The 72,089-nt window shown below is 36.7% G+C and overlaps 2 protein-coding genes, 1 non-coding gene and 1 pseudogene across 3 annotated transcripts; 3 read left to right on the top strand and 1 right to left on the bottom strand.

The window, feature by feature from the left end:
* Positions 1-24,850: 24,850 nt before the first annotated feature.
* Positions 24,851-26,329, bottom strand: LOC107615722 (uncharacterized). The gene is made up of 5 exons (XM_088499131.1): positions 26,183-26,329; positions 25,858-26,032; positions 25,450-25,692; positions 24,996-25,350; positions 24,851-24,863 (listed from the first exon to the last, which is right to left on the bottom strand). Exons 1-5 carry the CDS (start codon positions 26,327-26,329, stop codon positions 24,851-24,853), a joined length of 933 nt encoding a protein of 310 aa, XP_088355257.1.
* Positions 26,330-26,792: 463 nt separating this feature from the next.
* Positions 26,793-30,996, top strand: LOC107619562 (uncharacterized). Its single transcript, XM_016321853.3, has 8 exons — positions 26,793-27,268; positions 28,045-28,099; positions 28,278-28,386; positions 28,479-28,512; positions 28,937-29,063; positions 29,631-29,915; positions 30,001-30,108; positions 30,754-30,996. Exons 1-8 carry the CDS (start codon positions 26,793-26,795, stop codon positions 30,994-30,996), a joined length of 1,437 nt encoding a protein of 478 aa, XP_016177339.2.
* A 7,589-nt stretch (positions 30,997-38,585) lies between these two features.
* LOC148546078 (uncharacterized) lies at positions 38,586-39,742 on the top strand (annotated as a pseudogene).
* Positions 39,743-47,801: 8,059 nt separating this feature from the next.
* Positions 47,802-47,909, top strand: LOC148546077 (small nucleolar RNA R71). The gene has a single exon (XR_015901621.1). It is a non-coding gene; the product is annotated as a small nucleolar RNA R71 (small nucleolar RNA).
* Positions 47,910-72,089: the final 24,180 nt, after the last annotated feature.

Genomic DNA, 72,089 nt, shown 5'->3' with positions numbered 1-72,089 from the left:
GTCATAAGGGCTTTCTTGACATTTTGAGGCTCCATTTGTGAAAGAAGGGCAATGTTTGATCCTTCATTTGCCTTTCTAGTGGAAGACCGTGTTTGCACTCCATGATAGACGTCCCCAATGACAAATTCCTCAGGATAATTCTTCAAGAATCTCCATTCACGAGGTCTGGTAGACTTGGAGGCAGATTCAGTCACCAAGGGATTTTGGGTGCTGCTGGCTTTAGGATCTCCTTCAGATTCATGAGACAAAATGGAATTGTCTCTTGAATTTTCAGCATCTGCAGTATCTGGTTCAGCTTGTCCAGAATTTCCATTTTCATGATTTTGAGCAGTTTTATTTTCCTTTTGAGCTTGATTCCCTACATCACAATCTTCCAAAATGCTTTGCACCAAGTTAGTATCACTAAATGTAGTATGTATGGACTCCTCAATAATTCTAGCATCTTGATGATAAACCCTATATGCTTTACTAGTTGTAGAATATCCTACAAACAAATACTCATACGCCTTTGGATCAAATTTACCCAAATTATCCTTGTTATTTAAAACAAAACATTTGCATCCAAAGATGTGCAAGTAATCTAAGTTTGGTGGGTAGCCTTTCCAAAGTTCATAAGGAGTTTTCTTCAAAAATTTTCTTATGATTGTTCTAATCAAAATGTGGCAAGCTGTGTTAACCGCTTTAGCCCAAAGAAATTTTGGAACATTACTCTCACAAAGCATAGCTCTTGTCATCTCTTGTATGCTTCTATTTCTTCTTTCCACCACACCATTTTGTTGTGGTATTCTTGGACAAGAGAAGTTGTGAGATATTCCAAATTCCTCACAAAATGATTCAAATAAATTGTTTTCAAACTCAGTTCCATGATCACTTCTTATAGAAGAGATTTTTAAATCCTTTTCATTTTGAATTTTCTTGCAAAAAGGTTCAAAGGCCGAAAAGGCTTCATTTTTGTGTGCAAGAAATAAAACCCAACCAAATCTAGTATAGTCATCCACAATCACTAAACCATAATGTTTACCACCTAGGCTTTGAGTTCTTGTTGGACCAAATAAATCAATGTGTAGCAACTCAAGTGGTCTTTTAGTAGAGATGTCTTCCTTTGGTTTAAAAGAACTTTTTGTTTGTTTTCCCATTTGGCAAGCATCACAAGTGATGTCTTTGTCAAACTTTATCAAAGGAAGACCTCTTACTAATTCTTTCTTTACAAGTTTGTTTATTTGAAACATACTTGCATGGCCCAATCTCTTGTGCCATAACCACTTTTCAGATTCTTTAGAATGTAAACAAGCTACATTTTGATCTTTTAGTTCATCAAGAGTAAGTCCATATATATTAAAACGCTTGGCAACAAAAAGCACTTCATTTGTCTTCTCATTAACAACACAGCATTCAAGTCTATTGAAAGTCACTAAATATCCTAAATCACACAGCTGACTTATACTCAAAAGATTGTGCTTCAAACCACATACCAAAAGTACATCATCAATGAAGGTTGATTGTTCATTACCTACTTTTCCAATAGCAATAATTTTACCTTTACCATCATCTCCAAAAGTCACAAAACCTCCATCATACTTGTTTAGTTTGATGAAGTAAGTCGACCTTCCAGTCATGTGCCTTGAGCATCCACTATCCATATACCACATGTCCTTTTTGTTCTTGGATGCTAGGCAAAGCTGCATGAAGAGTTTCAAGTAGCCTTAGGTATCCAAATTAATTTGGATCCTTTGAAGTTAATCCATCTTTGTTGCCCAAGTGCATTGAAATCACAAACAACATTATAAATTTGGTTTCCACAACTCTCTTTTCAATGAAACATTGTGCATGTGAATGACCAAATTTTTTGCAATTAAAACAGTGATTTTTTGATGCATGTTGCTGATGTTTAGATGAGCTACCATGCTGGAAATGATTAAATGATTGGAATTTTCTGGTTTTTGGAAGAGGTGCATTTCTTTTGACAAACTGATTTTTGTTATAATTATTCCTCTTTGCAAAAGTATTTTCACCAGAATTTTTTAAAACCTTTGGATTTTTCGAAAATGAGATTTTGTTGTAAAACGGTGGTTTCTTGAAAGCTACCTCATTTTTCGAGTTGAATCCCAAACCTGGCCTATTTGAACTACGTTCGGTTCTTGGTGAAGGTTCAGTTTCACTTGTGTATACTTCATCAAATTTTTCTTCAAATGTTGAAACATATCCAACACCAGATTTGATTGGTGTGGATTTACTATTTGATGAGGAAGCCACAAATCTTATAGAGGAATCATTAAAAACTGCATCTTCCTTGGCTATATATCCTAAACCAGATTTTTCAAATAATGGTCTTTGACTTGCAAGTAATTTGTCCAAGTTACTAGAACTTTGAGCAAATTTTGCTAAGTCACCATTCATCCTTTTAATCGTATCATTTAATCTTTCATTTTCAGCAATTAACTCATGAGAAGGATCCACAATGTGCTTTCCTTTCAATTTTTTATGTTCAGATTTTAAAAATCTGTTTTCTTCAATAATGTCCAAAGCACATTCAGTTTTCTTCACTTTTTCTTTTAAAAACTCATTTTCAGCTCTCAACATATCTCTTTCAGATCTGCATTCATTGTACTTGTCAAGTAGTTTTGAGGTATTTAAAGTGAAATCATCAATAATAGCATGTAAATCATCAATGGTCAAATCATAATAATTTACCTCATCAAGATTGTTGTTTCCAGCTATGAAGCAGTCTTTATCTTCACCTTCAGATTCTTCTTCTTCATTTGAGTCATTCTCAAGATCCTCCCAAGCTGCCATGAGCACTCTTTTCCTTTCTTTCTTGCATTTATCCTCCTTTTTGAGCTTTGGACAGTTTAGCTTGAAATGTCTAGCCTCCTTGCAATGATGACACGTCACCTTGCTCAAGTCGATCTTGTGTTCCTTTGAGCTTGAACCCTTGTATTTGCCCTTGTTCTTCATCATCATTCTAAATCTTCTAACAAAAAACAAAAGCTCATCATCTAAAATACCATCACTGGACTCATTCTCTTTTGGTTATAGTTTTGACTTGAGGGCTATTCCCTTTTTCTTTGAGTCCGGGTTTGTGAGTGTGGTTTCATAGGCAAGGAGTTTTTCTCTCAGCTCATCATAGGTTATGGGGCTTAGGTTATTGCTCTCGGTTAGGACAGTGGCAGTGGTTTCCCATTCTTTTGTGAGGTTTCTAAGGATTTTTCTCACTAGGGTTTGTTTTGAGTAGTTTGTACCCATAGCATCAAGGTTGTTGATTGATGAGCGGATATTTTATACGCTTTTTGGGGATAATTTCATATAGTTTTTAGTATGTTTTAGTTAGTTTTTAGTTTATTTTCATTAGTTTCTAGGAAAAATTCATATTTCTGGACTTTACTATGAGTTTGTGTGTTTTTTTGTAATTTCAGGTATTTTCTGGCTGAAATTGAGGGAGCTGAGCAAAAATCTGATTCAGGCTGAAAAAGGACTGCTGATGCTGTTGGATTCTGACCTCTCTGCACTCAGAAAGGAATTTCTGGAGCTACAGGAGTCCAAATGGCACACTTCCAATTGCGTTAGAAATTAGACATCCAGGGCTTTCCAGAAATATATAATAGTTCATACTTTGCTCAAGGATAGATGATGTAAACTGGTGTTCAACGCCAGTTCCATGTTGCAGTCTGGCGTCCAGCGCCAGAAACAAGTTACAAGTTGGAGTTCAACGCCAGAAACAGGTTACAACCTGGCGTTGAACGCCCAAAACAGCCCATGCACGTAAAAAGCTTAAGTCTCAGCCCCAGCACACACCAAGTGGGCCCCAGAAGTGGATTTCTGCACCATCTATCATAGTTTACTCATTTTCTGTAAACCTAGGTTACTAGTTTAGTATTTAAACAACTTTTAGAGATTTATTTTGTATCTCATGACAATTTAGATCTGAACTTTGTACCTTTTGATGGCATGAGTCTCTAAACTCCATTGTTGGGGGTGAGGAGCTCTGCTGTGTCTCGATGAATTAATGCAAGTATTTCTGTTTTCCATTCAAACATGCGTGTTCCTATTTAAGATATCCATTCGCACTTCAATATGAATGTGATGAACGTGACAATCATCATCATTCCTCCACGAACGCGTGCCTGACAACCACTTACGTTCCACCGTAGAATGAATGAATATCTCTTAGATCTCTTAATCGGAATCTTTGTGGCATAAGCTAGATTGATGGCAGCATTCAAGAAAATCCGGAAAGTCTAAACCTTGTCTGTGGTATTCTGAGTAGGATTCAGGGATTGAATGACTGTGACGAGCTTCAAACTCGCGAGTGCTGGGCGTAGTGACAGACGCAAAAGGATAGTAAATCTTTTTCCGGTACGATTGAGAACCTGCAGATGATTAGCCGTGCGGTGACAGCGCACCTGGACCCTTTTCACTGGAAGGATGGATGGTAGCCATTAACAATGGTGATCCACCAACACACAGCTTGCCATAGGAGGACGTGTGTGCGTGAATTAGAAATAGAGGAAAGCAGAATTTCAGAAGACAAAGCATCTCCAAAACTCCAACATATTCTCCATCATTGCATACAAGTATAATTTGTGTTCTGCCCTTTTATTCCTTGCAATCAAATCTAATAAGTGAATTATTTTATTGTCTTCCTGACTAAGAGTTACAAGATAACCATAGATTGCTTCAAGCCAATAATCTCCGTGGGATCGACCCTTACTCACGTAAGGTATTACTTGGACGACCCAGTGCACTTGCTGGTTAGTTGTGCGAATTTGTGAAGAATTGTGATTTCCAATTTCATGCACCAAGTTTTTGGCGCCGTTGCCGGGGATTGTTTGAGTTTGGACAACTGACGGTTTATTTTGTTGCTTAGATTAGGAAAAATTTTTCTTTTTGGTTTAGAGTCTTTTATTATTTATACATTGTTAAAACACTTTAAATTTATAGCTCAATTAGCTAGAGCGTGGTGCTTATGTTCTTGGTAATTGGCTATCCTATTTTTAAAATATTTTTCAAAAATAATTTTTCTTTGAATAAATCTTGTGCCAAACTTTAATTTTGGTGTTTTCTTGTTGATTTTTCTTTGTTTTTTGAAAATTTTAGTTTGGTTTTCTAAAAATTTTAAGTTTGGTGTTCTTTCTTCATGTTCTTGTGTTCTTGTGAGTCTTCAAAGTGTTCTTGAGTTCTCCTTATGTCTTGATCTTAAAATTTTTAAGTTTGGTGTTCTTTGGTGTTTTCCCTCCAAAAATTTTCGAAAACAAGGAGCATTAGATCTAAAAATTTTAAATCTTGTGCTATCTTATTGTTTTTCTCTTTCCTCTTTAAATTCAAAAATATCTTTTCTCTCTATTTTAAAGCTTTTTTTTTCGAAAATCAATTTTAAAATCCAGATTTTTTTTCGAAATTTAAAACCCTTTTTAAATCATATCTTTTTCAAAACTTCCTAACCACTTTCTCTTTCCTCATTTTTTTTCGAAAATCTTCACCCATTTTTATTTATTTTAATTTATTTTGTTTTCGAAATAAATAAATAATTAAATAAATAAAAATATTTTTCTTCTATTTTACATCATCTCCCTTTCTCCATCATGGACCTAAGCGGAAATGAACAGTCCAGGAGGACTCTGGGATCATATGCTAACCCCTCTACTGCTTCATATGGGAGCAGTATCTGCATACCCTCCATTGGAGTCAGTAGCTTTGAGTTGAATCCTCAGCTCATTATCATGGTGCAGCAAAGTTGCCAGTATTCCGGTATTCCACAGGAAGAACCTACAGAGTTTCTGGCACAGTTTTTACAGATTGCTGACACAGTACATGATAAGGAAGTAGATCAGGATGTCTACAGATTATTACTGTTTCCATTTGCTGTAAAAGACCAAGCTAAGAGGTGGTTAAATAACCAACCTAAGGCCAGCATAAGGACATGGAAACAGCTGACAAAAAAATTTCTGAATCAATACTTTCCTCCAAAACGGATGACACAGCTAAGGTTGGACATCCAAGGCTTTAAACAAGGAGATAATGAATCTCTTTATGATGCCTGGGAGAGATACAGAGAGATGCTACGAAAATGCCCCTCTGAAATGTTTTCAGAGTGGGTTCAGTTAGACATCTTCTATTATGGGCTTGCAGAAAGAGCTCAGATGTCTCTAGATTACTCAGCTGGTGGATCTATCCACATGAGAAAGACAATTGAAGAAGCTCAAGAGCTCATTGATACAGTTGCCAGAAATCAGCATCTGTATCTAAGCAGTGACCCTTCCATGAAAGAAGAGGTTAAAACAGTAACTGCTGAACTCAGTCCTGTAAAACAAGCTGCTGAATTCAATCAGCAATTGGACTTTCTAACAAAGCAGTTAGCCGAATTCAAGGATAGACTACAAGAGACAAGGATGGCTAATATAAATATGGAAGAACAATTGAAGCAAACAAAGCAGCAGCTGTCAAAACAAATAACAGAAGAATGCCAAGCAGTTCAATTAAGAAGTGGGAAGACGTTAAATATCCCACCTCAAGGCAGCAAGAAGCCAAGAAATGAGCAAACCACCCAAAATCCACCTGAGGACAGTAAGAGCCCAGGGAAAAATAATTCTGGCGCTAAAACGCCAGAAATTGGGTGGAAGGCTGGCGCTGAACGCCCAGACCATGCTCAGGACTGGCGTTCAACGCCAGAAACAAGCAAGGATCTGGCGTTGAACGCCCAAAAGAAGCACAGTTCTGGCGTTCAGACGCCAGGAACAGATGAGGAGCTGGCGTCTAACGTCACTCTAGCTTCTAACTCTGGCACTCAATTGCCAGTGAGGGATCAGACACACACAAATGTTGATGATAACCCATCTAAAAAGGCTTCTTCAACCACTTCTGTAGGAAATAAACTTACAGCAACTAAGGTTGAAGAATATAAAGCCAAGATACCTTATCCTCAAAAACTCCGCCAAGAGGAGCAGGATAAGCAATTTGCTCGCTTTGCAGATTATCTCAGGACTCTTGAAATAAAGATTCTATTTGCAGAGGCACTTGAGCAAATACCTTCTTATGCCAAGTTCATGAAAGAGATCTTGAGTCATAAGAAGGATTGGAGAGAAACTGAAAGAGTTCTCCTCACTGAAGAATGCAGTGCAGTCATTCTGAAAAGCTTTCCTGAAAAGCGTAAAGACCCTGGGAGTTTTCTGATACCATGCACATTAGAAGGTAATTGCACCAAGACAGCTTTATGTGATCTTGGGGCAAGCATCAACCTAATACCTGCATCCACTATCAGAAAGCTTGGTTTAACTGAAGAAGTTAAACCAACCCGGATATGTCTCCAACTTGTTGATGGCTCCATTAAATACCCATCAGGCGTGATTGAAGACATGATTGTCAGAGTTGGGCCATTCGCCTTTCCCACTGACTTTGTAGTGCTGGAAATGGAGGAGCACAAGAGTGCTACTCTCATTCTAGGAAGACCCTTCCTAGCAACTGGACGAACTCTCATTGATGTCCAACAGGGGGAAATAACCCTGGGAGTCAATGAGGATGAGTTTAAGTTGAATGCTGTCAAAGCCATGCAGCATCCAGACACATCAAAAGACTGCATGAAAGTTGATCTTATTGACTCTTTGGTAGAAGAGATCAACATGGCTGAGAGTCTCGAATCAGAGTTGGAAGACATCTTTAAAGATGTTCAGCCTGATTTGGAGGATTCAGAGGAAATGAAAGAGCCTCTAAAATTTCCTCTGGAAGAGGAAAAACCTCCTAAACCCGAGCTCAAACCATTACCACCATCCCTAAAATATGCATTTCTGGGAGAAGGTGACACTTTTCCAGTGATCATAAGCTCTGCTTTAAATCCACAGGAAGAGGAAGCACTGATTCAAGTGCTAAAGACACACAAGACAGCTCTTGGGTGGTCCATAGGTGACCTTAAGGGCATAAGCCCAGCTAGATGTATGCACAAAATCTTATTGGAGGATAATGCTAAACCAGTGGTTCAACCACAGAGGCGGCTAAATCCAGCCATGAAGGAAGTGGCGCAGAAAGAGGTCACCAAATTACTGGAGGCTGGGATTATTTATCCTATTTCTGATAGCCCCTGAGTGAGCCCTGTTCAAGTTGTCCCCAAAAAGGGAGGCATGACAGTGGTTCATAATGAAAAGAATGAACTGGTTCCTACAAGAACAGTTACAGGGTGGCGCATGTGTATTGACTACAGAAGGCTCAATACAGCCACCAGAAAGGATCATTTTCCTTTACCATTCATAGACCAGATGCTAGAAAGATTGGCAGGTCATGATTATTACTGCTTTTTGGATGGCTACTCAGGCTATAACCAGATTGCAGTAGATCCCCAGGATCAAGAGAAAACAGCATTCACATGTCCATCTGGAGTATTTGCTTATAGAAGGATGCCGTTTGGGCTGTGTAATGTGCCTGCAACCTTCCAGAGATGCATGCTCTCTATTTTCTCTGATATGGTGGAAAAATTTCTGGAAGTCTTCATGGATGACTTCTCAGTATATGGAAACTCATTCAGCTCCTGTCTTGATCACCTGAAACTAGTTCTGAAAAGATGCCAAGAGACCAACCTGGTTTTAAACTGGGAATAATGTCACTTTATGGTGACTGAAGGGATTGTCCTTGGGAATAAAATTTCAAACAAGGGAATAGAAGTGGATCAAGCAAAAATAGAGGTAATTGAAAAATTACCACCACCTGCCAATGTTAAGGCAATCAGAAGCTTTCTGGGGCATGCAGGATTCTATAGGAGGTTTATAAAGGATTTTTCAAAAATCGCAAAACCTCTGAGCAATCTGCTAGCTGCTGACACGCCATTTGTGTTTGACACAGAGTGTCTGCAGGCGTTTGAAACGCTGAAAGCCAAGCTGGTCACAGCACCAGTTATTTCTGCACCAGATTGGACATTACCATTTGAGCTAATGTGTGATGCCAGTGATCACGCCATTGGTGCAGTATTGGGATAGAGGCATGACAAACATCTGCATGTCATTTATTATGCTAGCCGCGTTTTAAATGATGCCCAGAAAAATTACACAACCACAGAAAAAGAATTGCTTGCAGTGGTTTATGCCATTGACAAGTTTAGATCATACTTAGTAGGATCAAAGGTGATTGTGTATACTGACCATGCTGCTCTTAAATATCTACTCACAAAGCAGGATTCAAAACCCAGGCTCATAAGATGGGTGTTGCTTCTGCAAGAGTTTGATATAGAAATAAGAGACAGAAAAAGGACAAAGAACCAAGTGGCTGATCATCTGTCCCGGATAGAGCCAGTAGAAGGGACGTCCCTTCCCTCTCTTGAGATCTCTGAGACTTTCCCGGATGAGCATTTGTTTGCCATTCAGAAAATACCATGGTTTGCAGACATTGCAAACTATAAGGCTGCAAAGTTCATACCTAAGGAGTACAACAGGCAACAAAAGAAAAAATTAATCACTGATGCAAAGTACTACTTGTGGGATGAACCCTATCTCTTCAAGAGATGTGCAGACGGAATAATCCGTAGGTGTGTTCCTAGAGAGGAAGCACAGAGGATCCTATGGCATTGCCATGGATCACAATATGGAGGCCATTTCGGAGGTGAGCGAACAGCTACCAAGGTCCTCCAATGTGGCTTCTATTGGCCCACACTCTATAGAGATTCCCGAGAGTTTGTACATAACTGTGACAGTTGCCAAAGAGCTGGTAATCTGCCTCATGGTTATGCCATGCCTCAACAAGGAATCTTGGAGATTGAGTTGTTTGACGTATTGGGAATTGACTTCATGGGACCTTTCCCACCATCATACTCAAACACTTATATTCTGGTGGCAGTTGACTACGTATCAAAATGGGTAGAGGCCGTTGCCACACCCACCAATGATACTAAAACAGTGCTGAAGTTCCTCCAGAAATACATCTTCAGCAGGTTTGGGGTCTCTAGAGTACTAATCAGTGATGGGGGCACTCACTTCTGCAACAAACAGCTTTACTCTGCCATGGTCCGGTATGGGATTCGCCACAAGGTGGCAACTCCATATCATCCACAAACTAATGGGCAAGCTGAAGTCTCTAACAGAGAGCTAAAAAGAATCCTAGAACGGACTTTAAATACCCGTAGAAAGGATTGGGCAAGAAGCTTGGATGATGCTCTGTGGGCATACAGAACAGCATTCAAGACTCCTATAGGGACCTCTCCATACCAACTTGTATATGGTAAGGCATGTCACCTGCCCGTGGAACTAGAACATAAAGCCTACTGGGCAACCAGATTCCTGAACTTTGATGCCAAATTAGCTGGAGAAAAAAGATTGCTTTAGCTAAATGAGCTAGAGGAATTCAGATTCACTGCTTTCGAAAATGCCAAGCTTTATAAAGAGAAATAAAAAAAGTGGCATGACAGAAAGCTGTCACTAGAATCTTTGAACCAGGATAGAAGGTTCTGTTGTTTAACTCTAGACTCAGGCTATTCCCCGGGAAACTGAAATCCCGGTGGAGGGGACCATATGTGATTACAAGTGTATCACCATATGGTTATGTGGAACTTCAAGATATTGATTCTGATAAGAAGTTCATTGTTAATGGACAGAGAATCAAGCACTATCTTGAAGGCAATATTGAGCAAGAGTGCTCAAGGCTGAAGCTAAATTAAAAGGTCAGCAAGGTCCAGCTAAAGACAATAAAGAAGTGCTTGCTGGGAGGCAACCCAACCATAGGGCATCACTTCCTCTAAGCATTTTGCCCTATTCTTGATTTTATTTGTTCATATAAAGTTCATTGATACTAAGGTAAAGAGTCAATTACATAAGTTCACAGGGTTACAGAAGGAATCTGCACACAAAATAGAGAAAAAGAGCTCACTGGCAAGAAAACTCCAGTAAGAGTCTGTTTTGGGCATTCAACGCCCAAAAGAAGCATCCACTGGGCGTTGAACGCCAGTAAGGATAGCCATCTGGGCGTTAAACGCCAGAAAGAAGCATCTTCTGGGCGTTGAACGCCAGAAAGAAGCTCCTTCTGGGCGTTTAACGCCAGATTTACAACGTCCTGGGCGTTCAGAAAAACGCCCAGTGACAAAGGAGTTCCTGGCGTTCAACGCCAGAAAGAAGCAACAGCTGGGCGTTGAACGCCCAGGAGAGGCAGCATTTGGGCGTTGAACGCCTAAAACATGCAGCGTTTGGGCGTTCAAACGCCAGGATGGTGGGGAGGAGGTGAATTCATTTTTACTTCATATTTTTCATTCTAATTTTAATTTTCATGTTTCAATTCATGATTTCTTGCATAAACATGTTAAGAACCCTGATTTCTAAAATCCCTAATTTCTAAAAACCCTACCAAAAAAATATCAAATGTATCTTAATCCATAAACACGAATTCTTCTTTTCAATCCAATTCAACTCTTTTTCAAATTTTCAAAACAAATCTATATCTTTTCATTCTAAAATTTTTTTAACTAATCAATATCTTTTTCAAATCTCCACATTATCTTTTTCAAAATTCAAATTTATCTTTTTCAAATATCCTTCATATCTTTTTAATCTTAAATCACATCTTTTCATATCATACTTTTTAAATCATATCTTCTATCTTATCTTTCTTAATATTTTCGAAAATCCCACCCCCCTCCCTTTTAAAAACACATTCGGCCTCCCTCCTCAAATCCACCATTCGACACTAGCTCTCCTTCTATCCCTCTCCTTTCTTTTATTTTGCTTGAGGACAAGCAAACCTCTAAGTTTGGTGTGTTTATCCGTGATCACTAAACCATACCCACTAAGATCATGGCTCCTAAAGGAAAACAACCCACTCCAAGAGGCAAGAAAGAGAGTGTTCCAAAACCACTTTGGAATCAAGGGAAGTTCTTAACTAAAGAACATTCAGACCATTATTACAAAATAATGGGTCTAAGATCAGTGATCCCGGAAGTTAGATTCGATCTGAAAGAAGACGAATATCCGGAGATCCAGGAGCAAATTCGAATCAGGAACTGGGAGATCCTAGCCAATCCTGAAACGAAAGTGGGAAGGAATATGGTCCAGGAGTTCTATGCTAATATGTGGCAAACAGACAGGCAAAGACTATCTGGATCTGCTCTCTATGACTATCGGACCTTGGTCAGAGGAAAGATTGTTCATACCCACCCTGACAAGATCAGGGAGATCTTAAAGCTACCTCAGCTGAAAGATGATCCAGACTCCTTCAATAAGAGAATGATGAGAATAGACAAGGGCCTGGATAAGATTCTAGAGGATATATGTATCTCTGGAGCCAGGTGGACCACCAGCACGAAGGGTGTCCCAAATCAACTCAAAAGAGAAGATCTCAAACCAGTCGCCAGAGGATGGCTGGACTTCATTGGGCATTCTCTGCTGCCCACTAGCAACCGTTCTGAAGTCACTATTAGAAGAGCAGTGCTGATCCATTGCATCATGATGAGAAAAGAAGTGGAAGTTCATCAACTGATTTCAACTGAATTTTACAAAATTGCAAACAAAAATTCCAAAGATGCCAGGTTGGCTTATCCAAGCTTGATTTCTATGCTCTGCAAGGACGCTGGAGTAAGGATGGGAATAACTGAGTATATCTCAGTTGAGCGGCCAATCACCAAAGCATCAATGGAAAAACAACAAGCACAGGATGACCCCATCAAGAAGAGAACACGGGAAATTCTCCTAGAAATCCCTCAATCTGAATACTGGGAGTATCTTGAAACATCTAGTACCAAGATGCAAGAAGCTATGGAACAAATAAAGAAAGAACAAAAGGAACAAAGTAGCATTCTTTGCTATTTGCTTAAAGAGCAGGAGTAGAAAGGGCGTGATTTAAGGGAATTGAAGCGCCAGAAATTATCTCTTGAAGGACCAAGCACCCCGCAGATTAGAGGAACATCCACTTCCCAGAACAAAGGTTGTTAAATTCTAATTTTTGCTTTAACTCTGTGATAGTTGTCATTATAGGAGTTTACCTTAGAAAGTAGATATAAGTAGTAGTAATTAGCATACCTATTTTGATCTTATTTTCAATTAAGTTATAATTTATTTTTCTCATCATCAGAAAACATGAATAAAATAGTAGATCTTTAGAATAAGAGGCAATAAATTTCGAGTTTTTAACAAGAAAAATTCTAATTATTTACATGTGGTGGCAATGCTTTCTGTCTCCTGAATGAATGCTTGAACAGTGCATATGTCTTTTGAATTTGATGTTTAAGACTGTTAAATATGTTGGCTCTTGAAAGAATGATGAACATGAGACATGTTATTGATAATCTGAAAAATCAGAAAAATGATCCTTGAAGCAAGAAAAAGCAGTGAATACAAAAGCTTGCAAAAAAAAAATTTTAGAGAAAGAAAAAGAAAAAGCAAGCAGAAAAAGCCAAAGCTCTTAAAACCAAAAGGCAAGAGCAAAAAGCCAATAGCCCTTAAAACCAAAAGGCAAGGGTAATAAAAAGGACCCCAAGGCTTTGAGCATCAGTGGATAGGAGGGCCTAAAGGAATAAAATCCTGGCCTAAGCGGCTAAACCAAGCTGTCCCTAACCATGTGCTTGTGGCGTGAAGGTGTCAAGTGAAAACTTGAGACTGAGCGGTTAAAGTCAAGGTCCAAAGCAAAAAGAAGAGTGTTCTTAAAAACCCTGGACACCTCTAATTGGGGACTTTAGCAAAGCTGAGTCACAATCTGAAAAGGTTCACTAATTATGTGTTTGTGGCATTTATGTATCCGGTGGTAATACTGGAAAACAAAGTGCTTAGGGCCACGGCCAAGACTCATAAAGTAGCTGTGTTCAAGAATCATCATACTGAAATAGGAGAATCAATAATACTATCTGAATTCTAAGTTCCTATAGATGCCAATCACTCTGAGCTTCAATGGATAAAGTGAAGTGTCAAAACTGTTCGGAAGCAAAAAGCTACTAGTCCCGCTCATCTAATTAGAATCTGAGCTTCACTCAAAAACTCTGAGATATTATTGCTTCTTGACTTATTAATTGTCTATTTTATTTATCTAGTTGTTTGGGGACAAGCAACAGTTTAAGTTTGGTGTTGTGATGAGCGGATATTTTATAAGCTTTTTGGGGATAATTTCATATAGTTTTTAGTATATTTTAGTTAGTTTTTAGTTTATTTTCATTAGTTTCTAGGAAAAATTCATATTTCTAGACTTTACTATGAGTTTGTGTGTTTTTCTGAAAATTTCAGGTATTTTCTGGCTGAAATTGAGGGAGTTGAGCAAAAATCTAATTCAGGCTGAAAAAGGACTGCTGATGCTGTTGGATTCTGACCTCTCTGCACTCAGAATAGAATTTCTGGAGCTACAGGAGTTCAAATGGCGCGCTTCCAATTGCGTTGGAAAGTAGACATCCAGAGCTTTTCAGAAATATATAATAGTCCATACTTTTCTCAAGGATAAATGACGTAAACGAGCGTTCAACGCCAGTTCCATGCTGCAGTCTGGCGTCCAGCGCCAGAAACAAGTTACAAGTTGGAGTTCAACGCCAGAAACAGGTTACAACCTGGCGTTGAACGCCCAAAATAGCCCATGCATGTGAGAAGCTTAAGTCTCAGCCCCAGCACACACCAAGTGGGCCCCAGAAGTGGATTTCTGCACCATCTATCATAGTTTACTCATTTTCTGTAAACCTAGGTTACTAGTTTAGTATTTAAACAACTTTTAGAGATTTATTTTGCATCTCATGACAATTTAGATCTGAACTTTGTACTTTTTTTGACGGCATGAGTCTCTAAACTCCATTGTTGGGGGTGAGGAGCTCTGCTGAGTCTCGATGAATTAATGCAAGTATTTCTGTTTTCCATTCAAACATGCGTGTTCCTATCTAAGATATCCATTCGCACTTCAATATGAATGTGATGAACGTGACAATCATCATCATTTCTCCACGAACGCGTGCCTGACAACCACTTACGTTCCACCGTAGAATGAATGAATATCTCTTAGATCTCTTAATCGGAATCTTTGTGGCATAAGCTAGATTGATGGTAGCATTCAAGAGAATCCGGAAAGTCTAAACCTTATCTGTGGTATTCCGAGTAGGATTCAGGGATTGAATTACTGTGACGAGCTTCAAACTCGCGAGTGCTGGGCGTAGTGGCAGACGCAAAAGGATAGTAAATCCTATTCCGGTACGATTGAGAACCTACAGATGATTAGCCGTGCGGTGACAGCGCACCTGGACCCTTTTCACTGGAAGGATGGATGGTAGCCATTGACAACGGTGATCCACCAACACACAGCTTGCCATAGGAGGACGTGCGTGCGTGAATTAGAAACAGAGGAAAGCAGAATTTCAGAAGACAAATGATCTCCAAAACTCCAACATATTCTCCATCATTGCATACAAGTATAATTTGTGTTCTGCCTTTTTATTCCTTGCAATCAAATCTGATAAGTGAATTATTTTATTGTCTTCCTGACTAAGAGTTACAAGATAACCATAGATTGCTTCAAGCCAACAATCTCCGTGGGATCGACCTTTACTCACGTAAGGTATTACTTGGACGACCCAGTGTACTTTCTGGTTAGTTGTGCGAATTTGTGAAGAATTGTGATTTCCAATTTCGTGCACCATTGATTATGATTGAGAATCTCTCAAACGTTTTCATCAATGCTTTCTCCATCCTTCATGTTGAACATCTCATACTCTTTTCGCAGCATATCGATTCTCGTTTCTTTGACTTGTTTAGTGCCTTCGTGTGTAACCTGGAGTTTTTCCCAGATTTCTTTGGCTGTCTTGCATCTAGACACCTTTCGGTACTCTTCAAAGCTGATAGCACAGTGAAGAAGGTTGATTGCTTTAGCATTCAGCTCTATCTTCTTCTTATAAACTTTATTCCATTCAGCTTCTTCTTTTGGAGTCACCACTCTATCAGCACTTGTTTTTGTTGGGATCTTGGGACCGCTCACAACAATCTTCCATATGTTGTAGTCAATGGATTGGATGAAGGTCCTTATCCTTTCTTTCCAATAGGAATAGTTCTTCTCGTTGAAGAAAGGTGGCTGGTTGTTTGACTGACCTTCAGTGAGGGTGTAGGCAACTGTGGTTGTGCTCAGGTTGTTCGCCATTGGATCTTTGCTCCAAGTGGTTAAGCTTGATTCTTGAGACCTTAGCTCTTGATACCAATTGAAGGTTGTGGTAGGCTTAGAGAAGGGGGGTTGAATCTATGCCTTTCTTTTATGTTACTGAAATGACCCTTTAAAACAAACTTTCAATTCTGATTCCGTTTGAACTTAGCAGCGGAAATTATGAGACAATTTATTTTTGTCTCATGAATATCAGAAAATAGAACACATCAGAGAGAAGAAAAGCTAACACCAGCATATATCCTGGTTCGGTTGCCTTGTGCTATGCAACCTACATCCAGTCTTCTCCACAACAATGGAGAAATTTTCATTATAGTTAAAAGTATTACATACACCAATTTCACACTCAAGTTCTAACCTAACTTGACATTGGCTATGCTAATACCTAACTCTTCACTCTTAGTGCTAACCCAACTAAGAAAGGGATACCCAACAGGTACAAGATACAAGACACTTAATCAACCTAAAGAAATCTAAAATAAACTCTATGCTTTTCTCTCAAGTGTTTCACTTAGCCTTTTTCCACTCATGGCTTTTGCTTGAGCTCTCTCAATATGCCTTTTCTCACAAGAAATTACAAAAGGATAAACATAGAAAAGTACATTACAATCTGTAAAACATGAAGGAGATTGACTACATCAATAGCCTCTTTGCTATGTGAAAAACCAGATTAGCAAGCCTTTGATTCAGTTCTTCATACTGGCGGAATGCACCTTTGACTAGGAAACAATGTCCAATTAGATGAACTTCTTAGGTCAACATCTTGAGCCTTGAGCTTCACCAACCCATCCGTTCACCTTTTTCCCAGAAATCTTTAAAGTAGAAACTTTGCTTCTGACTTCTCTATCTTGACCGAAAGCCATAAAGAAGCAACCATAAGAGTCTTCCAATGGTCAACCAAATCTGAGCCATTGAGAAGCTACTTAGTCCCCAAGAATCAGTTGTGACCGTAGATACACAGCAGCGAAGAACAGAAATCCTCTTTTCTATATAGCTCAAAATAGAGTGTCAGAGAGTTGAGGATGAAGAGAAGAAAGTATGATGCATGTATGAGGAAAAGGATTACCTTTAACATTCTGATCTTTTCTTGATATGGCTTGAAATGGTTGATTAGACCTTACCCCTCTTTACTTAACCTTCTCTTTCCTTCTTCTTTCATGACTAGCTTAGGGACTAAGCTCTCTTTCTTACTTTTTCTGAGTTGAGTGATTTGACTGAGACAGAGAAGAAAAGAATGTTGCTTTGGAAGCAATGAGGGAGAGTGAAGACTTCAATCTTGTATGAGAAGCTTGGTGGGATAAACTTGGATTGATGGACATGGGCTTGGATCGGGTTTGATTTGCTTGGTCCGTTGGTTCTTTTCTTTGTTTCTTTTGGGCTCCACTTAATTAACTAGCCCATTAGCCATGATGTTTTTATTTTCATTCCAATTTGGGCTGCTTGATTGAATTTTGCCCTGCAACAATTGATAAATAATTAGCAACATATAATTATTAACACTCAACACTAATTATTTATTTTGCCCAAAAATAATGTTTGTCATCACTAATTAATTTAGTTAATTTCTTAACTCAAAAATTAGGATTGACCATCGGCTTCCTTGTCTTGCTTGACATTGATGGTACTACTCTCTTCAATTCCAGCAGCAATATGATTAGCCACAGCTCCGTTACTAGTCTCTCGTGACCATTTCTGTCTCTATAGGTGAGGTGAAAATCTGTGTTTGTGGTAACAAGTATATACAAGATGTCCTGCATTGTGACAAAAAAAATAGGTCTTAGGTGCTGAATCCGCAAGAAAATTGCTAATTGATTTCGCATTCTATTGCTACAAACTCGAGAGTTGGCTTAGAATGCGAGCTAAATTTTAAAGCTCACCAACTGAAAGCTCCTGATTTTCATGTGACCCACAATTCTTCTGACATTAGGTCAGAAGGAGTGTCTGCCATTAATGCTCTATTTGTATCTAAGAACGTCAGTTCTTTTACGATAAACGATCCTCCAACTCACCGCATCATGATGAAATTGTGGCCTAAATATAATTTTAATGAAGAAAAGATTGAGATTGAAGAAGAAAACTAAGAGAAAGGAAATTTGTCATATGAATAAATACAAAATATATAATTAAAACAGAATAACTGAGTACAAGAGAGTATCTATTGTTGCTATCCATTATTTATAGATATTAGAAAATTAACCTTACTAAAACCTAACTCAATATGATAAAAATAAATTAACTATAGTTAGGAGACAATTAGTATTGCTAGCTGTGACCTCTAAACAAAATAATTTTTTCTATCATTCTAATTAAAGTTATAAAAAATGAATACTATCCAAAAATTATTCGACCATAATCAATTATAACTTGTTTTTGTGAATCATTAGATGCCAATTTGTCAATTAAAAAAATTTTTAAAAATAAAAAATAAATATTTTTTTTAAAAATCAATTCAAACTATCTTTAATTTATTACGCACTATAATTAATACTAAGTCTTAACAAGATACTGAAAATTAGCTAGTCGTGCATTCCTTTGTTACTAAATTTCTACATGATGGACCATATTAGATGAAAATATTAAAAATTATGTACCTGTTAGTACAAAATAAAGTTCGACTATATTGAATAATTTTAACGTCAAACAATTGCAGTGAATGACAGATCTTGATGGTTGACGAAGAAAATGGAATGCTTCGACAAGATGTCTAGCAAGATAAAAAAATAACAATGGTGGCAGCCAAAAAAATAGGAGATAAAAATATTTAGTAAAATCTAGATAGTGAAACGTAATAGTCAAACAAGTAAATAAAAAGGGGCATAATTAACATGTGTCTACAACAAATCTGACATTAGTAGATTAAACTGACTTGAACGTGGAGAATTTTACTTGATTCTCAAGTTGTGGTAAGAAGTATATCGTGGAATATCCTTGATGCACAAGTAATAGCAACAAGGTGGGTAAAGCTTAGATAACCAAAAAAGTCCTGCAATGCTACACAAAATCATACAAACTTTATAAAATTTTCAGTCACACTGATCAAATGGAAGATCATAAAGTATAAGAAACATTTCAAATGCATCGGGAGTACTGGTGCATGGTGCACCAGTTGTTTTAACCGTTGATTTGAATTATAAAAAATATATAATATATATTAATTAAAATCAACAGTTAAAATAACTGGTGCACCGATATTCTCCGTGCACTTGAAATGTTTCCTAAAGTCACTACTAGAAAACTAGTTATTACAGACGGATATTTCCGACGGATTTTATCCCACGAAAATACAGACGAAATTTCAGAGGGATTTTTTGTCGGAAAATAAAAAAAATGAATTAGCATAAATTACAGACGGAAAAGAAAATCCGTCGATAATTCTGTCGGAAAAATTAATTTTTTTCGTGGGAAATGGTTACAGACGAATTTTTCGTCTGTAATTAAATGGACAAAAACGGTGCGTTTTGTTAAATTATTTCAGACGGAAAAATCCGTCTGTAATTTAAAAATTTCTGTCGGTAATACTGACTTAAACCTAAACGTTGCTTCTATACCCTCGAGCTCCAAAGTTACACTCCAAACGAGTTTCACAAGTAGCTTCAGACTCCATTCACACTCCAAATCTTGCTCCTCAGTGCCACATTCTTCCATCACCGTTGTTCCATAACCACAGTCATCCACCGCATTCTTCCATCATCAACACCTTTGGGACTACCATCACTCTCGTCGTTGTCAATCATCACTCTCAGTAAACCTAACTCTACTTTTATGAGTATAAATTTTAATCTTCCTTCAGTGACTTTTTCTTCTCTTCAAACCCAACATCGATGGTGACTATATTTTCTTCCAGTTAGTTTAATTGCTGCTTGATTTCATTTCCGATTTGGGATTAAGCTAGGGTTTGCTTTTGATTTTGTGATTTATTTGGTTGCTGTGATGAATTTTTTATTTAATCAAAGCATTTCGAATGATGCATGTAAGCTGTTTGATGAAAAGCCTCCGAAACATTCTTCTATCTTGTTATGTGCTTTCTCATAAGAAAACATACTTGCTCTCCTAACTACATAGTGGTTTTCTGTGAAGGTCCCTTGAACAAACAGAACCTGGAGTTTTTCTGAGCTGGGTTGGAGCTGAATCCAAGGTACGGAAGCTTCTCAGTACATCCAGTTGGGAAAACTATTGTGGATGCTGCTCAGAAAGTTGATTGTACTAATGCTAAGGTTCTTCTTTCTCTATTCAACTTCCCCATCCTGACATCAAGTGTTTTCATTGCTTTATTCTGTGACAAACTTTACTTATTTATTTATTTAAATTATTGATTAGTTTATCATATTAATAAAATGTATTTTACTTAAATAATGGAAATAAATAAACAAAATTATTTGAAAATTAAAATAAAAAGATAATAACATTGTTATATTTGCCGACCCTGCTCTTTACTATATTACCTGGTTTATCTATGCGTCTGAGTGTGTATGTGTCAAAAAGGGAATGATATCATAGTTTATAATACTGGTGGATTTTTGGTTTTCCATGAGCTAATATGTCTCTAATAACAGTTGGCTAATTGCTATTGAGTTGCTATTTTCTTGTAGAGGAGAAACGACTGGGTACTTAACTTTGTTTTATGCCCCCTTTTACTGTCAGTATATGCCATCTATATGAGATTGACTTATTAATAGGCAATGTTTATTGGCTGTAAGACTCACTGACTAATGTACTTTTGTAAAATAGAACCTTTTGGTGGTAATTTGTGAATGGCTGAAATATGTAATTCATGTTAAATATATTGTCATAAAGGTTAGTTTCATGAGGACACACCTGTTAGCGTACTAAAAATTTGCAGGTTACAGATGGAACATTCCTTGAAGAACATGGTTTTGGTGCAATAGCAATTGTTGATAACAAAAAGGTCTTTGTTGGGACATTGGATTTGATCACCAGGTACTGGAGTATTTGATTTTTATCATTCTCTGAAAATATACAGGGTAGGATGCACCTCAAATTTTAGGGTAAAAAACCCCATTAAGCCAAGCCAAAAATAGTGTAACGTAAATACGCCAAACTGAAAATCGTTTCAGCAATAAGCCAGAAGCTATTTTTATGTAATTCGAACCAGGGTGGTTCGAACTACAAACGTTAGTAATTCGAACCAGGATGGTTCGAACTACTTGGAGAGGATCTTTGAATGTAATTCGAACCAATGTGGTTCGAACTACTAACCCATGTAATTCGAACTGACCTAGTTCGAACTATAGCCAATTGTGCGACGTATGTAATTCGAACCAGGCTGGTTCGAATTACCCTTGGCGTGCTCCTTCATAAATCGAACCATGCTGGTTCGAATTAGGGGTGATTCGGCTATATAAGGAGTTCGAATCACCCTCATTCAAACTATTATTCCTTCCCCCTACCCCACCAAATCTCAGAGAAAACGACCCAGATTCTCTCCGAGGAAGACCTGAACGGACTACTCTGCTGATGGGGGACGATCCGGCACGGTTATATCGCTTGGACGGAGTCGCTCATATAGCCGGGGTCATCAACGACGAGGTTAGTACGGAAATATTTTTGATTCTAGCGGTATTTGTGACTTAGTGGTTTTGCATGTGGGTTAGATGGTGGTATATGTTAGTGGTTTATGTAGGTGGTTTATGTGAGGGGATTATATTGGTGGTTTATGTTAGTGGTTTAAGTTAGCGGTTTAAGTTAGTGGTTTATGTTAGTGGTTTAGGTTGGTGGTTTAGGGTAGTGGTTTATGTTAGTGGTTTAAGTTAGTGGTTTCTGTTAGTGGTTTATGTTTGTGGTTTATGTTACTAGTTTTTGTGAGTGGTTTATGCAAGCGGTTTATGTGAGTGGTTTAGGGTACGTGGTTTTCATTAGTGGTTTTATGTTGGTGATTTGTTTGACTTCTTTGATTGTAGTTGTTTTACGCTAGATGTTTTATGTAAACCGGTTTAGTTAAGGTTTTTCTTGTTAGTGGATCTCGTTAAGCCGGTTTATGTTAAAGGTTTAGTTGTGCGGTATATGGGTTTATTTTCTAGTTCCTTATCTTTCATGTAATGTTATGCGGTTTTATTTAGCAGAATGGTTTGTTGATGATTTATTGTGTTGCTTACGGTTGTGGTTGGTTTTTAAGCTGGTTTTAACTATGTGGTTCATTACTACTCGCAGCCCCAGCGATGCATTAGGAGCATGCGGCGGCAGCAGGGCATGCAACTTGATGACAGATACGTTCCGTACTTGCAGATGGCAGGTCTATACCATCTTGCAAGGTTGAACGACCGATGGTTCCGGCTAGACGAGGCCCTTGTCAGTGCATTCGTGGAGCGATGGTGTCCCGAGACGCACACGTTTCATATGCCGTTCGGAGAGTGCACTATCACACTCCAGGACGTGGCATACCAGCTGGGTTTGCCAGTGGACGGCCGTTACGTGAGCGGATGCCTGTCAGAGTTCTATATATACATCGAGGGTGGCCGTCCAGCCTGGGTCTGGTTCCAGGAGTTGCTCGGAGTTATACCTCCTCCTAGTCAGGTTCAGAAGTGCGCCGTGAACTGCAGCTGGTTTCAGGAGACTTTTGGCGAGTGCCCGGAGGATGCAGATGAGGAGACTGTGCGCCGATATGCCCGTGCGTACATCATGATGTTGTTGGGCACGCAGCTGTTTGCGGACAAGTCCGGGAATCGGATTCACATCAGATGGCTTCCGTACGTAGCGAGGCTGGAGGAGCTGGGTACCTACAGTTGGGGTTCTGCAGCACTGGCTTGGTTGTACCGTTGCATGTGCCGAGTGGCGAACAGACATGTCGTCAAGTTAGCGGGCCCGCTTCAGCTACTTTAGTCTTGGATCTTTTGGCGCTTTCCTCGGTTTAGGCCTGCAGGATATGAGACGTTCAGCTGGCCGTTGGCCTCGAGGTACTAGAAACGGCCTTCTCTATTTCAATTTTACACACATCACTACATTTCATTAATAGTCTATTGCATACTCTAAACACATATTTCAGTTGACGTAACACATGTGTATGTTGCAGATGGTCAGGTTACAACCCTTCCGGGAGCGAGAAGGGTCCTAGAGTGGCGATGTGGAGGCTCAGGATAGACCGGTTACAGGACAGGGAGGTGAGTATGCAAGTTAACAAGTGTCCTTTTATAAGCAACCTTTTCTATTTGGTTCCAACAGTTGCCCTGACAAGAATGGCTTCCTTGTGTTGTGCAGTTTATATGGATGTCGTACAGTAGCCCCGACGTCCTTCAGGTTTTGCATCCGGAGGTTTTGGAGCCTCGGCATATGGCGTTGTGGCGCTCTGTGACCGCGCTGATCTACTTTGCTGTCATAGAGTGGCATCAGATAGATCGTGTTCTTCCGCAGTTTGGAGGGGTACAGCCCCCTCCGCTTCCCGCCCTGAACATCAACTTTCTGATGTCCAAGGACGGTAGAGGTGGCGATCGGTGGTTCCCGTCTTATTTGCAGAAGTGGCATCTCTACTGGGACTCTCGTCAGGAGAGTGTGCTGAGGTTCGACGTTGTTGCCGACCCCGGACCGTCGCATGAGTTCCTTGAGTGGTGGAGGCAGCATGGGAAGAGGTTCTTGTCTCCGGACACGCAGCTGGGGGATCCGAGAGCAGTTCCGGTTCCAGTTGAGGCGTCACAGCGAGGTCCGGGGCGAGTTCCTGACATGGATCGTCCTGAGGACGTGCCGGACAGGCGTAGGGTTGAGAGGAGGATGGGTGTGGGGACATGGTGGAGCCAGCGTGAGTTTAGGTGGCCTGATCATGGTATGGACGATGATCACGACGCCGGTCCCGTTAGAGGCGGACGACGAGCCCAGGGAGGTAGGGCGAGGGGGCATGCTGACCGTGGGGACGACGACGATGATCAGCATGGGCACGTTGGCGGGGGTGGTTCAGGGGCTGTTGCAGTTGCGGGTACTAGTACACACGATGGCGGTCATGGGGGTGAGTGGTATGGTACAGGGATGGGTGACGGGGCTGACACGGGTGACGCTGGACTTGGATCGGGCCCTCTTGGACATTACTTCGTTGGTGTGCCAGCCGATGACCAGCCTGAGCAGGGGGGTACACCTTGGGTTATCTCGGGATATCAGTGGTCAGACTTTATTGGGTCAGAGACGCTTGTTGGGGACTTCGGGAGTCCACGCTTCATAGAGGAGATCACCGCCATCATGCAGGGGGACGTCACTCCCCGCAGTGGTGGTCAGACCTCAGGCACACAGGCCCCGTTTGCTGTTGATCTGAACGAGCCTCCATCGTCATCCGGTGGTCAGCAGTTCTATCTCGGAGGTACCCCTCCATCTGCCTTCACCGCTGCATCACAGTCTGTCGTAGGGGTGGCTGCAGCACCCCTGCATGTTGCGCCACCTGCACAGCCTGCCCCGCAGGAGGATGGGGATGACATCGAGGATGAGGAGCCGTTTATCCGCCGAGGTCAGAGGGCACGGGTAGCCCGTCGCTGTGGTACCGGATCGCATCTGTTTAGATGATACACGTTTCATGTATTTTGTTCCCTATGGTTCAATCATGTATGATAATGATATGTACTTTCCTTGTTATGTTGTGGTCTATTTACCTATGTTATTTGTTATTTGTGTTGTGGGACATTGACTATTTATAATCATGGAATCATGAAACAGTTTATTGTTTACTTTAGAATATTAAAATTTGCATCGACGGAACTTGTAACAGTATTCATACTGAAAGACAACGTATTCATTACTACTCGCAACAATCAAAGTACAATGTTTAAAGATCAAACAGTTACATACGTGCTCAAACATTGCATCTAACAGGAAAACAAAAAAGTAAAAAATACTAATACTAACAACATGCCCACTAATGGCGTCCTGCCTGAGACGATCCTCCAACCTGTGGGCAACAACGTCGTGTGTGTCCGGGTTGGCGACATAGGCCGCACCTCTTTGGCCGATTCGGATCTGCCTCGTCCATATTCATCTGTATCCTTGTGGATCTAGGACGACCCTCTCTCGCATGCCTCCTGTCAGGGTCCGGAATCATCGTGGGCCCGTCATAAGGTGGCCAGAAGCCCTCCGGGATCGGAGGTGTGAATCCCATCCGATACACACTGAACACCGAGCTAATCTGATAGACGCTGTGAACGTAAGAGGTCCAGGTGAGCCGTGAGTAGGCACAGCATGCAAGTGCGTGCTGACACGGGAAATAAAGTGCCTGGAAGTACCCGTAGTCACATGTCCGCGATGCAAGCGATACTCTGTAGGTACCCAAGGAGAAAGAACCAGTCGGAGTGGTCTCTGCTACGGTGAACTCGGAGTTATCCCGGTCATACAACGTCACCGTGAAGCACCTGGCCGTCTTCAAGTTGGCCTCAATACACTTCACCAAATGCTGACTGAATTGTTGTCCGGTTCCTATCTGTGCCTCAGCCTCTCTCCCATTCCGAACAAAGAGTTCCGCAAGCCTACAATATGTTGCCTTCACCAGGGATGCTACAGGGAGATTTCTGACCCCCTTGAGGATTGAATTCACACACTCGGAGATGTTCGTCGTCATGTGACCGAATCTCCGACTCTCATCACGATGCTGAGTCCACAAGGAGTAGTCAATCCGGTTCGCCCAGTCACACATCGCTGGGTCTTCAGACCGAAGAATATCAAACCAGTAATCAAATTCAACCTCGGTCTTCGCATACGCCACATTGACTAGTAGCCTCCTAGCGTCTTTGCCCTTGAAGGTAAGGGCAAAATTAGCCGCTACGTGTCGTATGCAGAATGCACGGTACGCCGATGGCGGTAACCAACCTCCGTCAGGGGCCTCAAGCGCAGCCTTGATGCCGTTGTGCCTGTCCGATATAACCAGCAGACCGGGCTGCGGGGTCACGTGCTCTCGAAAGTGCGAGAGAAAGAATCTCCAGGACTCTGCATTCTCACCCTCCACTAGGGCGAATGCGACTGGTAGAATGTTGGAGTTCCCGTCCTGTGCAATCGCGATGAGCAACGTTCCCCCATACTTCCCATACAGATGTGTGCCATCAATGCTGACTAGCGGCTTGCAATGACGGAATGCCTCGATGCACGGAGGGAAAGTCCAGAAAAGTCTGTGGAAATACGCTTGAGACTCGTCCACCTGTCCTCCAACTAGAACCGGGCTCGTCCTGAGGACCGCAACACTTCCAGGCATCGTCAGCTGGACACCCAACACCCACCTAGGGATGTCGTTATATGACTCATCCCAGTCACCGTAGATGAGGGCAATAGCCTTCTGCTTTGCCATCTATACCCTCCTGTAAGTCGGCCTAAAACCAAAGTGCGCTGCCGTGGCATTTAGGAGCACCTTTATGCTCACGGATGCGTCAGCCCTAACCATTGGCATAATGAACGCCGAAATCACATGATAATCCAAACTCCTGTGGTCGCTCGAGATGGATGTGGCCAGGCAAGTGTGAGGTCCGTTGTACCGTTTGACCTCCCAAAGACCCTTGCGCTTCCGGAGACTCAGTCGAATCAACCATGTGCACCCATTCCCAAACTCGGAACACTTGCCCACATACCTACGGTGATCGGACTCCAGCACCTTGTACTGTACCCCTCGCCGGATGCTGTAACTCTTCACACTTAACAGGGCCTCGTCTTTATCCTGGAATTGCTAACCAACCTGGAACTCTGTCAGACCAGCAGTCCCTTCCGTATCTCTAGCTCCGAATCCAACAGCGTGCCCTAAAACCCCCTCATGCCTCATGGCGTCCAAGTCCAATAAGGAAAAATGTGGTGGATACTGCTGTGTGCCAGAGCTAGAACCACCGCCCGCCAATGCAGGACCAGTCGCTCTAACCTCGTCGCCGCTGTCATCCTCAATCGTATCCGGCTCGACGTCGTCCTCATCTGCATCACCCAAGACTCCGTCTCCGACGCCAACCGGTGGAACGCCCTCTAAAGCGTTCGGCAGAATATCAAAGGATCCTACCTCGTCGCCTACGCCGTCATTTAGATCAACAGCAAAAGACGGGGAGGCGACAAGTTGGACCGCTGGCTCGTACACTGGGACGGAGGAAGAAGCCATGGCAGCCCTCGAACTGGAGCCAGCTGCCGTGGCTACATTGGTGGTATTCCGGTTGGAACCCCCTGAGCTGGATACCACATCAATCAGCTTTGCGAGCAATTCTGGTGTCCTCACCTCCGGAAACTGTCTCCGACAAAGAAACATGACTTGCAGGTCCTCATCACTACCGATCGTGAAACAATCATACTTCACCGTATCGTGCAGAATCGTGACTGGAATGCGATAGAAAAACTTCTTAACCCGCTTCGCACCTTCCAGGCCAAGTTTCATCAGCACAGATCTAACAAGGTCATCATAGCTTGTCGTTGGATTCACGACAATACAAAGAGGATCCTTATCTGTGAACTTCACTCCGGAACGAGTTTTCCTCTTAATGGATCCTCTGTGGTGAACCAGAACAACAAAACTCTCCTCACTAGCCATCTCACTGGTCTAATGAGACCAACTCACGCTTAGAACGTTTATATAGAGGTCTCTCTCCCACTAAATCGAACCGGCCCGGTTCGAATTATGGTTTGTGTAATTCGAACCAGCACGGTTCGAATTACTCAGGCCGGATCTCTCTCTATAATTCGAACCACTCTAGTTCGAAATATGTGCAGCTAGGGTTCGAACCAACCTGGTTCGAATTATGAAGAACATTTTGGTGGGAGTTCGAACCTCATTGGTTCGAATTACATTCAAAGCTACTCTCCTCCTAATTCGAACCACCCTGGTTCGAATTACTAACGTTTGTAGTTCGAACCACCCTGGTTCGAATTACATAAAAATAGCTTCTGGCTTATTGTTGAAACGATTTTCAATTTGGCGTATTTAGGTTACACAATTCTAACGTTGGCTTATTAGGGTTTTTTACCCCAAATTTTATTTATTTTTAAAATTTAATTTATTTAAAGGAATTTTTTTCCATTTTTTTCAAATGAATGCAGCATATTGCTGATTATGCTTGCTTTAGATTCATCCATGTTACTAAGATATTGGATGGTAGCTTTGTTCTTTTTTTTTTCTTAACAAAATTTTTTAGACTGTAATTATAGTTAATTGTGGTGTAATGTGAAAATAAAAGTAATTAATTATAGCCACAATGGGAGTTTATAGACTGTAATTTAAAATAATATAAACTAATGTTTAATTTCTAACAAAATCTTTGTTATTTTTTTAGGAAATAGGAGCTATTAGTTACATGATTAAGAGGCTACAAGATGGAAAACTACTAGGTTACAATGTTGACTATCTTGGGGCCATTACAGCTATTGAGAAGGGACTAACAGGTCTCTATATGTTTCAATTATTTTTAATTTAAATTGTTAACTTAAAAACAAGCTTTTATTAATTAGTTACCTGTAAATATGTGAATTTGTAGAATCAATCGGAAGATCCAAATCTAATAAAACGTGGTGCGTTGGTAATTGCTTTAATTTTGTTTTAATTTCAATAATAATCTGAGATATTTTTAATTATAATTTTCTGTAATGATATTATATTTTACTTCTGCTTTACTGCTGCTATAGTACTTAATTAATTTATTGCTAGATTGTTTAATTAAATGATGAACTGTTATGTCAGAATTCTACTAAAAATGCTTGTATTATATGATCTCTTGAGTTTGGTATTATGTCTTTTTACAATTTAACTTAGACTACTCACTTGTGCTGTGTTTTTAGATCCTTAAAGATAGACGGTTGAATGAGACTGTCGTTCTTGGTGTCCCTGTGAAAGCCACAATCAAAGAGGTATTTTTGTAAAAAGCAAATCCTGATAGATTATTCACAAGCTTAATATTTAGTTTCCTAACTTGTCAATTCTTTATGAAATTATCAGTTGGTTACCTTTCCCTCCTGGTTCGCAAAAGATTACAGAGATCATCAAGAAACGGTATGATAAACCATATAAAAAGTTTGGAGATGTCCCTCTTCTGACAAAGAAGCTTTGGTTTAAGGAGTGGAAGGTAAAAATAACATATATATCAATGATCATATATGATTTATGTATATCTTTGTCATCTATACTATAATTCTACCCTTTCTTTTTTGCTAATGTGCTGATTAATAACTTTATTCCCTTGTATCCTCAATAACAAGCTTTTATACATGAGAATATGCAAAAGAAATTATATGCATAACGTTATTCCCTTTATTTTTTGCTAATGTGCTGATTATATTCAAGAGAAATTATAAATGGCTTGTATATAATGTCCTGCAAGAAAAATATCATGAGAATATGTGTTTCACTTAGCTTTATAAATGTCCTGTATATAAATTGCTAAGTTTTGTTTACCTGTTTCAATCAGTTTTGAATAATCATGTTGATATACCATAATTCATGATATATAGTTATATATTCTCTGTTTATTTTTCGAATAAATTCCTTACATAATTAAAATAGGAACATACAGGATCCAAAAAGAGGTAACAATGAATCATGAACTGGAGTTATTTTCTTGTATCCAAAAAGAGTTTAATACTGTGTTATTTTCTTGTCTTATCTTATATTATAGTATCTTTTTTATGTGCAGAGCCATTTTCTTATTGATGACGATGATGAGGAGTTTTTTTGGAAGGCTTTCAAATATAGGACAAGTAAGCGATTTAGCCAAATGATGTCGGATATCCGTGAGGGTGTGGATACAACCCACGAATGGCTAATTCCTGCTTACAAAAAGGTGTTGGAAAAGTACTGGGAAACGGATGAGAAATGGAAAAATATAAGGAAAAAAGCGAGGGAGAATCGAGCGTCACTCTTAGGTGGTTCTGTCCATTGCGGTGGCTCTATTCCATTAAGCTCAACTATAGAGAGGATGGTAACATAATTTAAGTGGCTTTAGATCTTATTTAATAGACATTTATTTATATAAAATTTTTTTATTCTGTGTTTATGTGAAATAGAAGAAGCAGTTAGACCGTACACCAACTCATGAGGAAGTCTTCAAGGAAACCCACACACTTAAAAGTGACAAGTCTAAATGGGTAGACAAACGCTCTCAAGACACTCATGTGAGATATAGTATAAATATTAAGTAGATAGATTTTTCACTACTACTATTTAGTTTCTTCTCTGTTACTTATTATTATTAGTAGTGGTTGTTGTGTTTTTTAATTTTGTTTTTATAATAGAATTACATCCAAAAACCAGAGTTATAGTACCTTTGTTTTTTAACATTTCAAGCAAAATGAAACTCTAATTTCTTCCAGATCTGAGCAAAGAAACATGTGTTTTAATTTACATATCTGAAAAACATGTGTCTAATTCTATACGACAATATATGTACTTGCTGGTTTTGGACCTACTTCTCATGCGCTGTTAGATTTCTGAGTTTGTGACATATTGATTAACTTGTGGTTTTATGGATGATAACCTAAGAAAGCATCTAATATAGGTTTAACTAATTTTTTAGGGAAGTAAAGTTCTTGTTTCTTAGAAAGCAAGCATTGTATTTTGTTTCACCTTGTTATAATTGATTTTTGTTCTGCCATGCATTTGATGATTTGAACTGTGAAAATCTTCTGTATGTTTTAAAGAACTAGTTCATCACAGAAGTGTCTTTTGTTTTCTGTATTTTCTCTTGGGGCAACTTACAGCTGCAACTTAACTACTTAAGGGTTTTTTTTTTTCTTTTGATAATAATCATTGTGCAACAGGAGAAGTTTATAAAAAAGTTAGCAGAAGTTCAGGCCCAACATGTCGAGGCTCAAGCACAAGGAATGGAGCTACCACCAATTGATGAAGACTTGATTTGGGAGGAAGTGTGTGGTGGGCAAAAGAAGAATCGAGTTTACGGAAAAGGAGCATTCTTTTCTAGCTCTATTAAGTCTAGAACCACTTCTGCCAACTCTGTATCTGGAAGAGCATCTACAAATCAAAATTCTGTTCCTGATTTGTGAGAACAGATTTATAATCTCAATGAAGAACTTTTTCAACGTGTTACTCAACAGACAGATGAGCGTATTAGTAAGTTGTTAGATACACGCTTGGCTCCTTTGGAAAAGACTCAAAAGAAGTTAGAAAAGTTAGAACGGGCAATTGGAAAGGTCAAGAAGGAAAAGCTGAAACAGAAGATATGGAATGAGGCTTATGTTAGCTATTACAAGAAGGTTAGAGCATCAAGTAGTTCCACTACTGCTCCACCGCCACCGCCACTGCCGCCACCTTCAATCTCTTCGGATGAAGACTATGATGATGATGGGGATGAAGATGACACTGAGGACTATAGTTGATAAATTTAGTATGGTTGAACAATATACTGAGGATTATAGTTGATAATACACTTTGTTTATGTCTTGAATTATATTGACTTGCTTGTTTATAATACTTTTCTTTTAGCTTTATAATATGATGAATTTGTTTATTTTTTGTAATATTATAAATATTTGAATACTAATTAGATAAAAAATTGTAATTATTAAATTTATATTATTTTGTATAAAACAGGTTTATTTTACAATGAAAAAATCTAAAAAAAATTTCATTTTATCTTACTGACAGATTTACAGACGGATTTTCTGTCTGTAATCTAAAAAATTACAGACGAAAAATCTGTCGAAAAATCCGTCTGTGATTACCGAGGGAAAATCTGTCAGAAAATCCGTCTGTAATTACCGACGGAAAATTTGTCGAAAAATCTGTCTGTAATTACAGACGGAAAATCCGTCTGAAAATCCGTCGGAAAGTTCAAGGAAATGGATGGAGAATTTACAGAGGGAAAATCCGTCGGTAACTGGTAAAAATCTGTCGGTAATTTTTCGACGGAAAAAATTCGTTGGTAAATAATTTCCGACGAGGCTTTTACAGAGGGACAAAATCCATCGATAATTCCGTCGGTAACCAAAAATCCGTCTGTAATATAGACCAAATCTGTCTATAAATCTGTCTTTATTAAACCATTTTCTAGTAGTGAGTATAAATATATGTAAGCGTTAGGGGTTAATTTATTTTATTCATTCCTTTTGTTTAATATTTTATTTTCAGTATAGTTCTTTTTAATTTTACTTTACTTTCCAACTTTATTTTTTATTTCTTCTTTTATTTATATTATTTCAGCATTTTTTATTTCTTTCTTTTAATTCCATAACACTGTTTGATTCAATTTTTTTCTTCAATTCATGTTAAACTTTTGTTTATTTCAATGTATTGTTAATAATATAAGAATTTTATTTCTTACACTGCTTGTAAAGTTAATATCGACAATAAAGTTGATAAATTCCGAATTGAATTCACTTTTTTAAAAGAATCGCTCGTATCTATTTTTCAAATTGATATTTTGTATATAAATTTGAATAGATATTTGTGTCAAAATTGAATAAAAATAAAACAAAACAATACCTTATAATGATTTATATATAAAAAGGAATAAACTTATAATAAAAATTAGTTTGGAACAATCCAATAACAAAGAGCTTTTTATTTAATTTGGACGAAAATAACCCATAATTATAAATGAAAAAGTCTCGGGGTCAGCACTTTTTAAAAAAGTTGGCCAACATTTAACTATTAAAAGAAAATTGAATGATTTCATATTGTTGGATTTAATCTCATACTAATAAAAATACTATTAATAATAGCCAATTGATAATTATAAAACACAAAAATTGCTGACCGCCTAACACTCCTCGTTATAAATAAACTTGAGTTTTATTTGTTGACCAACAAAGTTTATGGGGATCCGAATTAAGATGAATTTCAAACTCGCCATAATTTCATATTACACAATGCATGCAACTTCGCCTGAAGACGAAGGCTTATTGTTCCCTAATCAACAAAAAGAAAAAGAGACCAAGACAGAGAAAAGCAAAAGCCACACTTACACTACACCAACTAATAAGATTACTACATTTATTATGTACGATATTAATTAATTAATTATATATACTAATCTTCCGACAAATGTCCACAGCACCAAGCAATAAACAAAAATATCATCACGCACGTTTCTCTTTCAAGAAAAATATAAAATTCTAATTAAGACACTCGTAAGGTCGCTCACTACCGTTCATTAAGTCGTCCACTCTGAAGGAAATGTTTCTTTTTTTGACAATCTGGAATAATTGGAATATATAAAAGCATATAGTAGTGGTTGTTAGCTCTTAACTGGCAATCATTATTATTTTTTCTTTTACTTTCTCTCAACGCATTAGCCAATCAGAAAATGTGCCCTCCAGATTGGAGCAGTCATTGAAGACCACCTAGCTAATTTTGCCGTGTTCAATTTAATTTCACGTACCACTCACGGATTCCGTCTCATTGGTTCGATGCAAGGGATGCATCTTAAGCTCCTTTGTATTTTCATTTTTCTTTATTTCTAATCTATACCAATATATAATAGGGATATGAAAGTTTGGTATCCAATTCTTTCTTTTTATTTTACCCCTATTTTCTTTTTATTAAAAACTGGCTTTATTCCATGACAGAACTTAAAAAATGATTTCAATAAAAAAACTGCTACTATATACTCAGTTCTTTTTATTTTATTTTATTTTTTCAAAAACTGGCTTTAGCCCCACGACAAATTTAAAACTGATTCACTCTCAACCCACGATAGAGTTTAAAGTCGATTCACTTTCAATAAAAAAACTATTAATACGTACTAAATTTAAATACCGATTCACTTTCGATAAAAAAACTTCTGCGCCTTGCAATGTTCTTGCAATCGTTTTTCTTCTTTGCGTCTTGCTAACTTATATTCTGACAAATATAATTGGAAAATTCAAGAAATTAGCAATCACATTATATCAACTAATATAATTCCTATTCCAAATTTATTGTCAAGTACACGATTAACTACAATTAGACAAATGGTCAGAGTCACCCATCATCATCGTCATCATTTTGTTTCAGGTAACATAAAACTTAACATGTATTATGATAATTTAATTTTTTGGGGCTATAAATTTAATTTTTGCTTAATATCTGTATTCTACTCTTTGAAAAATCTAGAATTAAAAGCGCATGATAATGGAGTTGGTCCAAATAACAGACGTCATAGTAACATAATTTGGTATTCTATAACAAAATCAATTAAATTAATATACACTATTTATATATTTCTGATGCTTATTATTTAACTTGAAAAAAAATTACATATAACAGAGCACTCCTTAATAAAAAAATACAAAAAATTATTAGAATTTGGTGTCCAATTTTTTAGACTTCGTATATCCTTACATAATCTATTTCATAAAATAAATTTAGTTGACAAAATAATAATTTTTTTTAATATTTCATCTTTATCATATAATATATAAATAATTAAAAAATTAAATAAACAATGTATTCATAAAAATAACAAATAGAATAAAGAGAAAAAATATTAACATATCGCTTATTTTTTGTCATATGTATTTTTAAATATGAGTGATTAAATATATTTTATAAAGTAATAACTATGAAATGAAAATAAATTTATTGCTCTAAATTATAAAAAGAAGTATTGAGTATTCTTTAACTAAAACTTTAATTATAAATTTATTACAAAAAAATATATTTATGTTTCAAATTAATGTAGATGCTTGGGATAAAATATTAAAAATAAAAAAATATGCATTTGTATTCTTATATTAAAAAATAAATGAAGTCATTTTATATACAAAAATACTATATTATATGATAATTACAAAAAGTTGTCAAACATAATAATTTTATTATCAAAGTAGTATTTATATATTGTGTTAAATTAATGTAACATAATAATTTTTAATATATTTTAATTTAATTTTTTTAGTTTTTATTTTAATTTATATTTTCACATTTTAAAATTTTGGTAATAATATATATTTTTTATAATTTTAAAATAAAACCAGAAAAAATATGACTTAAATACAAACATAATGATAGAAAAAGAATACAAAAATGTTGATATTTCATCTCATGTATTTAAATACATGGCATAAATAAAAATTAATTCTTCTTATTATAAAATTATTGTCCATTTAAAAATTTAACAAATGCCAAAATTTGATTACGGTAAAATGGTCATAATTTTATAAAAAATCTATATACTATATTAAATATTACAAACAGTGATTGGATAAATAATTTTCAAATTCTAAAATTAAAAACATAGATAACGCTTTACATATTTATATGAGTTACTGAATCAATTTTTATTGAATAACTATCTTAAATATCAATTATAAAAAAATGCTACTATATCAGCCAATGATAATAATCATGAGACACGTAACATTATTTATTATTAAAAAATATATTAATTTAATAATATTAAATATATAATAAATTTCTAATGTGAAATGTTAACATATAAATACAAAAAATAAAGGTAAATTAGAGTATAACAAATAAACTATTTTTTAAAAAATATTTTTACAATCTTAACGGACAAAATACTCATTATATTGTTAATTTATCATAATAAATTAAAAAATAAATTTAAAAATGTCACAAATTTATGGACGATATTCAAACTTTGAAAAAAATCAATAGAAAAAAATATAATAGAAGCATATTATTTTTAAAATATTCTCTGTTTCAGAATAAAATTAAACAAATTTAAAATAATTAAAATCACCTTTATACACGACATAAAAGTTAACTTTAATCATGATAACTAATTTTACTCTTATAAATTCAAATTATGCTTATTATTTGTATTGCTCTTTAAAAATATAGGTCTGGAATCACATTATAATGAAGTTGTTCAAGTAAAAAATGTGGTAATGTCCTAACTGGTTAGTATCCTATATATTTAAAACATGTAATAATGTCGTTTTAAGTCATTTTGCCTATATATTAAATTTTAATATAGAAGATTAATAAAATTAATTAACTTAATTTACGCAATTTGATTTGATTTCTGAGAACTAATTTTTAATTCTTAAGATAATCTACAACATATTAAGTTTGTATTTTTTTTTGTATAAGTGTACGATAAGACATACACCACTGCTACTAATTCAATGCCTCAATCAATCTCTTATAATGAGCCAGTTACAAACAATGCTAAAAGCCATGCAAATATGAATAGTTAGTACTCACTTACTCTACTTATATTTTTAATATTTTATCTTTATCGCATATTATTCATTTAAAATATTTTTTGTATTGAATAAATTAAGAGGTTTGATATTGTACACTACTATATAAAATGCCTAATATCAAACAAAATTATGAATTCTATAATAAAAAAATAAAATAAATAATTAACAAATACTATAAATTTTAAATAGACAATACATTCATAAGACTAATAATAACAATAACTTTGTAATAAAATTTTGGTAACAACATTTATCTTTTAAAATTAAATAGTAAAATTAGAAAAGATCTACCTTAAACACAAAACAACAACTATTAAAAAATAGTACAAAAATATGTCTTATTTTATCTCATGTATTTATTAATGTATTGTACAAATTACATAGATCTTTTTATTATAGAATCTTTATCCAATTAAAAATTTAATAGATAGTAAAATTTGGTCATAGTAAAATATGTTCTAATTTCTTAAAAAATATCAAAATACTATATTAAATATTACAAGTTAATAGGTAACTAAATTAAAAATTCTCAAATTAAAAACATAGATAACATTGTATATATTTTTATGAGTTACCGGACAAATTTTTATTGAATAACTGATTTAAGTACAAACTAAAAAAATGCTACTACAAATATTATTTAATGGCAATAACCGTAATACACATAACATCATTTAGTGATGAAAAATAAATCTTAATTAAATTACAGTAACTAGATAATAAGCCCTTGATGATAAAAAAAAACTTATCAAATTAAAATTTAATAATGTATGGAATATAACATAAACACCCAAAAAAAACAAAATAAAGTACAATGAATAAACTAATTTTTAAAAATATTTTCGCAATTTTAGTGGACAAAATCCTCATCATATCGTTATTTTGTCATAATAAATTTATAAAATTAAATTAAAAATATTATAAATTAATAGACGACATTCAAAACTTTTAAAGAAATACAATAGAAGTATTATCATTCTAAAAATACTTTTTGTATATTTTAGAATAGTTGAGAATAAAAATTTACTCTATCGAATATTTCACCTCATATATTACCTAGAACTTTAAACTATGACCATTTTATATTACCTCTTTATTGTGTGGTTTTATAATTTAACATTTTAAAGTGTTTTATAGTAATTTTAATGTCAACAAAATATGATATAAATAAGATCACGTCAATATTAAAATAAAAAAATACTTATCTAATAAATTTAAAAAATAAATAATATATTACCAAAAAATTAAAATTAATTTCTTAAAAATAATAGAAAAGCGGACAGCACGTTAGTGCCTATTGAGCCGCTAGTTGTAATAAGGTTGATTGGATTTAATACACATACCATGAATTAAAATGTGCCACCGTGCCAGCACTACATTAGTAATATAATGTTATCCATATTTATTATTTTCATTTACGATATTGTTATATATAGTTTTTTTTTTTTTTCATATTTCGTCGTAGGTTTTCTGAATTGTTGACAAGAGTGAGATGAATTTATACACAATAATTAGGTCATCAGTTCTTCTTTTGAAGAGGAAAAAGGAGGAAAAACATAGGAGATTTCTTGTTCCTTTATTATTCTTTTTCTAGAGTTTCTTAATTTTTTGTATTCTTAGTACTAATTTTATTTTCTTTAATTTTTTTTAATCTCTCAAATTTAGGATCTTAGATATTGATATTGTTGTAATTCTCTTTTGATGGTATATTAATTCTATTTTGTTTAAAAGCCTCATTTAATACTGTTATTGGTCCAAATAATCCGATGCTACTTACATTGTAAGCTAATAGCTACTATATATCTACCAAACACCCATGTTATATTTTACAGCACAAAAAATTATGGAAAAAAAAAAACAGATAGGTCCTGATTTTTTAAATTTTTAATAAATACATCTTTTGATAAAATTTAAATATAAAAAAGTCTCTAACTTTAACAAATAAAAGACAATTTAATTCTTTCGTTTATTTGCCTCTTATACACCAAACGGAACTGATTAACATGGTTGAAACGGTGTCCAGGTGTTCGTTACGGTACCATACTGGAAGAGGAATAAAGTTTAAAGGATAAATAGGTCCTTGCTGATGAAAACGACGTCGTTTTACAAAGGTAGTCCTTCTTATTAAAAACCCTTTGGCAAGACAGAAATTACCATATACTGCTCTAACCCCTTCATCAAGGCAGAGCTTCCTTCCCTCTAAAACGAAACTGAAGTATCATTGAAGAGGGTGGAGTAGGAGAAACGAAGTTCGTATGCTAAAGAAGTTCAGTCATCAATCAAGGTAAGCAAATGCACAACGTTCATGATCACATTTGCATTAGGGTTCCATTTAGTGTAGGGTACGATGCATGCAAATGCATTCTGTCATGGTTGCTTCCTGTTTCAGTTTATTTGAAAAATGTATTGTGTTCTCATTTCAAAGTTTCTTAGGGTTCTATGCATTGTGGGTTGATTTTGTTTTTATTTAAAAATTACAGATGACTGATAGATATGTAATTCCTGTTTTTCACCATGGAAGAAAGTTTGTGAGGAATGGTGATAGAGGACTTGTTTATGTGAATGAAAAAGTAGAAAAATTTTCAAAGATAGACATAGATTTTATCAACTTTGGTGATTTGGTGAAGTTGTATGAGGGTTTAGGATATCCTGGCTACAAGACAATATACTTGTTTGATAGTACGGCAAGTGATATAGAATCTGGGCTTCATCATTTAATAGGGGATAGTGGATTGTGTAACAATTTAATTATGAATGAAGAAAAAGATAAGTTCTATGCTTACTTTGATCATGCTGTTAATGAACCTGAGTATGTAGAAGAAGCAGGAGGCAGGAATACAGGAACTGGAAATGTTGAGTGCATAGAACTAGATGACATCTGTGATAATCTGATGACATCATCCTCTAAAGACGGCTACGAGAGCACGGAGGATGAACCTTACAAGCCTCCACCTCCGCGGTATAATGATGACAGTGATGATGAAGAGAGCAGTGGAGAAGAGAAGCGTACCAAAAAGAAGAGAAACATGACTTACAAGGAAAAAAAGTGACTGTACCAAAGAGAAAAATAAAAGAGAACAAGAAGGATCCACTAAAGAGGAAGGATGCACCAAGGAAGAATACATCGAATATTGGTAGAAAAAGACCTAATGTACAACCAAGTGTTGGGCCCAGTGTAGACCAACGAGCTGGGCCTTCTTTGAAAACTGGTGGGCCTAGTAATGGGCCTATTGTACACTCAAGCTCCACTGATTCAGAGTATGACTATGAATACCATTAAGAGGATTTACATACCCCTATTTCTTTTGATGAAGAAGCTGAGAAGCAACACTGGTCCGAGTTCAATGATGAGTATGGATTTGAAGAAGGCCACTTTGAAGTAGACACCAAGTTTGCAACTCTTGATGGTTTTAAAGAAGTGGTGAAGGACTTGTTCATATTTGAGGGTAGGGAGCTTCAGTGGATTAAAATCGATAAAAAAAAAGGGTTCGGGTGGGCTACAAAGGAGAAGAATGTCCATGGGTTGTACATATATCCTACAATAATTCTCTTAGGTGCTTCCAGGTTAAAACTTTTAAATCTGAGCATGCATGTGCAAGGGACATGGGCAGTAATGCTGCTGACCAACACTGGCTGAGCAAGAAAATTGAAAAAAGGCTAGCTATCTATCCTCAGATGACTAGGAAGGAGGCTAGTGATTTCTAAAAGATGAGTTTGGCATACATTCTCATGATAAGATGGTTTACAAGGCACTAAAGGAGGCAAGAGATAGAATTGTTGGAAGTGAGAGTGAGCAATATGGAAAGTTGAGGGATTATCTGTTTGAACTCTTACACAGCAACCCTGGATCTACCGCACTCTTAGAAGTGATACCAATTCCATAGTCCCCACCAGTGTTTGATAAGATATATATATGCCTGGATGCATGCAAAAAAGGCTTCAAGAGTGGCTGTAGACATCTAATAAGTTTGGATGGTTGCTTTCTAAAAGGGTACTTCGGTGGACACTTACTTTCAGCGATGGCACAAGATGCCAATAATAATTTCTATACCATTGCTTATGCTGTTGTCGGATCAGAAACAAAGGAGTCATGAAAATGATTTTTAACTCTCTTACAAGAAGATATTGGGAATGCAAGTGTGCACAGATGGAACTTTATGTCGGATCAACAAAATGTTAGTAATTTATTTGTTTATGCTTATGTTCTGAAATCTAGTTCATTATGCTTCTATTATGAAAATTTAGTTTATAAAATTATGCTTGTATTTTGAAATATAGTTAACTTGTTGTATTCTGCAATTTAGATTATTTGTATTAAAACTGCAGAAATTGAGACTTGTTCTGTTTCTACTTTTTTTTTTGTTAAATTGCATTAGTTCAGTTTTCTCATACCAGTGGCATTAGTTAGCATTACTGCATTTGTATATTATATTATAATTTGTTAAATTGCATCAGTTCAGTTTTCATCATACCAGTGGTATTAGTTAGCATTAGTTCATTTATGTATCAAGTTAGCATTAGTTCACTTGTGCATCATTCATGTATTAAGTTAGCACGAGTGCATTTGTGTATTATATTAGAATTTGTTAAATTGAATTAGTTCAATTTTCATCATACGAGTGGCATTAGTTAGCATTAATTCATTTATGCATCAAGTTAACATTAGTTCACTTGTGCATCATTCGTGTATTAAGTTAGCATTAGTGCATTTATGTATTATATTAGAATTTGTTAAATTGCACTAGTTCATTTTTCTCATGCTAGTGCCATTAGTTAGCATTAGTTCATTTATGCATCATGTTAGCATTAGTTCATTTGTGTATTACAATTTGTTAAATTGCATTAGTTAGCATTAGTTGACTCGTTTGGGTTGAGTTTGGCATTAGCATTATTTGTGTATTAAATTAGAATTTGTTAAATTGCATTAGAATCTGTTATAATTTGGTTCACTTGTTTATGATTTTTTGTTCATTTAGAGATGATATTATGCTACTTTCAGGGTCTTCTTGAAACAATGAAAGAGGTGATGCTAGAGGCACCACATCGAAATTGTGTAATGCATATGTGGAAAAACTTCATCAACCGTTTTAAGAATTTGCAAATCAGAGATGTGGTTTGGGAGTGTGCAAGCTGTTCAATCCCCCTGAGTTTGTAGAGACCATAGAAAAGCTTAAGAAGATTAATGAAGAGGCATGGGAGTATCTTACAAGATTTGATCCTCGGGTGTGGGTGAAGGCTTACCTTAACCATGGGCCAAAGGTTCATTCTTTGACAAATAATATGTGTGAATTCTGGAATGCCAAAATAGGAAAGTACAGAGTGAAGTCCATTCTTACAATGTGTGAAGAGTTGTGTTGTTATGTCATGATGAGAATGACGAAGCATATCACTCTACTATCAGCATATCCTGGAAAGCTTGTTCCGGTACAGCAAAAAAGACTTGCCCGAATGATTAAGACCAGCAACAGATGGAATTTAGAATGGACAGGTGATAATGAAAGGAAGTGGTTTGAAGTGAGTCGCAAGACATCAAGAGTTTATGTTGATTTGATGAAACATACTTGTTCATGCAATATATGGCAACTAACAGGTTGACTTATTCTTTGATTAAAAACTTGTTAAATGAGTAATGTATTCTAAACTTGTATGTGATTGTTGAATTATAGGAATGGCTTGTGTTCATGCGATTGCTGCTATTAGGAAGAAGCATGACAAGCCAGAAGATTATGTGCACAAATGGCTTTGCATGGAGTCCATCCATCTGACTTATGCACACTCTATCCAACCAGTTCTCAGTGAAGAATATTGGCATAGAATAGGTTATGTCAAGCCAGATCCTCCACCCATTAAGAGGGCGATTGGTAGGCCAAAAGTGCATAAAAGAAAGAAGGATCCGATAGAGGATTTGATCCAAGGGGACAAGGTAAGAAAAATATTTCGCATAACATGCAGCAAGTGCGGCGAGAAGGGTCACAACTATAAGACGTGCAAGGAAACACCATCTAATCCTAATTGGAAGGCTAAAACCAGGAAACCAAAGCACCAGAACTCAAGTAGTCAAGCACTAGTGGAACTTTCATTATTCCAATCTGCTCCAGAGCCTGAGGTAATAAAGCACTTAAGGATTTAGTTGTCTTCGATAGAAAAGTCAAAGGATTTACGTATCTTCAATAGAAAAGTTAAAAGATTTCTATGTCTTTGGTGGACGAAATTGTGATCACATTAATGTAGTACTCTTTGTTATTGTATGGAATCATTATTATGGCTCTTTACTATGTGTGGACACAACTCCGTTCAACTAACCAGCAAGTGTACTGGGTCGTCCAAGTAATAAACCTTACGTGAGTAAGGGTCGATCCCACAGAGATTGTTGGCTTGAAGCAAGCTATGGTCACCTTGTAAATCTCAGTCAGGCGGATTTAAACATGATACTTTATTAGATTAAAATAAACAATAAAAGGGATAGAGATACTTATGTAGATTCATTGGCAGGGATTTCAGATAAGCGAATGGAGATGCTTTTCGTTCCTCTGAACCTCTGCTTTCCTGCTATCTTCATCCAATCAGTCTTACTCCTTTCCATGGCTGGCTGTATGCAAGGGCATCACCGTTGTCAGTGGCTACATCCCCTCCTCTCAGTGAATCATATGCTCACGCACCCTGTCACGGCACGGCTATTCATCTGTCAGTTCTCGATCATGCTGGAATAGGATTCACCCTCCTTTTGCGTCTGTCACTAACGCCCAACACTCGCGAGTTTGAAGCTCGTCACAGTCATTCAATCATTGAATCCTACTCAGAATACCACAGACAAGGTTTAGACCTTCCGGATTCTCTTGAATGCCGCCATCATTCTAGCTTACGCCACGAAGATTCTGGTTAGGAGATCTAAGAGATACTCATTCTAGCTTAATTCATGTAGAACAGAAGTGTTTGTCAGGCACGCGTTCATAAGGGAGAAGGATGATGAGCGTCACACATAATCATCACCTTCATCACGTTCTTGGGTGCGAATGGATATCTTAGAAGAGAAATAAGAAGAATTGAATAGAAAACAGTAGTACTTTGCATTAATCTTTGAGGAACAGCAGAGCTCCACACCTTAATCTATGGAGTGTAGAAACTCTACCGTATGAAAATACATAAGTAAAGGTCCAGGCATGGCCGAGAGGCCAGCCCCTCTGATCTGAGAACCAGGCGTCCAAAGATGTCAAATACAATAGTAAGAGGTCTTATTTATAATAAACTAGCTACTAGGGTTTACATGAGTAAGTAATTGATGTACAAATCCACTTCCGGGGCCCACTTGGTGCGTGCTTGGGCTTGGGCTTGAGTGTTACACGTGCAGAGGCCATTTGTGGAGTTGAACGCCAGTTTCTGTGCCAGTTTGGGCGTTCAACTCTGGTTTTGGATCCTTTTCTGGCGCTGGACGCCAGATTTGGGCAGAAGGCTGGCGTTGAACGCCAGTTTACGTCGTCAATTCTTGGTCAAAGTATAGACTATTATATATTGCCGGAAAGCCCTGGATGTCTACTTTCCAACGCAATTGGAAGCGCGCCATTTCGAGTTCTGTAGCTCCAGAAAATCCACTTTGAGTGCAGGGAGGTCAGAATCCAACAGCATCAGCAGTCCTTTTTCAACCTCTGAATCTAATTTCTGCTCAAGTCCCTCAATTTCAGCCAGAAAATACCTGAAATCACAGAAAAACACACAAACTCATAGTAAAGTCCAGAAATGTTAATTTAACACAAAATCTATTAAAAACATCCCTAAAAGTAACTAGATCCTACTAAAAACATACTAAAAACAATGTCAAAAAGCGTATAAATTATCCGCTCATCACAACACCAAACTTAAATTGTTGCTTGTCCCCAAGCAACTGAAAATCAAAATAGGATACAAAGAATAGAATATACTATAAATTCCAAACTATCAATGAAACAGAGCTTCAATCATATGAGCGGGACTTATAGTTTTTTGCCTCTTGAATAATTTTGGCATCTCACTTTATCCATTGAGGTTCAGAATGATTGGCATCTATAGGAACTCAGAGTTCAGATAGTGTTATTGATTCTCCTAGTTCAGTATGATGATTCTTGAACACAGCTATTTTATGAGTCTTGGCCGTGGCCCTAAGCACTTTGTTTTCCAGTATTACCACCGGATACATAAATGCCACAGACACATAATTGGGTGAACCTTTTCAGATTGTGACTCAGCTTTGCTAAAGTCCCCAATTAGAGGTGTCCAGGGTTCTTAAGCACACTCTTTTTTTGCTTTGGACCTTGACTTTAACCGCTCAGTCTCAAGTTTTCACTTGACACCTACACGCCACAAGCACATGGTTAGGGACAACTTGGTTTAGCCGCTTAGACCAGGATTTTATTCCTTTAGGCCCTCCTATCCACTGATGCTCAAAGCCTTGGGATCCTTTTTATTTGCCCTTGCCTTTTGGTTTTAAGGGTTATTGGCTTTTTCTGCTTGCTTTTTCTTTTTCTTTCTATTTTTTTTTTGCCTATTTTTTTCTCTTTTTTTTTTTTTCCCGCAAGCTTTGTTCTTTGCTGCTTTTTCTTGCTTCAAGAATCATTTTTATGATTTTTCAGATTATCAAATAACATGTCTCCTAGTCATCATTCTTTCAAGAGCCAACATATTTAACATTCTTAAACAACAACTTCAAAAGACATATGCACTGTTCAAGCATACATTCAGAAAACAAGAAGCATTGTCACCACATCAATATAATTAAGCTAAGTTCAAGGATAAATTCGAAACTCATGTACTTCTTGTTCTTTTAAATTAAAACAGTTTTTATTTAAGAGAGGTGATGGATTCATAGGACATTCATAACTTTAAGACATAGTTACTACTACTAATGATCATGTAATGAAGACACAAATATAGATAAGCACATAACATATAAAATGAAAAAACAGAGAAAGTAAGAACAAGGAATGAGTCCACCTTAGTGATGTCCTTGAGCTCTTCTATGTCTCTTCCTTGTCTTTGCTGCTCCTCCTTCATTGCTTTTAGATCTTCTCTGATTTCATGAAGGATGATGGAGTGCTCCTGATGTTCCACCCTTAGTTGCTTCCAATAATTGTGTGGGAGAAAATGAATCCCCTGAGGTATCTCAGGGATCTCTTGATTTGCAGTCAAATGTTCTACCACTGAGCTATAGACCCTTGATGGAAGCTTTTGTCTTCCCTTTCCTCTTTCTAGAGGTTTTTCTGGCCTTAGGTGCCATCAATGGTTATGGAAAAAAACAAAAAAGCTATGCTTTTACCACACCAAACTTAGAATGTTGCTCGCCCTCGAGAAAAAGAAGAAAGAATAGAAGAATAAGAAGAAGATATGGAGGAGATGGATGGAGGTGTGTATTCGGCCATATGGGTGGGATTGGGTGGGGAAGAGATGTTGAATTTTGAAGGTAAGTGGGTGTAAGGATGTGAGTGGTAAATGGAAAACAGAAGGGATGATCATGAATGGAAAGAGAGATGATGAGGTAGGTGGGGATCCTGTGGGGTTCACAGATCCTGAGATGATCCTGTGGGGTCCACAGATCCTGAGGTGTCAAGGCATTTACATCCCTGCACCAAGTTAGGCATGCAAAATGCCCTTGCACACAACTTTGGGCGTTCAGCGCCAGGTTGGTGCCCATTTTGGGCGTTCAACGCCCCTATGCTGCCATTTCTGGCGTTGAACGCCAGAACCATGCTTGTTCTGGGCGTTCAGCGCCAGGATGCTCCCATTCTGGGAGTTCAGCGCCAGAACTATGCTCTGTTCTGGCGTTTGAACGCCAGACAGATGCTCCTCCAGGGTGTGATTTTTCTTCTGCTTTTTTTTTTATTCTGTTTTTGAATTTTTTTTGTTTATTTTGTGACTCCACATGATCATGAACCTAAGAAAACATGAAAAACAATAAAAATAAGAATTAGATAAACATTGGGTTGCCTCCCAACAAGCGCTTCTTTAATGTCAATAGCTTGACAGTGGGCTCTCATGGAGCCTCACAGATGTGCAGAGCTTTGTTGAGACTCTCCAACACCAAACTTAGAGTTTGGATATGGGAGTTCAACACCAAACTTAGAGTTTGGTTGTGGCCTCCCAACACCAAACTTAGAGTTTGACTGTGGGGGCTTTGGTTGACTCTGCTTGGAGAGAAGCTTTTCCTGCTTCCTCTCCATGGTTGCAGAGGGAGATCCTTGAGTTTTGAATACAAGGGAGTTCTCATTCCATTGAAGGACTATCTCACCTCTGTCAACATCAATCACAGCTCTTGCTGTGGCCAGGAAAGGTCTTCCTAGGATGATGGATTCATCCTCTTCCTTTCCAGTATCCAGGACTATGAAATCAGCAGGGATGTAAAGGCCCTCAACCTTTACTAAAACGTCCTCTACTTGTCCATATGCCTGTTTTCTTGAGCTGTCCGCCATCTCTAATGAGATTTTAGCAGCTTGCACCCCATAGATTCCCAGTTTCTCTATTACAGAGAGGGGCATGAGGTTTATTCCTGAACCAAGGTCACACAGAGCCTTAAAGATCATGGTGCCTATGGTACAGGGTATTATGAACTTTCCAGGATCCTGTCTCTTCTGAGGCAATGTCAGTTGATCCAGATCACTTAGTTCATTGATAAACAAGGGAGGCTCAGCTTCCCAAGTATCAATGCCAAATAATTTGGCATTCAGCTTCATGATTGCACCAAGAAACTTGGCAGTTTGCTCTTCAGTAACATTCTCATTCTCTTCAGAAGAGGAATACTCATCAGAGCTCATGAAGGGCATAAGGAGGTTCAATGGAATCTCTATGGTCTCTAGATGAGCCTCAGAGTCCTTTGGTTCCTCAGAGGGAAGCTCCTTATTGATCACTGGACGTCCCAGGAGGTCTTCCTCCTTGGGATTCACGTCCTCTCCTCTCCTTACAGGTTCGGCCATGGCGCTTATGTCAATGGCCTTGCACTCTCCTTTTGGATTCTCTTCTGTATTGCTTGGGAGAGTACTAGGAGGGATTTCAGTGATCCTTTTACTCAGCTGGCCTACTTGTGCTTCCAGATTTCTAATGGAAGACCTTGTTTCATTCATGAAACTTACAGTGGCCTTAGATAGATCAGAGACTAGATTTGCTAAATTAGAAGCATTTTGTTCAGAGTTCTCTGTCTGTTGCTGAGTTGATGATGGAAAAGGCTTGCTATTGCTAAACCTGTTTCTTCCACCATTATTAAAGCCTTGTTGGGGCTTTTGATCCTTCCATGAGAAATTTGGATGATTTCTCCATGATGAGTTATAGGTGTTTCCATAAGGTTCACCTAAGTAATTTACCTCTGCTATTGCAGGGTTCTCAGGATCATAAGCTTCTTCTTCATGAGAAGCCTCTTGAGTACTGTTGGATGCAGCTTGCATTCCATGCAGACTCTGAGAGATCATATTGACTTGCTGAGTCAATATTTTATTCTGAGCCAATATGGCATTCAGAGTATCAATCTCAAGAACTCCCTTCTTCACAGGCGTCCCATTATTCACAGGATTCCTTTCAGAAGTGTACATGAACTGGTTATTAGCAACCATGTCAATGAGTTCTTGAGCTTCTGCAGGCGTTTTCTTTAGGTGAATGGATCCACCTGCAGAAGTGTCCAGTGACATTTTTGATAGCTCAGATAAACCATCATAGAATATATCCAGGATGGTCCATTCTGAAAGCATGTCAGAAGGACACTTTTTGGTCAACTGTTTGTATCTTTCCCAAGCTTCATAGAGAGATTCACCTTCTTTCTGTCTGAAGGTTTGAACATCAGCTCTAAGCTTGCTCAGCTTTTGAGGAGGAAAGTACTTGGCTAAGAAAGCCGTGACCAGCTTATCCCAAGAGTTCAGGCTGTCTTTGGGTTGAGAATCCAACCATAATCTAGCTCTGTCTCTTACAGCAAAAGGGAAAAGCATGAGCCTGTAGACTTCAGGATCTACTCCATTAGTCTTAACAGTATCACATATCTGCAAGAATTCAGTTAAGAACTGAAAAGGATCTTCAGATGGAAGTCCATGAAACTTGCAGTTCTGCTGCATTAGAGAAACTAATTGAGGTTTAAGCTCAAAATTGTTTGCTCCAATGGCAGGAATGGAGATGCTTCTTCCATGTAAATTGGAATTAGGTGCAGTAAAGTCACCAAGCATTCTCCTTGCATTGTTGTTGGGTTCGGCTGCCATCTCCTTTACTTGTTCGAAATTTTCAATCAAGTTGTCTCTGGATTGTTGTAATTTAGCTTCTCTTAATTTTCTCTTCAGAGTCCTTTCAGGTTCTGGGTCAGCTTCAACAAGAATGCCTTTTTCTCTGTCCCTGCTCATAAGAAAGAGGAGAACAAAAGAAAAGAAGAGGAATCCTCTATGTCACAGAAAAGAGGATCCTTATTGTTAGTAGAAGAAAAGAAGAAGAAATTCGAACACAGATAGAGTAGGGGATTCGAATTTGGTGATGATGTGAGGAAGTAATGTTAGTTAATGAATGAATAAATAGAATAGGATGAGAGAGAGGGGGGGGGGAATTTTCGAAAATTATTTTTGAAAAGGAGTTAGTGATTTTTGAAAATTGGTTTTTTTGAAAGTTGTTAGTAAATTTTTTTTTTTCGAAAATTTTTGAAATAAAAAATAAAAAATAAAAATAATTAGTTAATTAAAAAGAGATTTTTGAAAAAGAGAAGAGATATTTTCGAAAATTAGAGAGAGAGAGTTAGTTAGGTGGTTTTGAAAAAGTTAAGAAACAAACAAAAAGTTAGTTAGTTAGTTGAAACAAATTTTGAAAAGATAAGAAGTTAGGAAGTTAGAAAAGATATTTTGAAAAGATATTTTTGAAAAAGATAAGATAAGAAGATATTTTTGAAAAGATATGATTGAAATTAGTTTTGAAAAAGATTTGATTTTTAAAATCACAATTAATGACTTGATTCATAAGAAATCACAAGATATGATTCTAGAACTTAAAGTTTGAATCTTTCTTAACAAGCAAGTAACAAACTTCAAATTTTTGAATCAAAACATTAATTGATTATGTTATTTTCGAAAATTTGATATAAAAATAAGAAAAAGATTTTTGAAAAATATTTTTTTGAATTTTCGAAAATAACTAAGAATTTTGAAAAAGATTTGACTTTTGAAAAAGATTTTGAAAAAGATAAGATTTTCAAATTGAAAATTTGATTTGACTCATAAGAAACAACTTGATTTTAAAATTTTTTGAAAAAGTCAACTCAAATTTTCGAATTTGATGAGAGAAAAAGGGAAAGATATTTTTTTGATTTTTGAATTTTTATGATGCAAGAGAGAAAAATACTAAAAAGATGCAATGCATGAAATTTTTAGATCAAAACAATGAATGCTATGAATGTCAAGATGAACACCAAGAACACTATGAAGATTATGATGAACATCAAGAACATATTTTTGAAAAATTTTTAATGCAAAGAAAACATGCAAGACACCAAACTTAGAATTCTTTAATGCTTACGCACTAAGAATTCAAGAATGCATATGATAAACATGAAAAGACACAAAACAAAAAATTATCAAGATCAAACAAGAAGACTTACCAAGAACAACTTGAAGATCATGAAGAACACTATGAATGCATGAAATTTTCGAAAAATGCTAGATGCATATGCATGTGACACCAAACTTATGATATGACTCAAGACTCAAACAAAAAACATGAAATATTTTTGATTATTATGATTTTATGATTTTTTTTGGATTTTTAACTTATATTTTTCGAAAATTATTTAGAAAAAAAGAAAAATAAGGATTCAAAATTTTTAATATGAATTCCAGGAATCTTATGCTCTAAAGCTCCAATCAAAGGGTCAGGCATGGCTTAATAGCCAGCCAAGCTTTAGTATGTAAATCAGAAACAGTAGCAGGTGGATTAACTCCATCTAGCTTGCTCTTGATAACAAATTGCTGCCTCAGTCCAAATAAATTTAGACATGGCTTTACAGCCAGCCAGGATGCAACATATAATTACATGGGCTGAAGTGATTAGTTGAATCCCAATCCCAAAGTAGTTTGGGTATGGCTTTACAGCCAGATATGATTCAACATATTTCATGAAACACTAGAATTCATTCTTAAAAATTTTGAAGCCATAGAATAATTTATTTTTGAAAACATTTTTAATTTTTTTCGAAAACAGATGAGAAAATTTTTGAAATATTTTCGAAAAATTTTTGAAAAAAAAATAAAATAAAAAGAAAATTACCTAATCTGAGCAACAAGATGAGCCGTCAGTTGTCCAAACTCAAACAATCCCCGGCAACGGCGCCAAAAACTTGGTGGACGAAATTGTGATCACATTAATGTAGTACTCTTTGTTATTGTATGGAATCATTATTATGGCTCTTTACTATGTGTGGACACAACTCCGTTCAACTAACCAGCAAGTGTACTGGGTCGTCCAAGTAATAAACCTTACGTGAGTAAGGGTCGATCCCACAGAGATTGTTGGCTTGAAGCAAGCTATGGTCACCTTGTAAATCTCAGTCAGGCGGATTTAAACATGATACTTTATTAGATTAAAATAAACAATAAAAGGGATAGAGATACTTATGTAGATTCATTGGCAGGGATTTCAGATAAGCGAATGGAGATGCTTTTCGTTCCTCTGAACCTCTGCTTTCCTGCTATCTTCATCCAATCAGTCTTACTCCTTTCCATGGCTGGCTGTATGCAAGGGCATCACCGTTGTCAGTGGCTACATCCCCTCCTCTCAGTGAATCATATGCTCACGCACCCTGTCACGGCACGGCTATTCATCTGTCGGTTCTCGATCATGCTGGAATAGGATTCACCCTCCTTTTGCGTCTGTCACTAACGCCCAACACTCGCGAGTTTGAAGCTCGTCACAGTCATTCAATCATTGAATCCTACTCAGAATACCACAGACAAGGTTTAGACCTTCCGGATTCTCTTGAATGCCGCCATCATTCTAGCTTACGCCACGAAGATTCTGGTTAGGAGATCTAAGAGATACTCATTCTAGCTTAATTCATGTAGAACAGAAGTGTTTGTCAGGCACGCGTTCATAAGGGAGAAGGATGATGAGCATCACACATAATCATCACCTTCATCACGTTCTTGGGTGCGAATGGATATCTTAGAAGAGAAATAAGAAGAATTGAATAGAAAACAGTAGTACTTTGCATTAATCTTTGAGGAACAGCAGAGCTCCACACCTTAATCTATGGAGTGTAGAAACTCTACCGTATGAAAATACATAAGTAAAGGTCCAGGCATGGCCGAGAGGCCAGCCCCTCTGATCTAAGAACCAGGCGTCCAAAGATGTCAAATACAATAGTAAGAGGTCCTATTTATAATAAACTAGCTACTAGGGTTTACATGAGTAAGTAATTGATGTACAAATCCACTTCCGGGGCCCACTTGGTGCGTGCTTGGGCTTGGGCTTGAGTGTTACACGTGCAGAGGCCATTTGTGGAGTTGAACGCCAGTTTCTGTGCCAGTTTGGGCGTTCAACTCTGGTTTTGGATCCTTTTCTGGCGCTGGACGCCAGATTTGGGCAGAAGGCTGGCGTTGAACGCCAGTTTACGTCGTCAATTCTTGGTCAAAGTATAGACTATTATATATTGCTGGAAAGCCCTGGATGTCTACTTTCCAACGCAATTGGAAGCGCGCCATTTCGAGTTCTGTAGCTCCAGAAAATCCACTTTGAGTGCAGGGAGGTCAGAATCCAACAGCATCAGCAATCCTTTTTCAACCTCTGAATCTAATTTCTGCTCAAGTCCCTCAATTTCAGCCAGAAAATATCTGAAATCATAGAAAAACACACAAACTCATAGTAAAGTCCAGAAATGTGAATTTAACACAAAATCTATTAAAAACATCCCTAAAAGTAACTAGATCCTACTAAAAACATACTAAAAACAATGTCAAAAAGCGTATAAATTATCCGCTCATCAGTCTTCAATAGAAAAGTTATAGGATTTATCTTCATTATAAATATTGTAGGCTGGCCAGAATACACAACATGAAGCTCTAAATGAACAAGCACAAGGCACTCCAATGTTCCCAAATCAAGTCTTACCATGCTAGGGGTATCAAAAATCCCCAGGAGGTGGGATCTCTGCGGGAACTACCCCGAATGGGGCCCCAATGGTGGGAAATTTTTTCCGCGGGGATGGAGATGGGGAGCGAAATTCCTCCGAGACAGGCGCGGGAACCCGAGCGGGGATCCTCGTCCCATCTCCGATAATTCCCCAAATTTTTTAACTTACTTAATAACCCATACTTTATTTCTAATATAGGGGGTTCTTTTAGTAATTTTACTCATTAAAAAATTCTAACCCTATTGTTCAAGATTTTATTTTATGGACTATGATTTGCTATGTTATATTTTTGGACTTATAATCTTAGATAAGATATGTTTGCGTGTTTGTAATAATATTTTGTAGTTTGTTTTTTGGTTTTATTGATATCTTTTATTATAATTTTTATATGAATGTTAAACATAGGGAGATGGGGAATGGGGCCCTGCGGAGAATGCGGGAAACATGGAAAATGGGCATGGGGACAATTATTCCCCCATGGCGGGAAACGGGGCGGGGACGGAGATTAATTCTGGGGGCGGAGACGGAGAGCAGGGAGGCATCCCCCACTCCCGCCCCGCCCCATCAGCAACTCCAGCAAGTGCAGCTGTACCAACAGAAACAACTCCAGCACATGCAGCATCATTCAGCCAAGCACCAATCAAGACAACTAACCAGACTCATTGCAAAGCACCAGCTAAATTTAGGCCAAAGCAACCAATCAAAAGGCCACCTGCACCAACTACAACTCAGACTCAAGTTGCTCCACCAACTTCAACAAGTGTGACAACAAGATCGAGTGGAGGAGTATCAAAAGAGACCCTGGCAGCAACAAATTGTGCCATAATAGGAATGTTCAAGTTTATACCAAATCCTGGCTTTAAGAACCAGAAAAAGTGACGTGCTTGTTCCTGACTTATTTTGGAAACAAATATTAGTTTTTTGATTCAATATTTGGTTGTTATACATATTGGCAAACTTTTTTTTAGCCAATTTAATTGCTTTCGAATTAGTATTTTGGAAACCGAGGGTTGATATACCTACTACATTTTCTTTTTCCAGACGTTATTATATTATGGTATGATAATATTCTTATGTTATGGTTTATGTTGAATGAATGAATTATTGTTGATTGAATGAATTATATATGGCTTGTTTCTGACTTAAGTTCATTGAATTAAAATAAACATTAATTTACACGCATTTTATATCTGTTTTAAGGCAAAAAGATATGGATAATTTAAATCTTCATTCTTTCATTCATATTAACCAAAATAGTCAACGGACATAATTCACTATAATCCACATTTTTTTTTCATATTTTTCATACCCTAAGTAAACAAAGACTAACAACTACAACAATTAAGCCTATAACTATGACCCAGAAGTTACTGCTTTTCTTGTTCTCTAGGTAAATTATTCTTTGCTCTAGATCAGTCATTCTATTCTCCAATTCTTTTATCCCAAAATATTTTTTAACATCTAAGCTCTGATTGTGACCTAATTCCCTTGTTGGCTCCATGCACCCAATTCTTCCAATATGGTCATCAACCCACACAAAGAATTTGCAATATGGTTCTTTCACCTAAATCAATTTGGATAGTATGAAAATATATTGGTAAAAAGAACTTTCATCTTCATCCATATACATGAAAAATTGTGAGTTTACCTTGAAGAATGGGCATCCGAAGAATAGCATATTTGGGTTGGTGTTTGTCTTCGACATGTAAAATATGGCATACATCCTACATAAGTATTTTGGAGCGACGCCATCTTTCTCATCCCCAACTTGCACTGAACATGGGGCTGCATTTACAACCGAGCCTTCCTGTCGTCTGCCACCACATCCGCATTGTCTCGTGATTGATGAGCTTCCATCACTAGCCATCAATATAAGCAACACCACCATGAACAAATATGAACAACTACTGCTTATGTTACTTCAGAAAACCCAATTTAAATCTCATTAGGGCTACTTTTGCAAAATGATGTCGTTTTTATCAGCAAAGACCTATTTGTCCTTTGAACTTTATTCCCCTTCCAGCGTGACACTGTAAAGGACACCTGGACATACACTGTTTCAATCACGTCAGCTAGTTTCGTTTGGTGTATGAGAGGCAAATGGACGAAAAGATTAAATTGTCTTCCGTTTATTAAAGTTAGTGATCTTTTTGTATTTAAATTTTTGTCAAGAATGTATTTGTCAAAAATTTAAAAAGTCATAGACTTATCTGTTTCTTTTTAAAAAAATATAAAAATTATTTCTCATGCTAAACCTAAAGTCTACAAATAACGAGAATCTAACACAGATAATATATTTTTTTCATGTTATCTAATCTAATTATTTGAATCCTTGATGTAGTGATGAATAGAATTTTTATGTGGTTTAGAATTTCACAAATGAATCTTTGTTACAAGTATAGTTTCTAAACCAACAAATAATCATTTCATACAAAAGATTATTTGTCACTAAAACAAACCCCTAAAATTATAAACCGAAGTATTGGAACCTCGGGTCGTTCTCCCTAGGAATTGCGATAAAGTGTCTTATTATTGGTTATGAGGTATGTTTTGGAGTTTTTGAGGTAAGAGACATGAAAAGTAAAAAATAAGCTAACAATTAGAAAAGCTCTTGGCAAGGAATAAGAATTAGAAGTCCTATCCTAGCTATCCTCTTCAATTGTGACTAGAATTGTCCCTTGCTCCCACTTAGTTAACCTTTAATCATAGAGGAAAGTCAAATGGATGAATTAACTTGAGTCCACAAGTCCTAGCCTAATCTAGATGAAAGACTAGCTTTAGTGGCATTCAAGCTAATTAGCAACTTCTAATTATCAATCAATAAAAGCATTAGATAACTCAAGAGTCACTAATTACTCTACCTAGGCCAAAAAGAGAAAAATCTATACTATAATTGGTGCACGAAATTGTGATCTCCAGGCTCGAACAAATCCTGGTAATGGCTCCAAAGCTTGGTGCTCTGATCTTAATTCATAATTGTCACAACTTCGATACAACTAACCAGCAAGTGCACTGGGTCGTCCAAGTAATACCTTACGTGAGTAAGGGTCGAATCCCACGGAGATTGTTGGTATGAAGCAAGCTATGGTCACCTTGTAAATCTCAGTCAGGCAGATATAAAGTGATAATGGTGTTTTCGAATTTAATATAATAAGATAGGGATAGAAATACTTATGTAAATCATTGGTAGGAATTTCAGATAAGCGAATGGAGATGCTTTTCGTTCCTCTGAACCTCTGCTTTCCTGCTATCTTCATCCAATCAGTCTTACTCCTTTCCATGGCTGGCTTTATGTGATACATCACCACTGTCACTGGCTACTTTCGGTCATCTCTCGGGAAAATGATCCAATGCCCTGTCACGGCACGGCTAATCGTCTGGAGGCATCACCCTTGTCAATGGCTTCATCTTATCCTCTCAGTGAATAATATGCTCACGCACCCTGTCACGGCACGGCTATTCATCTGTCGGTTCTCAATCATGCTGGAATAGGATTTACTATCCTTTTGCGTCTGTCACTAATGCCCTGCAATCGCGAGTTAGGAGCTCGTCACAGTCATTCAATCATTGAATCCTACTCGGAATACCACGGACAAGGTTTAGACTTTCCGGATTCTCTTGAATGCCGCCATCATTCTAGCTTACGCCACGAAGATTCTGGTTAGGAGATCTAAGAGATATTCATTCTAGCTTAATTCATGTAGAACAGAAGTGTTTGTCAGGCACGCGTTCATAGGAGAGAAGGATGATGAGCGTCACACATAATCATCACCTTCATCACGTTCTTGGGTGCGAATGGATATCTTAGAAGCGAAATAAGAAGAATTGAATAGAAAACAGTAGTACTTTGCATTAATCTTTGAGGAACAGCAGAGCTCCACACCTTAATCTATGGAGTGTAGAAACTCTACCGTTAAAAATACATAAGTGAAAGGTCCAGGCATGGCCGAGAGGCCAGCCCCTCTGATCTAAGAACCAGGCGTCCAAAGATGAACAATGGATTAAAACTGAGACCAAAGATGGTCAAAAAGACTAGTAAAAGGTCCTATTTATAATAAACTAGTCACTAGGGTTTACATGAGTAAGTAATTGATGCATAAATCCACTTCCTGGGCCCACTTGGTGTGTGTTTGGGCTGAGCTTAAGTGTTGCACGTGCAGAGGCCATTTGTGGAGTTGAACGCCAGTTTCTGTGCCAGTTTGGGCGTTCAACTCTGGTTTTGGATCCTTTTCTGGCGCTGGACGCCAGATTTGGGCAGAAGGTTGGCGTTGAACGCCAGTTTACGTCGTCTATTCTTGGCCAAAGTATGGACTATTATATATTTCTGGAAAGCCCTGGATGTCTACTTTCCAACGCAATTAGAAGCGCGCCATTTCGAGTTCTGTAGCTCCAGAAAATCCACTTTGAGTACAGGGAGGTCAGAATCCAACAGCATCAGCAGTCCTTCTTCAACCTCTGAATCTGATTTTTGCTCAAGTCCCTCAATTTCAGCCAGAAAATACCTGAAATCACAGAAAAACACACAAACTCATAGTAAAGTCCAGAAATGTGAATTTAACATAAAAACTATTGAAAACATCCCTAAAAGTAACTAGATCCTACTAAAAACATACTAAAAACAATGCCAAAAAGCGTATAAATTATCCGCTCATCAATAATCCAACCAAACATTTCATCAAACACTTAGAAGGCATAACAGGAAAGTAAAATGAATTAGGCAATTCAACAATAAAGGAACATGAATCATAAATTTCATTGAAAGAAAAATAGAAGAAACAAAAGTTCATCAACATAAAAGTAGAGAATTACAAGAATTAAATGCTAAACTAGAGAGAGAAAATGTAGAAGAAGAAGAAATTGCAAAGGAAAAGTAAATCAAAGTCTGAAATTAACCTAGATCTAAGAAATCCTAATCTAGATCTAACCTAATCCTAATCCTAGAGAGAAGTGAGAACTTCTCTCTCTAAAACTAACTTTCCCTCCAAAAACTAGACTAAAACTAAAATATGAAGTAGTGTAAAGTGTGTTGATTCCTCTTCATTCCTTGGGTTAAATAGCATCAGAAGTGAGTTGGATTTCGGCTTGGGAAGCCCAGAATTCACCCCCAGCGGATTCACTTTAAGTGGGTCACGTGCGAACATCGAAGCTCATCAACCCCGCAGCCACCTCAACCCCGCAGTCTCATCGCGTCTACAGGCATTGCGTGTGGAAGCTCGATGCCATCGCAGGAGTTGTGTCGCCATCGTAGGAAGCTCGTCGCTGTCCTAGGAAGCTATGTCCCCGTCATAGAAAGCTCCTTTGTCATCGTGTGGAAGATCTATGGCCAACGTCGTTTTCTCTGTTCGAGCGCGCTCTCTCGGGGTCGCCGTCTCCTCTGTCGTCATCGTCACTCCCCTTCCTCCTCGCCGACGGTAAACAGTAAGCATTGTGACTTGGAATCATTTCTGCTGGTTCTATTGTTGTTTGAAATTAAGTTGCTGTGACTTGGTATCATTAGTTGGATTTTGGATTTTGTTGGCTGTGACTTGGAATTATTTTATTTGGTTAATTTTATTCATGATTTTTGTTAGCTGAATTTTGGATTTTGTTTGCTGTCACTTGGAATCATTTTGTTTGTTAAGTTAATTTTGTTTGCTTGAGTTAATTTTGTTCATGATTCTGTCAAATTTTTTGGATGAATTAATTTTGTTCATGATTTTTATTTGTTGTATGTTAAAGATGGAATAATCACAAAGTGATCAATTGTCACAAGACAATGCTATCAATGCTGTCTGAAGATGGCAGCTTTGGATTACTCGTTTATGATGGAGATATTAGAACACTTAATGATGATTATAATTTGTATTGAGTTGTGCCTTTGATTAGTTAAAAACGTGTTTGTTAATGTTTTTTTTTTATAGTAGAACATTGTGTTTATCACTGTGCGTGTTTTGGTTGTTTTTAGTTACCAACTTTGATATTTGAAATTGTTTATGAACTTTTAATATTAAATTATAGATAATTTATTATGTGAAATTGTAAAATTTTAAATTTTATTAAATTAGAAATGATTGAGTTTATATATTTAAAATTATATATAAATTTTTTAATAATTTTATTTAATATTTATGTAAATCTGTTGAACTTCGATTAAATTTTAGTCGAACTAGTAAATTATTGAACTAATAATTTTATCGGTTTATTGATTGGTTCAGTTTTCGTAACCTTAAATAATAGTCTATGTGACAAATATTTTTTTTTCAGATTTTTAATCAGAATGATAATTTATTTTTTATTTAATTTATAAGGATGGAAATATTAATAATAAAATAATTTATTGTCGATGAAATCACACGTATGATTTATGATGTCACTGTCTAATGAATTTTTTTTTATTTGAATCTATAAAGTCATATTATATTACATATTATAATTATTATTTTCTATTTTGTATTGTTAATTAACATTAAAAATAAAGCCCTTAGTGCACTGTCTGTTTGAAAGTTCTGCTTTGTTAGAGATATAAGTGGGTCTGGTTAATTCGTTTACCCAATCAAAAATGAACAATTCCAATTTAATCAGTTCTAGTATGAACAGATAATTGAATATAATGGGTTAAAATTTTATTATTAAAACCGTTCTGATTTAGGTCGGATATCGAATTTAGGCCTGGTTTAGTAAAATTTTTTAAATTGTGTTTTGTTAAAAAATTCATGTGTTTGTATTTATAACTTTTAAAAACTATAGTGCTTTTAAAAATATTTAAGAAGGATCTTTTCAAAGTTAACGTATACTTATAAAAATTAAAAAGTCTAATATAACTTTATACATTAATTAATATCCAAATTTAATTCTTACTGATATGTCCGTTATAAATCGATTACATAACATAACTCGGATACATACGTTATAAATCGGTTACATAATATAAATTAGCTACTAATATCAAAAACGTATCAAAACGTTATGATATACTTTTATCTGTTACTAATACAAATCAGTAACGGAAAAACAATTGCTGACACTTATTCCTATTATAAAAGGAGGATATACGGAAAGAAAAGGGGAAGAGATTGATTTGAGAATTACTTTTTAGATAGAGTTCATTATTCATAGACTGACTTGAGTGTTGGATTGTTTTTTGCAGGTACCCACCTCTTTGTTTTTTTGGTGCTGACGTATAACTCATCCCGATGGAAATTTTGAAAATAACCACCAGAGGACGAGTTATACCAAAAGTCAATCCACACAAGAACAATTGGCGCTCTCCGTGAGGCCGAAGATTTAAAAATTTTCTTTGGGATCCAGGATTTTTAGGTGTGTTTATGGCTGACCAACCACCTCTAATTCTATCCGAGAGCTTCTTCGGATGGTAACGGAGTTACAACAGGCTAATTAACGCATGGCAAAAGAAAATCAAAGAATGGAAAATCAGATAGTCGAGCTTACCAATACTCGGATAATTCATAATGATGATCATCACGAACAACCGGATGATGAGGAAGCAAACTCCAATCCAACTCATGTTTCAAACACTCAAGAACTAGAGGAGGATCAACTAGTCAATGAAGAAACAAAATCAAACAATGTAGTTGGTCCATTCCCCGAAGATGTCATGAATTTCCAATTGCCTAAAAACTTTACATTATCAATTACTTTAACTCCTTATGATGGCTTGGGTGTTTCGAAACAAAAAATTTCGTTCCATGATGATAGTAAATGGTGCTTCTGACCCTATTTTATGTTGTTGTTTTCCTACTTTTTTAGACGGTCTTGCACTTGATTGGTTTTCTTCTTTTCCTACGGAATCTATTTCACGTTTTTAGGAACTAGTCAAGCTATTTGAAGATCAGTTTGCTGAATCTTCTATCTATTTGCATGATTTAGATTATTTAAGCAAGATCAAGTAGGGACAACATAAAGGTCTTCGGGACTATGTTACTCAATTCACTAAGGTGGTAATGAGGATTCTGAATCTCCATCCAGAGATACATTTACATGATATCAAAAGTGGACTTTGCCTAGGAAAGTTTCAAGAAACTATAGCCATTGTTAAATAATGAACCTTAGCTGAGTTTCAGGAGAAACCTAAAAGTCAAAGGGAGATTGAAGAGCTTTGACAAGCCTAGAGGTCAGAGAAAAGCAACAATAATAGAGACGGTGATAAAGCTGGGAAAAGCAAGAAGCCTTTTCGGTTGACGCCTTGTTATGATTCTTACACACAATTCAATACTAGGAGGGAAGAAATAATCAAGGAGATCGTAAACGCAAAACTTATCAAACCTCTTCGGAAGGTTGGAAATTATCAAGATTTGAAGAATGTGGATAAGTCAAAGTATTGTGCCTTTGTAAAAATAATGGTCACACTACTGATGAGTGTGTTGTAGCCAAAGACCTGCTAGAACGATTAGCTCGGCAGGGGCATTTGGATAAATACATAGGTGGCCACATTCAAAAGCGCATCGGGCATTCTACTGATCAGTCTTCTGCCAGACAGTTTTCTCATTAAAAAGACAAAATCACTCATACCCAACCTGATCAACCTTGAGGTGTTATTAACTGCATATCTGGAGACTTTGCTAGTGGAGGATTTACCAGCTTTTCCTGCAAACGTACGTAACGAGCTATGCTTTTGGTAGAAGCTGCTATCAGTAATCCTCAATCTCCCCTTACCTTTGCAGAAATAGTATTCAAGGCATCTGATCTCAACACAACTATAACAAACTTAGATGATCCCGTGGTGATATCTATCCAATTAGGGGATTTAATTGTTGGAATAGTACTTTTGGATCCTGAAAGCAGCGTAGATATTCTTTTTTATTCTACATTTCAGAAAATAAAATTAAATAATCACATACTGCAACTATCCACTAGAGATTTAGTAGGTTTTTCAGGTGAACGTGTACCTGTTTTAGGATCTGTGTGGTTACAAACCATACTGGATGAGCATCCCCTAACCAAAACTTTATATATTCAATATCTTCTTGTTGATTTTTTCAGTCCTTATAATTTAATACTTGCCCTTTTTTGAATAAATTTGGTGCCATAGTATCCACAATTTATTTGTGCATCAAGTTTCATGTGTAAGATGATCTTATTGCTACCATCCATACTGACCACCGTGAAGCTCGACACTGTTATAATGCCAGTCTGAGAGTGTCTGTTTCTAGCCGAACTATAGGTTCGTATATCAATGCTATTCACAACTCAGTTGATCTTCTACCATTATTCGAGAGCTAAACTCTAAGATTGACCTACACCAATGGAGGAATTACAAAAGATTTCTTTAAATAATGATCCAAACAAGTTTACCTATGTAGGTGCAACCTTGCAGGGAGATGAGAAAGATAATCTCCAAAAATTTCTTCAATAAAATGCAGATTTATTTTCTTGGACAGCTACAGATATGCCTGGCATAGATCTTTCTGTCATTTCTCACAAGCTGGCACTAAGTTCCTCTGCCCAACCTATAGCACAAAAAAAGCAGAACCTTGGCATGGATAAACGCAAGCATCCTTAGAGAAGACTAAGAAACTCATTGATGCCGGCTTCATCTGAGAAATCAGGTTTACAACTTGGTTAGTAAATGTTGTTATGGTAAGAAACATAATGGTAAATGACGCATGTGTGTTGATTTTACTAATTTGAACAACGCTTGCCCAAAGGATGCATATCCTTTACCATATATTGATACTTTAGTTGATAATGCTTCTAGTTTTGGTACTTTAGGTTTTATGGACTCATATTCTGGTTATAATCAGAATTTGATGCATCCCTCTGACCAAAATAAAACTGCTTTTATAACTAAACTTTTATTATAAGCTCATGCCTTTTGCTCTTAAGAATGCAGGGGCTACCTATCAAAGACTTACGGATAAAGTATTTGCCAAACAAATTGGTCGGAACATGGAGGTATATGTTGATTGTAACACCCTACCACACAAAGCTTTACGCTTAAGCTGTAAAACTGAGGTGGTGTGGTATTACGACCTCTAAAATAAAATATATACATAATATTATTGAAAAGGATACAGTATACAAGGAGTATTGAAAAATGGATAAAGCAAAAACGCAAAATAAAAAGCGCAATGCTCAGAAAACAAAATTAATTGCGTGTGAAGAAAACTAAGGTTCATAAGTATAACTAAGCAGAAAGAAGGAATAGATGGTCAAGAGTATAAAATAACATTCTCCTAACTTAGCCTGCAAAACTAAGGCTGGCTGGAGAATATTTACATATGTATATATATATAATCCAAGTCCAAAAATACATATAGAAAATCGTAGTTCTCCATAAACCTCTAAGAGGTACAAAATAAAGCAAGTTGTTCAAAGAGTTAAGTACATAAGATTAAACAAAACTATACACCAAAATAAAATCCCAGAAACCACTTCGCTACAGAACTCCAGACGCCTACCGAGGTGCCTCTCGACCTGCATCTGAAAAACAATAACATAGTATGGAATGAGAACCGGGAGTTCTCAGCATGGTAAAGGTGCCACACACATAAGATATAAGGTCCTGGAATGCCAAAGGCACTCCTAGAACGCCGTCACTCAGATTATAAAACTTAAAAAGCACAAACAGAAACCATGAATCAGCGTAGTTTTCTAAGGCTTTCTAAACTTAACAATTTCCTTAAATCTAACTAAAACTTAACTAGAACACTAAATCTTTCCACCTTTCCTCCGTACCCCCATCTACGGTGAATTTGCATAGACAAACAAATAAACAAGGGCAACCACAGGTAGAATACAAATAATACAAATAGCAAGCATAACAATTGGCATATTATAATCACTTAGAAAATCCCAAATAATGCATAATCAAACAAAATCATATGATGTATGCCTTTTCTACTGGCCGTGAGCTCACGTATCGGTTAACTGGCAAACCCAACACACCTGGTAACTAACCCGGATATCGTCTCTCGACTGTGCATCTCTAGGAGGCATAAGATCGGGGGATTAGTGCCCTACCACCTTCCCCTAGTGAAGGCGTGCCATACCGGTAGGGGAATTAGTACCCTACCACCTTGCAGACAGAGAGTGAAAGAATGTGAGAGAATACGTCGGGAGATTAGTTCCCTACCACCTTCTTCACATACCAAAAACTACAATTACAATAAATGGGGGGAATGAATCAAGGGATTAGCGTCCTACCGCCTTTCCCACATTTCACAAAACACATCAATATCATTGCTATATCCATCTATTCACAAAATTCATAATCATTATTCCTTTACATTCATTCATTATAGCATGGTCTCACACCTACATCTCATGTCTTTGTACATAATCATCATTTAAAAGTCTTACTTCACCCCCAAGTTATCACCATTTCCTAGCTTCATCCCATTATTAGGCCTAATACTGAGATCTAAGGTTCAAAGAGTGAAAATAGAGGTTTAGAAGTTTGAAGTTAGGATTAAAAGCACAAAATCCAGGTTTGCTGAAACAGGGGCCACGCATACGCATAGGCGTGTGAATTTCCATACTCGCGTACGCAAGCACCGTGCTCGCGTACGCGAGATGCCCAATCCGAAAGGGTTGGTCGCGTTGCGTGCAGGTGGTCGCGTACGCAAACCCCTCAAAAATCATTGTTCACGTACGCAAACACACTGCTCACGTACGCGAGATGCCAAACCCGAAGAGTTGGGATACGTCGCGTGCAGTGGTCGTGTACGCAAGCTGTGTAGATAAGCAAAAATGCTGAATGTTGCAGAATTTTCAGTTTTGCCCTCCGAACTTCCGACGGGCATAACTTTTTTGTTCCAAAATATTTTTCATCCGTTCTTTGAATGGCGTAAACTTCACGGACCCAATTTTCATTTGAAATAGGTTTGAAACACTTTGGGGGTCTAGAAGCCGAGTTATGGCTCACTAAAGTTTGGTTAAAAATTAATTATTCACAAACACCTCAAACCTCAATTTTTCATTACAAACTAAACTCAATTCTAACCTCCTACTTATATATTTAGCTCAATAATATTTTATAACATACCAACACAGCACTAAAACTCCCACATCATACCACATTCAATCATATTTCAATATTACACAATTTCACACCTAAATTTCTCATTTTAAAATCAGCAAGATTTCCATCCACCTACTCAATATATAATCATATCATCATGTCATTCATTACCAACTCATCACTTAACATCCTATTATCATCATATATATATTTCCAAAACTTAATACCCAATACTCAAATTCAAAGAATTAGCTAGAGTTCTAGGATCCTTACCTTACCCAAGTGTCACATAGGCTAGAGTGAATTTTTTCTCAAGCTAATCGGGTCCTAATCCATCAAAGAAGCAAAATCTCAACACCACTCTAATAATTTTTGAAAATCAAAGGAGTAGAGAAACTGGAGTGAAAGTGAGGCTTACTAATGAAATTGTTCCGATATATTTGTAGAGCTCGACGCGGTGGTCGCGTAGCCGCAAATGGTGCGACAATCGGAACTCAGAGTGAAAAGTTATGGTGGCTTGATCACAAGGTTAGCGTTTGAGAGCTGTCTTCCCCCTTTCCACAAGGTTTCCAACGTGAATGAAGAGAAGGGAGAGAGGGGAGCTGAGTTTTGTTTAGGTGTGGCTGGGCTAAATTGGGCCTTTCCCCATTTCCAATTCGACCGGTTCGGCCTGTTCGGCCCAAACTTGGGCTAAATTATTTGAAATTAGTATCAAAATTCCTGTTTTAATTAGTCTATCTTATTTTACTATAAAATTCATGTTTTTAATCTCATTTATTAAAAGTTAATTTATTAATTAATTATTCGCTAATTATACGGGATTTACATTGATGACATGGTGGCCAAGACTAAGATCGGTCAACCACTTATTGCCGATCTTGTTGAAATCTTCGCTGAAATAAGAAAATAAAACATGAGACTAAACCCAGAAAAATGTGCCTTTGGTGTTCAAGGAGGTAGATTTCTTGGTTTCTTACTCACAAGTCGAGGTATAGAAGTTAATCCAGACAAATGCCGAGCTGTCTTAGAAATGAAGAGTCCTCAAACTAACAAAGAAGTTCAATGATTAACAGGGAGACTTGTAGCTTTATCTAGATTTTTACCTTGCTTAACTTCTAAATCTTTCTGCTATTTCAATCATTGAAAAAGAAAAATAATTTTAATTGGGATGATGTAAGCAAAAATGCTTTTACAAACCTTGAAGTTATTCTTTTGAAACCTCCCATCTTATAAAAAGCCTGAACATGGGGAACTACTTTATCTTTATTTATCCATTACTCATTGGGCCATTAGCTCTTTTCTTGTTACAGAAAGGAATAAAATTCAACACCTTGGTACTTTGTTGGCAAATCACTACAACATGTCGAGCTTCATTACCCGAAGATAGAAATGCTCGCTCTGGCTTTGGTGTTATTAGCTAGATGTCTCCAACCTTATTTCCAAAGTCATATTATTATTGTTCAGACTGAGCAATTACTAAGACAATTGGTTACTAAACCAGAGTTATCCGACCGAATCATAAAATCGTCTATCAAGCTCTCTGAGTTTGATATTCGATATCAAAATTTAGGATCCATCAAATCATAATATTTAGCAGACTTCATCACCAAATTTACTGCTCTTGACTCAGAGGATCATTCCATTGAATAGAATTTTTATGTTGATGGTGCTTCTAATTCACAAGGTGTGGAGCTGGCATCCTTCTTGAAGATGGTAATGAAATTGTCTTGGAACATTCTTTATATTTCTCTTTTAAGGTAAGCAACAATCAGGCCGAATATGAGGCCTTTATCGCTGGCTTGAGATTAGTAATAGACTTGCACATTTCAGAACTAAAGGTACATTGTAACTCTCTATTAGTGGTTCAGCAAGTAAACCAATTATTCCAAGTCAAAGATCCTCTTTTGCTAAAATATTTAGATATTGTCAAATCCCTCATTACTCATTTTTTCCAAATTTAAAATTCATCGCATCTCGAGGGAATAGAATCATAGAGCTGACAGTTTATCTAAGCTAGCAAGTACACAATCAGTATTTAAGTATTATATAGGTTCATGATTGGTGATGGCCTTATATTCAGTATTTAAAAATTAGAAATATACCATCAAAAGTCGACGATCTAAAAAAGTTTCGGTGACAAGCTTCTTTCTTTACCTTGTTGACTGATATCCTCTATAGACGAGGTTATACTGCCCACTTTTAAAATTTTTAAACAGGTTAGAAACTGATCTTGCTTTAGCAGAACCCATGAAGATATCTGCAGTACACACGTGGAATCTCGGAGCTTATCTTCAAAAATACTCTGGGCAAGATTTTCTTGGCCAAGTTTGCTAAAAGATTGTTTTGAAAAAGTAAAGACCTGTGCAAACTGCTAGAAACATGTTCCATTAATACATATAACTTCTGAGCTATTACATAATTCTGAAGTAAGTTGGCCTTTTTACCAATGAAAAATTGATATTCTCGGTCCCTTTCCTATAGCACTAGGTCAGATCAAATTTTTAGTAGTTGCTATTGGTTATTAATCTAAATGGATTGAGGCACAATCACTGGCTAATATAATGTCTCAAAAAATGATTTCATTTGTCTAGAAACATATCATATGTAGATTTGGTATACCTCAACATGTTATGACTGACATTGGTTGCCATTTTATCGATCATAATTTCACCTCTTTTTTATAGAACTTTAGAATTCATCAACATTTTTATTCCATTGAGCATCTGAAAACTAACGGATTAGCTGAGGCTGCCAACAAAGTCATTTTACATGACCTAAGGAAGAAGCTAGACGATGCTAAAGGCCTTTGGACCGAATTAATTCCAAAAATAATTTGGGGTTACAATATTACTGTGCACTCTACCACAAAGGAAATCCCATTCTGTTTAGTTTATGAATGTGAAGCAATGATTCCTTCGGAGATCTCTTAGTCATCACTACATGCTCAAATGACCAATTCTAACACAAATTTAGAAGATCAAAGCTTAGAGTTAGATCTTGTCGAAGAAATCCAGGACATACACCCAAGCAATGTAACATCACATAGCTCGACAATATATTCAAAATGTCCATCCTAGATCATTCTGAAGTAATGACCTGGTCCTCAAAAGGAACAAGAATGCCTGCCGACCTCCGTGTCATGGAAAACTTGCAGTAAAATGGGAAGGCCCGTTCCGAGTTATAGAAGTTCTCGGTAATGGAGCATATCATCTCCAATCTTTATATATTACACCTTTACCTAGTATTTGGAATATTTCTTCTTTAAAGTTGTACTATAGCTAAAAGACAAGGACAAACATATACTCTTTTACCTACTCGTAAGATTTTTTTCAAAAAAGAGTTTTGCTTGGAGTGGTTTTAATGAGACATGTCTACCTGCACTTTTTTACACAAAGGTCAAATACAATTTTACAATACAGTTCAAACCGACTTATACGTCGGCAATTTCTTATATGAATTTCGTCTCCACAAATCTATCCAACCGACTTAAACGTCGACTAGTTCCTTAATGAACTTCATATCCACGATATATCAATCTGACCTATATGTCATCAGTATGATAACCAAACTCACATTTTAAACAAGTACCAAATTGTTCCGTATATCATCGCTCTGACAAATCGAGCATATAAATCAATAATCTCTTAATCAATTATATATATTAACCATGTATCATTCAAAATACTATCTTCATTATCCATCTAATCCATGTTTGAATAATAACATTCAACAATCTATTAGTTCTTACATAATAAGATAAAGCATCATCTAATCACAATTTAAAAATCCATTCAACAAAAGGATGCTATTCCAAACAAACACTAATAAAGATCAAAATAAAGAAAGTGAAAACCTTATTCATCTGCCACATTTTCAGCCTCTTCTTCTGTAGCAATAACATCATCATCATTCATGATCATTCCCTTATACACCACTTTGGTGGGATCCATGACAAAAAGTCTTGGTCAAGCACTAGAAATTTTGCTTCAGTAACCGCTCGTTCAAATCCTTCAACAAAAGCATCAAGAATCTCTGTTTCTTTGCTTTTTTCCAAAATTTTCATTTTTACAATAGCTTCTATCACCTGATTCTTCATACTATCAATATCACTCTCATTTTTCTTTAACATTTCCGCATCTTTTTCTTGAACACTCTTAATTGTTTTCAATTCTTCCTTTTTGCCGACGAGTTTTTCATTCAACTCTTCTATCATTTTATTTTTTACTTCTACTTCCTCCTTCAGCTCTTCGGAGTCATTTTTCTCCATATTTTTTTATGTTTATTATCTGTCCTAACTTTGGCCAATGCTTGCCAAGAACCTAGTCAGAAAGACATAACTTTATAATAAAACAAAAAAATTACTTGCTCACAAATTATACTTATACACACCTGTAGGTATTGGGCGATACCAATATCATCTACTTCATTGACCAATGTAACATCAGATGACGTTTGGAACACTTCATCAGCTACCACCATAAAAGAAAAACTAGGACCCAAAACCAATGTTCCATCACCCACATCGGAAAAGGAATGCAATTTTTCTTGATTACTCACAAAGGTAGTCAATTACTCTAAAGAAATATCTTTTTCTCCCTCATAAAAATCATTATTTTCGGTAGCTAAGTCTGTCTTCCTCTTTATGAAAACCATAAGTTTCCTTTTTCGGGCTGGCTGATTAACTTCATCCTCCCCATGTCCTCTAACTGGGTCAGACGAAGAGCCTTCTTTTTCTACATTCTTGCTTTTCATCCGAGCTCTCAAACTTGCCGCGGTGACACCTAGGTACTTTTCACCTACAGAAAACACAACTAATCTCTTAAAACACCACACAACAATACTTTTCTCAAATAAAACATGACTATAAGTCTTACTGATGAGCGGATAATTTATACGTTTTTTGGCATTGTTTTTACATAGTTTTCAGTATAATTTAGTTAGTTTTTAGTATATTTTTATTAGTTTTTAAATAAAAATCACATTTCTGGACTTTACTATGAGTTTGTGTATTTTTCTATGATTTCAGGTATTTTCTGACTGAAATTGAGGGACTTGAGCAAAAATCAGATTTAGAGGTTGAAGAAGGACTGCAGATGCTGCTGGATTCTGACCTCCCTGCACTCAAAGTAGATTTTCTGGAGCTACAGAACTTCAAATGGTGCGCTCTCAATTGCGTTGGAAAGTAGACATCCAGGGCTTTCCAGCAATATATAATATTCCATACTTTGCCCGAGTTTAGATGATGCAAACTGGCGTTCAACGCCAGTTCCATGCTGCATTCTGGAGTTAAACGCTAGAAACAGGTTGCAAAGTGGAGTTAAACGCCAGAAACAGGTTACAAACTGGCGTTCAACTCCAAGAGAAGCCTCTACACGTGTAAAGCTCAATGCTCAGCCCTAGCACACACCAAGTGGGCCCCGGAAGTGGATTTCTGCATCAATTACTCATTTCTGTAAACCCTAGTAGCTAGTTTAGCATAAATAGGACTTTTTACTATTGTATTTATATCTTCGGATCATTTTAGTCTTGGTGACTCTGGTTCCCCTCTAGGGCCGAGACCAATGAACTCCATTACCACTTATGTATTTTCAACGGTAGAGTTTCTACACACCATAGATTAAGGTGTGGAGATCTGCTGTTCCTCATGAATTAATACAAAGTACTATCGTTTTTCTATTTAATTCAATCTTATTTCGATTCTAAGATATTCATTCGCACTTCAATATGAATGTGATGATCGTGACAGTCATCATCATTCCCAACCTATGAACGCGTGCCTGACAACCACTTCCATTCTACCTTAGATTGAATGAGTATCTCTGGGATTTCTTAATTAGAATCTTCGTGGTATAAGTTAGAATCCATGGACGGCCATTCTTGAGATCCGAAAAGTCTAAACCTTGTCTGTGGTATTCCGAGTAGGATCTGGGAAGGGATGGTTGCGACGAGCTTCAAACTCGCGAGTGCTGGGCGTAGTGACAGACGCAAAAGGATCAATGGATCCTACTCCAGTATGATCGAGAACCGACAGATGATTAGCCATGCAGTGACAGCGCATTGGACCATTTTCACTGAGAGGACAGGATGTAGCCATTGACAACGGTGATGCCTAACATACAGCTTGCCATAGAAAAGAGTAGGAATGATTGGATGAAGACAATAGGAAAGCAGAGGTTCAGGAGGAACGAACGCATCTCCATACGCTTATCTGAAATTCTCACCAATGAATTACATAAGTATCACTATCTTTATTTTATAGTTTATTTATCTTTTAATTACTAAATCTCCATAATCAATTGAATCCGCCTGACTGAGATTTACAAGGTGACCATAGCTTGCTTCAAGCCGACAATCTCCGTGGGATCGACCCTTACTCACGTAAGGTTTATTACTTGGACGACCTAGTGCACTTGCTGGTTAGTTGTGCGAAGTTGTGACAAAGAACTAAGATTATGAACGTGCGTATTGAGTTTTTAGCGCCGTTACCAAGGAATGGAACCGTCACAATTTCTGCGTACCATGTTTTTGGCACCGTTGCTGGGGATTGTTCGAGTTTGGACAACTGACGGTTCATCTTGTTGCTCAGATTAGGTAATTTTATTTTAATTTTAAGCTTTTTGATTTTATTATTCTTATTTTCGATAAAAATAAAAAAATAAATATTTTCAAAAATATATTTTTTTATTCATAATTTTTAAGAATGAATTCTAGTGTTTCATGATGATCTGTTGAATCCTTGCTGGCTGTAAGCCATGTCTAATCTTTTGGACTGGGGTTTCAACTTATCATCACAAGAGCTTGTTGATCTTCACCCATTTGGCAGTTACACACATAGTTGTTGTATACATGGGAGGTATCAATATCTGCTGAAGCTTGGCTGGCCATTGGCCATGTCTAGTATTTTGGACCGGAGCTATCACTGAAAGCTCAGCTGGCTAGTGAGCCATGTCTAATTCCTGGACCGGAGCTTTAGACTAACATTGCGAGATTCCTGGAATTCCTATTAAAAATTTTGAAATCCTTATTTTACTTTTTTTTTCAAATAATTTTCGAAAAATACCAAAAAAAATTATAAAATCATAAAATCAAAAATAATTTTTGTGTTTCTTGCTTGAATCTTGTGTCAGTTTTTAAGTTTGGTGTCAATTGCATGTTTTTAAAATTTGTGCATTTTTCGATGAACACATGCATTGAGTTTCTTTCTTGTTCTTCATGATCTTCAAGTTGTTCTTGATAAGTCTTCTTGTTTGATCTTTAAAATTTCTTGTTTTGTGTCTTTTCTTGTTTTTCATATGCATTCTTGAATTCTTAGTGTCTAAATATTAAAAATTTTTAAGTTTGGTGTCTTGCATGTTTTCTTTTATTAAAAATTTTTCAAAAATACATACTTGATGTTCATCATGATCTTCAAAGTGTTCTTGGTGTTCATCTTTGCATTCAAAGTGTTCTTGCATGTTTTCTTTGTTTTGATCCAAAATTTTTATGTCTTGAGTCTTTTTGATGTTTTTCTCTTTCCTTATTAAAATTTAAAAATAAAAAAATATCTTTCCCTTATTCTCTCATAAATTTCAAAAATTTGAGTTGACTTTTTCAAAACTTTTTAAAATTTAGTTGTTTCCTATGAGTCAAATCAAATTTTCAATTTAAAAATTCTATCTTTTTCAAATCTTTTTCAAAAATCAAATCTTTTTCATTTTCTTTTATAATTTTCGAAAAATTTCAAAAATTATGTTCAAAATCTTTTTCTTGTTTTTATTTCATATTTTCGAAATTAATGCTAACAATTAATGTGATTGATTCAAAATTTTTAAGTTTGTTACTTGCCTAGTAAGAAAGGTTCAATCTTTAAACTCTAGAATCATATCTTTTTGGTTTCTTGTTAGTCAAGTAATCAACTTTGATTTCAAAAAACAAATCTTTTCA

The sequence above is a fragment of the Arachis ipaensis genome, chromosome B9 (assembly GCF_059453495.1).
Source record: "Arachis ipaensis isolate K30076 ecotype BB chromosome B9, ASM5945349v1, whole genome shotgun sequence".
NCBI classification, from domain to species: domain Eukaryota; kingdom Viridiplantae; phylum Streptophyta; class Magnoliopsida; order Fabales; family Fabaceae; genus Arachis; species Arachis ipaensis.
Note: the sequence above shows the minus strand (reverse complement) of the source record. Positions and strands in the feature narration are given on the sequence as shown.

Excerpts from the sequence above, each read along its gene's own strand:
- LOC107619562 (XM_016321853.3), top strand. The coding sequence starts at position 26,793 with ATGGCGTCCAAGTCCAATAAGGAAAAATGTGGTGGATACTGCTGTGTG. Across the intron at positions 28,387-28,478 it reads TATTGAGAAGGGACTAACAG|AATCAATCGGAAGATCCAAA; the intron begins GTCTCTATATGT and ends GTGAATTTGTAG. Across the intron at positions 28,513-28,936 it reads TCCAAATCTAATAAAACGTG|TTGGTTACCTTTCCCTCCTG; the intron begins GTGCGTTGGTAA and ends TGAAATTATCAG.
- LOC107615722 (XM_088499131.1), bottom strand. The coding sequence starts at position 26,329 with ATGGCAAAGCAGAAGGCTATTGCCCTCATCTACGGTGACTGGGATGAG. Across the intron at positions 26,033-26,182 it reads CGGTTCTAGTTGGAGGACAG|GACGGGAACTCCAACATTCT; the intron begins GTGGACGAGTCT and ends GCGATTGCACAG. Across the intron at positions 25,351-25,449 it reads AGGAACCGGACAACAATTCA|AGACCACTCCGACTGGTTCT; the intron begins GTCAGCATTTGG and ends TCACCGTAGCAG.